This window comes from Crocuta crocuta, unplaced genomic scaffold, assembly GCF_008692635.1.
Source record: "Crocuta crocuta isolate KB4526 unplaced genomic scaffold, BGI_CrCroc_1.0 scaffold318, whole genome shotgun sequence".
NCBI lineage: Eukaryota > Metazoa > Chordata > Mammalia > Carnivora > Hyaenidae > Crocuta > Crocuta crocuta.
This window is the reverse complement of record NW_027531425.1, coordinates 21,463-93,551: the sequence shown is the minus strand read 5'-3', so window position 1 is coordinate 93,551 and position 72,089 is coordinate 21,463. Positions and strand designations below refer to the sequence as shown.

Sequence of the window (72,089 nt, the reverse complement as noted above, 5' to 3'; positions counted from 1 at the left end):
CAGGCTGCCTGACTCATGAGATGGCCCGGAATCACCACATCTGAAGCAATGCTCGGAGAATCCAGGGAATTTTAACCTGAATCCACATCCTTTTGCTGGCTAAAGTTGAAGTTTTTAAAAGTCTGGACCAAATTTATCTGCCAGATCAACCGTCCACTCCACTCTCTCCACAGCATGTCCCTCAACCAATTCTCCTGTCAGCCCTGTCCTGACACACCACCCAGGGACAAGGGACAAGAGAGAGCCCCTCGCCCCGGCCTCCAGCCCACACCACGCCTTCCGTACCAGCAGGACAACATGTGGCTGCCAAGGAACGTGCTGGTGAGTAAAGGGAGGTCAGCTTTTCTGACTTGGCATTTTAAAGCATGCAAAAAGCATCGCTGTACCAGTTCATCCATTTGCTCTGCAACGAAAAGACAAGAGCCCCGGTTTTCTGACGGTTACAGAATGCCTGGTGCAGGACAGTCCCCGCTCAACCCCACCCCTGCCTCACCCCCTTAGCCCTGGAAGGAACCCATCCTGGGCACCAAAGCTCCCAGACTCTCTTGAGCACTGAGCCTTTAAAGAGGGCAGACCCTGGAGAAGAGGTCCAGCCACAAGGTCCCACCGGCCAGAAACAAGTGCTTCTCTGACAGAGAAGTCAGAGCCTGAAGAAACTGTGGAGGCCTCTGGGGCTAGAAACAGTCCAAATGCCAGGACAGACTGGCACCAGGGAAACACGACTCATGTGGAAGAGACTCCAGGGCAGATGCCAAAGGCCTGCTGCACCACCCTCATCCAAAACAAGGACGTTCTGTTCCCCTAGAGCTACTCTAGTCAGAAGCGGAGCAAAGCTCGTTCCCTAAACTGACAGGAGGCAGGTCCTTCAACTCCCAGCACTATACCTTGAAGGGTCTTGCTGTCTGTGGGCTCTGGGTTCAGGCCCCTGATGCTGGGGTCTTCCGAGGCTTCTGACAGGGCCTTCTCCCCGCAAATCTGCTGAACCTCCCCATTCTCCTCTTCCTCTCCCTCCAAGGTCAGGCGCCTCAGGTCTCCCTGCAGGGCGGGGTCTGCCTGGACAGACCCCTTCTCTTCACTGAGATCTGGGGGATCCAGGGCCAGCGGAGCAAGGGAAGGTGGAGAAGATTTGTCTCCAGATCGCCTGGAAAAATTGCATGTCAGAAATGCCAGGCAGCAGCCACGACATTCTCCAATCCTGCTCAGGGTCAGCTGGGAGTCCAGAGAGAGCAGGAGTCATGGCGGTGGTGGCCAGGGGAGAGCAGAGTCTGAGCGCCCATCTAAACTCTATTTCGTGGCACCTGGGGGGCTCCGTTGGTTGAGCATCCGACTCTTAATTTTGGCTCAGTTCATGATCCCAGGGTTATGGGATTGAGTCCTGTGTCAGACTCCACCTGAGCAAGCAGCCTGCTTATGATTCTCTCTCTGTCTCTCCCTCTCCCCCTTTCCCCAACTTGCGTCCTCAGATGTCTGCTGGCACACAGGCCAACAAGGGTGTACCTGCAGCACAGCAGGCTTCGGCCAATGCTAATCACATGAGGGGCTCCGACACGGGGCTGAATTTGTAAGGATGCGTCTATAGCAACAGGCCACATCACCCGGCCAAAAGATCAGGTAGAGAGCTTTTGAGAAAAGTACTGTTTTGCTTAAAATGACAAGAAAATGACCAGAAATAAACTGGCACATGGCTTGAGAAAGCAAGTGTTACAGTGAGAAAACATAACTTCCATGATCGGGTGGAGATTGGAAATGGGGAACTTGAACAACAAAAAGTATCAGGTCGTGACTGTGGTGCCTGAGGGTCTACTCTGCTTTGATCTGGATTCAGAAGTGAGAACTTCTGGGAACTCGCCGGGGGGCAAGAAGATGTCTAAATGTGTGCGGCAGATAAAACCACACTGACTGGACCCATATAAAAAAAGAACATCCCTGTACTGAAAGGCAGGGCAGACAGTCCGTAAGGCCTTCTTCTAGGCCCAGGATTCTAGAATTCACCTAGAAAATAATCAGAGTTCTCTGTAATTTTTCTCCAAAGAACAAAAAACATTATACCAATCCATCCATTCATCCTCTCTATCCATCTATCCGTCGATCCATCCTTCTCTCCATCCATCCATCCATCCATCCANCCCCTGCCTCACCCCCTTAGCCCTGGAAGGAACCCATCCTGAGCACCAAAGTTTGTTCATCCATCCATCCATCCATCCGACCATCCATTTTTTTCTCCACAATAGCAAAGAAATTAAAGTCAGGAATCAGCAACTTGCCAAAGATCACGGCACGGACCCAGGCTCTCATTTGTGAACGCAGGCCCCGTGCTCTCTCCCCCCCGCCAGCCATCTCTGCAACACAAGGAACACAGAACCCACCACAAGTGGTCCTGATAGGTGTGGAGCACAGAGAAGCCCCTGCCCTTCAAGCCTGAAGCGAGCATCTCGGCTGTGGCCATGGCAGCAACTCCGACGGCGACGGGGGCTCTGAGAAGGAGGAAGCCAAACACACACGTCAGGGATAGCCTCGCAGGAGGGAGCACATCAGGACCATCTCTCCACACACATGCTAACATCACANGGGGCTGTGTGGGGACTTGTCTCCTGTTCATTTCCTGGGTCAGTGACTATGATAATCAGAGCCAACTGTCCCTGGTTATTCTACATCAGAATGGGGACTTTAAGCAATATTCCCAAGCAGCTGCTGAAATTCCTTTTGTTTCTCCTTTTGTTTTGGGGAAATTCCCTCTCTTCTCCTGACTGAATGGACTGCCTGATTCCACTAAGTGGAAAACAAAACAAAAGAAACCTGGAGTCTGCTCCTCTGTCTGAGCTGACAAGATTTTACACTGGGAATCCTCTTTCTCTGCCTTCGCTCATACTTCTCCTCTTCTGCTTTCCCTTCCCCCCTCCTTTTCTGCACCACCTGGGGGGTCACCTGTACCACTGGCTCCTCAATGCCTCAGGCGCCATCAGCTCCTCCTCCCACCCCAGAGGTCGTGGAATGAAGACCACACACTTCAGATTTCCCCACTGGAGCCCCAGGTAAAAACTGACAATGGGGAACAAACTGAATAACTCTTAAATGGACACAGATGGAACATACTTGGTATTTAAAAGGATACCAACAAAGTTGGCATACCAAAGTTTGTTGGTTTAAAACAGACATGTCTTCAGAGTTATCAGCATTAAATACATAAACCTTTTTTCTAGCTAAGGATTTCTAAAAGTCAAATAAGCTCTTGTTATCTCTGTTGCATTTAGTCAGCAAAAAGGTGACTTAAAATAAGAGTTAATTTTGTCTGTCTCAAAGTTTTCATGGGTAATTGTCAAGAGACTTAAAAATTTTGGAAACCTAAAATGTTAGTTTTTCTTGCATGATAAACTGAGCTTGAATTCATTGGATATTGAACGAGATAAGAGGCTAAAGCACTAATTACTAGATGTAGGTTTGTGCTTCTGAGAAACTAAAGAATCTTGCATCTATGGGAAAACATGCTTTATGCTGAATGGATTCACAAGTTTGCCATCTAAGAAAAATTTTCATGCGACATAAAGTACACAGTTGGTTACTACTTAGTTTTCACTGGAGACTAACGTTTCTAAGAGTTAAAATTCTGCTAAACGTAGTTAAAACTGATAAAAATTAGAAAAGCAACTCTATGTAGAAAAGTAGGAAATATGAAAGAAAGATAGAAGAAATGGAAATACGATTCTGTTGAAGGTTAAAAAAAAGTAATTTTGTCCTGAATGAGGCTGGTTATTTGGAGAGAAATGTCTTGGGACGAAATCTAAATGCAAAGAAAGATTGTACAAAGTTAGCGAAGAAAATCTTTAAAAAGAAATTTTATGTGTGGTCAGGATGGACTAAGGCTAAAATAAATGGAATTTAAAAATCCACTGGGTTAAGATGAAAATTCCTCCTCCTTTGATCCAAAGGCTGGGAAAATGACGGCGATGCCCTTGGTGCCGGCCTCCACATCCTCCACATGTGTGTTGTTCCTGTTTAGCAGAGCATAGTTCTGCAAGTAGTGGCAGCCTGTGAAATCAACCACCAACTCCTCTCCCAGACAGTCAAGAAACTGGGGGCTATCCAGAAAGGACTGACGATTAGGTTTCAATACTTTTACTAATTGTAAAGCCCTTTCCCTACAAGACAGAAAAGCACAAAACACAAAAACAGTTCTGCTTTATAAAATAATACCCACGTTTGGCTTACGTAAAAATTTACAAACTAATAATGGTAAATGGCTGGCTTGACTCTTTCTCTAGTAGAACTCCTGGCTCTTGGAAGTTTTGCACCCTCAAAATAAAACAAACTGTCTGCTTACACTCAGCAACTCTAAATAATACATCACAAGCATTAGATGCTTAAAAAAAGGTTTTTTTAAACAAGTTAGGGCCAAACTCTTAAAAACAGAGCCACCACCATCAATTGCTCTTGCTCCTCCATCATCTGGGTTATGAGAGATTCCCTGACATATGTTGTTTAAAACATCAGGGTCTCTCCTAGATTGTTTGACAGGGGAAACTGTAGACATCATCGTAAGATGCTATCTTGTCCGTCAGTATAATCTTTACCTTGTGTTTTTCTGTGTGTCTGCTAATGTTTATGCCGCCTCACGCCTCCCAGCCTTCTGGAAAACCACACTGTGGGCCACTCAACCGACCCTTGGGTAGACTCTAACTGCTGTACCCCTACACCATCCCTTTTCAGCTTCAAAAGCCAGAACGGTCATTGTCCCTCTTCCCTAACAACAGTTACGGGCCCTATTCCAGGGGAGGAATGAATAGGGAAAGGGGTAACAGGCAGGGAGAGATAAGGGACCTTCAGGGAGGCAGACTGCAGCTGCAAGTGGGAGGCTGAAGAAACAGATGGGGTTCTCTCCTCATAAAATCCTTAATGGATACCCTCCCCCCATTATCAAGGGCCTAAGGGAAGATCTAAATGAGATAGATAATCTAACCCTAAGACAACAGATGTAGGCCCTTGGCTTTACCGTAACCACCTTACACCACTGGGTCAAGAAGTGATTGCCTGTGAATCTGACCACTGACATTAACCCCTTTAAGCCAGGAGATGCAATATGGATAAAAGAGTGAAATGTCCAACCCCTAAAACCCTTCTGGAGGGGCCCATTCACTGTCATTCTGTCCACTCCTATTATAATAATAGTAGCTAAAGTGGGTCCCTGGATTCACTGCCGCAGAGTAAAGCTGGCATCTCGAAACTGGGAGTGAAACAAAAGACTGTCCTTATTTTCCATCTCTGTTTCTTTACTGTGATGCACTATCACACCTTGTTTCTCACTATTACTACAATTCTTGCTCTACTCTGTGCCATAGGATTGGCCGAGGCCACCCTGGCCTGCTAGAAACGTGGGGANCTGCCTACTCCCCTGGTTGTACGGTCTGTCTGCAGTCTCACTGAGGCCATGGGTTAAAAAGGACGGCCACTCATGTAATACTGTTATAAAATATAAACCTCTAAACCAAGATGATGCTTTTGACAAAAAAGAGACGGGTCCAAGCATCACAGGGGTAATTTAGTAGGGTCCCCTCCCGATGGAGAGAAAAAAAGAAAGAAAAAACACTCTGAGCTGTCAACACAGAGCTCAACACAGGGCTTGAACTCACAGACCAGGAGATCATAACTTGAGCCGAAATCAGACACTTACTGACTGAGCCACGCAGGGGCCCCTAGACTGGATTCTTGAAGGCAAGACATTTCATGGAAAAACTGGGGGAATATGAATAAAGTCTACAAACTGTATTAATAGGACTGTGCCAATGTTAATTCCTCAGTATTGATAGTATTGATTGCAACTCTTCTGTAAATGTACAATTACTTAAAAAAAAAAAAAAAAAGCAGCAGCACATACACCTGGCCCAGACATGTAGACACCCCCACAGGCTCACTGCCGTGCCCACAGGGGCCCACCTCAGAAGAAGCTGCTTTTTCTTCCTTTACTCCTTTATGACAGCTTTGGAAGTTGTCATTTCCCAAACACCTCCCCGGTTTTACCAAAGATTTTCCACCAAAGAACAGCGGGCTGGCACAGTACCTGTTCCCCAGCAAGGCAATGGCACAGAGGTCACCCTTCTGTACCTGAGGCAGACCAGCAGGGGGCACCACGAGACCCGGCAGCATCAAATCTGCAGCAAGCAAAACAAAGGCATCACAACCTGTATTTTGCCTCTGATTTCAAGTCCTACTTCATCATTTATTCATTCGCTCAACTACAAACCTTTATCGAGTATCAGCTAGGTCATTCATAATGAAAATTAAAAGATGGCAACCTGAGTATCAGACCATTTCCCTTGAGGGACTAGTGGTCACCCCGAAGCACCGAGTCCAGTTCCATGATTTATTTTATTCTGGTTTCCTGAATTTAGCTTATTGATTTAATGTACAGTATATGGAAGCTCACAAACTATTTTCTTATTGATGTACAAAGTCCAAAGCTGACTGCGGCCTTTCAATGGGGTCACAGAGGGACCTATGGAAGCAGCCAGGTGAGAGATGAAACACACATGGGGAAAATTCCATTGTTCAACCGTATGAACACGGGAAATGGTACATTTATTAGAATAGTTGGTCCTTACTAAGCAGGTTTCAGTCAATAACCAGAATAGAGGGAAATCCTCGTACCTGCTCCCCCCACCAGTTTTTCAAGCACCGGAGGCCACGTTGTGAACACTGGGAGGAGGTCAGGACAGGACCACAAGGTGTACACTGCGCAAAAAGAGACATGAAGTTATTGTCAAAAAGTCAATTCTCTGGGGAACTCGCAGAGCCAAACACCAAGGTCACTTTATTTCACGGACAGTAAAGGAACTTACCTGAATGCTAAAGAACAGGTTGTGAGACCCAAAGAGGTTTCACTGTTGTTGTTTTGTTAAATTTAAATTAATTTATTTAAATTCATGTTAGTTAACATACAGCTTAGTGTTGATTTCAAGGGGTTTCANGACCCCTTGATGGCCGTGTTGGACTTGACCCGAAAGGCCTTGGCAAACATGTCTGCTGCCGTGGCGTGGGGAAGACCAGCAGAGCACAGAAGCCAGGGGCTGTCAGGAACGCGAGGACGCGGCACCGTCCCCACCCGCCGCGCTGGGGGCAGCCATGCTGGGGCCCGGCTGGGAAAGACGCCCGGCTGGAAACCCGGGCCGCGCAGCTACGCGCCTCTGGCCTCCGCGGAGTCCGCGCCGCCCCCAGGGAGACGTCCCGGAACTGAAGCAGGGAGGGCGGGGCCCCGGGGGGGCGGGGCCGCCTCATGCCCGGTCTCGCGTCTGCGCCTGCGCCAGCGGCTGTCTGCTTCAGGCCTCCAGGGATCCAGCGGTGGGTGCACGGGCTGTGTTCGTTTCCGGTCAGTATGCGTTAGGGCGTCTTGAGTTCCCTTTGATTCAATTCAGCCCCACAAAATTATTTGACCTTTGTGTTCTATTCGTTTGTAGCCCTCTAGAATGGTTTTCTCAAGGGATTTTGTGTGAAAGTCCTTCCGTTTTATTGCACGCTAGAAGTCTCCGGATTTTCTTTTTTTTTAATTTAGCTGGAGTGATTAACAATAACGGGGAATCTGCCCGAGTCCCAGGTTTGCCCCTCGTGTTATGAATAAAAAAATTACAGACGATCTTCAAATCGATTTAAAAATATTTTTGACCACCTGTAGGTAACTTTTGCAAAGCGTTATTGCATTTTGCATTCAGGTGTTATTTGGGAAAGGGAGGTGTTTCCAAAACTAATTAAATAAACTCACGTTGCCTGTTAAAAAAAAAAGTGTGAGCTGGATTAGAATCAGGTTTTGGTTTGTCGTCTCCCTAGCAATGGGCCAATGGCTTATTCTTTCTAAAATCTGCATTCTCTGAAGGATGTGGATGTAGTTCCTACATCTTACAGTTTCCATGAGAAACGCTTGATGTAATGTGTGATATGTTACACAGTGTTGTGCAAATTTCCAGTTATATTTTTCAAAACTCTTCAACAGGTGTGAAATATTGGGTTTCCCTGAGAGGGACCGCTGTGTGCCCTGGAGGCATGGATTTAAAGATTTGGGGTTTTGGCTCCTACAAAATTAAATTTTGCATATGAAAGCTTCAGGGCAGAGTATCCATGGAGAAAAACAATACTAAGTGCTTGTTCGCTGACACAGTTACACAAAGGAGGATTCCACAGTGGCTGTCCTAAGATTAGGTCTTCCAGTGTCTGCCCGCCACCAGGATTCTTAGAAGGGCCCCTAATGTGCCCTGGCGGCCACCCAAACTTGGGCTCCTCCTACACTTCTGACCTACAAGGAACTTGATTCTGAAGCACCCCAGCCGCAAGGCCAAAGTTGGAGGCGGACAGTGCCAGAGAGCCTTCTCTTTTCCCTCCCGACGCAGGCACCCTAGGGGATGTGTGATGACAGACTGCGCTGTTGTCCAGTGTCTCCTGTGGCCCAGCTACTGAGGCAGCCTCTGTGCAGGGAGCTGAGGAAGGCTTCAAGGGAGTATTAGAATAATAAATACGAAAACAGCAAGATACAGATAAATCTGTAAAATAACCTCCCTTCTATATATTAAAAAAAGGTTAATAAACACTGGATGTTTGAAACTAATAAAAATATAACTTAGAGGAAACATAAAAGATGGAAAAAGACTACTCTTCATAGACCCTTGTCACATTACTTTGACTTTTGAAACATGAAGCCGTTTTTCATATTTAAAAAATTTAGCTTCTTAAGAAGCATAATCTAAAAACAAAATATGAGTGCTTATAATTGTAAAACTCTATTAAGTTGGTAAGTAAGCCAATCAGTAATCAGGATTATTTCAATTCATTTCTGAAGAGAGCAATTACACTCAGAGTTGAACATTCTGGGACAAAATAAATGCAAAGACATTGTTACCTTCATTTGGTAGTTTACCTGCTAGTAGTAATATATCCATTACACTTTTTATATTATTTTCACCAATATTGAGATATTAGAATATATGAGTAGAGAGAAAAGACAACAAATGTATTAAAAATTTTTTTCACCCTGTATTATTACACTTGAATTTCAAGATCCAATAGAAGCAAATGAATTTTACACTTCATTTCTATTTCAGGTTTCTGACACCTAAAAAGACAAAGAATTTCCAGTGTTGAACACTATAGTTCTAAACACTATTTCCCAGTAAAAAGAATCAGACATTTTTGGAAAGGTGTATGCTTCACAGGTACTGACCAGGGAAGTATACAGCAAGCCTGGAACATCATGTTGTGCTAAAAAGAAAAGAAATGCTCAGTGAATGATTGGGTACAAAAAGCAGTCAGGAGCTGGTTTCAAAAGACTCTCACTAGTCAAATTTGGGATAATTTGAACTTCAAAAATAAATATATTTAATTGTGACAATTGAATAAATAAAAATTCATGAATCCGTGATAATATATTTATTATTTTCTTAGCTTTTTAATTATATATTTTTGAGAGAGAACTCAATGGGTGGAAGGGGGGCAAAGGGAGAGAGAGAGACAATCTTAAACAGCACACTCAGCACTCAGCACAGAGGCTGAGCTGAGCCAAGGCCTCAATCCTATGACCCTGGGATTATGACCTGAGTTGAAACCTAGTCGGATGCTCAACCAACAGAGCTACCCAGGCTCCCCACTGATACAACGTTAAAAAAGAAAGAAAAGAAAAGAAAAGCATCTCTAAAGCCATCAGAAGGTAACTATCATCAAATCAAATCTTTTTAGGTAAAAGTATTAGAGAGTTGGCAAATTAACACTCATCTTTAACAGGAATGACAAGTGCAGGAAAATATTAGAATCTTAAAAGTCACTATTTTGCAGCCAATAATTGAAAATAATTGGTTATAGGCCATATTGATTACAGGTCAAGTGTCAGAAATAGATTCCACAAGCATTGGGTGAAAGGTCCTGGAGAAACAGTACATACACCACTATTAACAGCAAAGATAACTTGTCCATTGTAACAATATTCCTTTAAATGTGATAAAACTGTCACTTGTGAATCAGATTTAAGTAAATTGGCTGCATTAGAGACAGCCGGGTTTCTCATTCTGAAAACACCACTTGATGTGATGCAAAATGAAGTAAGAAGAGGTCACCTTAAAAGATTTTTACCTTAATTGTATCTTTATTTTCATCTTAAAGTTTTCATGTTTTGTAGAAGTTAAAAATGTTTTCGGTCAACTGACTTTAACTATTTATGTTGTTTGAAATGTATAACCTTGAAAATTGCATTGCAGTCTCTTGTGGTTGAATGTTTCCAAACCCTCTATAACAACGAAATCCTGAAAGATGTCATTAGATTTGAAGATCATTACCAAAGAAGTCCTCAACATATAGTCTTACTTATTTTAAAATAACATATTCTTGTGGTTCAAAGGTGATGTATATTAAAGATAGATAAAATGGAGAATGCAGATAAGTATAAGAAGTTAAACACTAACTCTTATCCCTAGTTTCTCTAAATTCTATTGTCAGTTTTTTATTGTGCCTCCTGACAATCTTTGTTCTATAAACATTTATTCTGTGTTCAAAGCACACTGTGTGTGTGTGTTTATACTTGATATCAGATTTTTTGGGTCACTTTTCATGTTATGATAGTTATGCACCCAGTTAGAGTCCAATATTTCTTTATGATTTATTTGAATTTTTATGTGTGCCAGAGACTTATCTTGTAGGAGATCATGTATTTCATGATTTTTTTGGCATGCCTATCTATAAGTAATAACTACTTACATTTTCTTACAAACATAGATATGACATAGTTAGGTTTTGATGTTTTCAAAGTGAAATTATTTTGAAGATGGAAATGCATTTTCTCCCATTTCCTCTGAAATGATAGTCTCAGGAAGCCACAGAAGTTATGGAGGAAGATTTGAGAGAGGCAGGAGAAAGATGGTTGGGAGGCGGCACTGAAGTGATTGAATTGAATTACTTGTCATAGATATTTTAAGAATAGGACACAAAGCATTCTGGTTCGCCAAGTTTTAATGAGGTGCTTTTTAGAAGTGATTTATTAGTCGCTCAGATTATAATTGCATCACCCATATAATATTTAACACAAATTCTACTATGAATATAAATGAATTAAATAACACTTGACAAAATAAACAGAATTGTATCGATCATGAAAATTATTGAATAAATGTGCATATTTTAACTTGAGGACTGCATCTTAACCATTCTTTCTTCCACAAACAGGATAGGTCAGTTTCCCATTCCAACAGGTTGCTTGGAATGTTTGTTGTGGTGTCTGCATATGATATCCTCTCATACATTCAAAGCGCACAGTTTCCCTTGTTTGGAAATATCTTTTATTCTTAGAAGACCTTCTTAATTGTAAGTTATGTTTTTTCATGATGTCTTCTGATATTATACATACATCTGAAGGTTAAAAAAAAAAGTGAACATAGCATTAAGCAGTAAACAAATATTTTCGACAAGATTTCAGACTTTCAAGTAGAATCTTCTACACTGGTCCAGAGCTCTGTTTTCAAAACCTTTTCCAAACCAATTCACTGAAAATCCATCACGGAGACGTAAATCATTTTAAATGATTAATGACGTAAAATTGAGGTGCTGTTTAAAGTATGATAATTACGAGCACCTGGGTGGCTCGGTTGGTTAAGCAATCCACTTCAGCTCAGGTCATGACTCATGGTTTGTGATTTCAAGCCCCATGGGCTCTGTGCTAACAGCTCAGAGCCTGGAGCCCATTTTGAATTCTGTGTTTGCCTCTCTCTCTGCCCCTCTCCCGCTCACGCTCTGTCTCTCCTTCAAAAATAAGTAAACACTAAAAAAAACTTTAAGTATGATAGTTAAATGTCATAATGAAAGATCCATCATGCCAATTGCAATAGCTTTCATTAAAGAATATTGTGTTGCTGTTATTGCTTGAGCAAGAGTTTTTTCAAACTTTATTTCTTCACATATTAATATTTAGTAGTCTAACATTTGACAGAATAGTTGTTGGTGAATCGGTGAAAATTCTGTTAAAAACAGCAAAACATCTTTCTCATTATACTGATTTCCCCAGGATCCATGTGAATATTAAAATATTTACCCAGGCACTTTGGTGGTGTGGACCACTGCCCATAGCTGCATGTTATGATCCTGTTTCCCTCAAGCACATACAAGGACTGGCACCGGTACTCAACTGACGATCCTGGGTCATATTCTGATTTGGGGAATGTGGTCATGTCTCCATTGGCAATACGTGGAGGGCGCCCACATTTGTCCTTAGGGTCTAAAAACAATATTGTTTGATTTATTCAAAGTCCAAAGAAAAACCGGTTAAAGTAAAGCAAATAGAAATAAAGCACAATATACAATATCAAGACTTGTGATTTCTGCTGACAGAAATGATTCATTGAAGAAACTGTAGTCACTTAAACTGAGAGGGGCGTCTGGGTGGCTCAGTCGGTTAAGCGTCCGACTTCAGCTCCAGTCATGATCTCATGGTCCGTGGGATCAGGCCCCATGTAGGGCTCTGTGCTGACAGCTCAGAGCCTGGAGCCTGCTTCAGATTCTGTATCTTCCTCTCTCTCTGATCCTCCCCTGCTCACGCTGCCTCTCTCTCTCTCAGAAATAAATAAAAATATTAAAATTTAAAAAAAACAAAAAAAGCCCTGAGAATAATACTTTTAAGCCCTTCCTTTTATCCCACATGAAAGTACACATAAAGCATTAACAAATATGTCTGCTTTACAGTATTCGGTATTAAGAAAACATTTTTCCTACTGAATAAATGCCAGACGGATGGATAGCTAATATACACAAAGAAATCTTCTCATTAGTTACAACATACTGCGGTGTCAATTGGATCGCTGTGTACTGATTTTCATTGTTATTACAAAGGAAACTCAGCTTCTTTAATTAAGTCAAAGAATTACAAATTTGTGTAATGTGAAAGGGAATCGCTGGCCTCCTACTCTGGACATGATGAGGTAGAAACATTTCTGCTTATCCCTTCTGCTAAGTAAAACTAAAAACCCTGAACATATTATGAAAAACCAATGTAAGAGATTATGAAAGGTGCAGAGTAGATATTAATCTGATCAGAGACCTGCAGTGACTTTGGGTTTTACTTTCTATGGATCCTGGACTGAGCACTGAAGAAGACTGGAACCCAGAAATGATATCAAGTTCAAGAAAGAAAAAAAAAAAGTCCCAAGAGTTGCCTGATCTCTTTAGCCAAAAGCCCAGGAAAGGACTTTTCTAACAAGACAGAGATATTTTTTTCCAGTACTTGAATAACCCAGAAAACATGATAAAGAAACCTCGACCAGTCCTCCTGCTGTGTTGCTCAGAGATCAACGGTGACCATCAGAGGCCGAGTGAGGAGCTCAGACTTCTATCCACACTCAGGGAACAAGACACCTCTCCACTTTCCACGGCGTTAGTGGAGGCCGAGTGGGAAGCCTGGACCTGCACTGAGTTTGGCAGTGATGGAGGCCTGATAAATAAGAGAGGTCAATAAAATCCAGAGCCTTAAAACAGAATATTCCAAAAGTCTAGAGTACAACCAAAAATTACTCATTAGAGGGGCACCTGAGTGGCTCAGTGGGTTGACCGTCCAACTCTTGATTTCGACTCAGGTCATGAAATCATGGTTCGTGAATTTGAGCCCTGTGTTAGGCTCTGTGCCGGCAGAGAGGAGCCTGCTTGGGACTCTGCCCCTCCCTTGCTCACAAGCTGGCATGAGTGCTCACACTCTTACAATAAATAAAACTTTACAAAAAGAGAGGAAAAATCACTCATTATATCAAAGACCAGGAAAATCCACCTCCCAAAAAACAACAACACAGGGCAACACTGAGATGACACAGATAATGGAATTATTTAGTGATGGTTTTTCAAAATCCAATGGGAATTACAGAATTGAAAACTAGAATAATGGATTGTAAAAAAAACCCTTACTGGATGGGCTCTATCTTGGATTACAGATGACAGAAGGATAAATAAACTTGAGTATAGAATACAGTTTTCTCATTTTAAAAACAGACTGAAAACCAAGGACCTGTAGGAGACAGCAAAAGTCTGGACAACCAGGAAGAGAAAAGAAAAGGGTTGGAGATTAAAAAAAAAAAAAAATGGCTGAAAATTTCCCAACCCGGGCACACAGCATAAACATTCATATTGAAAAAGCCAAATAGGATAGTCCTAAAGAAATTCATGCCGAGATACACCATCATCAAACTGAGGAAAACTACAGAAAAAGAAAAATCTCAATAGCAGCGACACAGAAATTAGGCAAACCTCTAAGGGACAAAAGGTTTAAGTGTCAGTGGGTTCTTATCTGTGTCCATCAAGCTAGAGGGAAGTGACAACATTTTTCAAGAGCTAGAAGAAAAGAAACTACCATCCCTAAATGCTACATCCAGTGATGCCATCCTTAGGATATAAGGGAGAAATGAAGACGTTCTGAGACAAAGGAAAATGGGGAATATGTCTACAGCAGACATATCATTAAAGAATTGCTGAAGGAATTCTTCATACAGCAGTGAAAAAGATAACAGAAGGAAGATTGAGAGTTCATGAAGGAATAAAGAACAATGGAACTGAGAAAAATAAGGGTAAATATAATAGACTCTTTTTCCTAAGGAGTTTGTTATATTTGATGTTTGTGCAACATTGTATCTTTTCATATGGTGCTCAATATATGTAAAAGAAACAGAAAGGCATTTTTGTTTACTGGGGAAAAAAACGGCATTTATGTTTAATGTGGGGATCCTGGGGACTCAGTCGGTTAAACGCCTGATCCTTGATCTCAGTCAGGTCAGGTCTTGATCGCAGGGTCATGAGTTCAAGCCTTGTGTTGGGTTCCACACTGGCTGTGAACCCTACTTAAAAAAAATAACATAAAGTAAAATAAAATGTGGAGAGGGTAAATGGATCTAATGGAAGTAAGGTTTTCACATTTCACATGAAGTGGCAAAATGTAAAGACCAGGGGGCAGTGATAAGCTATCTATGAAGATCTTAATACCTAGGGCAACCACTAATAAAATGATACAGTGAGATATGCCCCCCAAACAGTATAGATATATCAAAATACAATTATTTTTACATGTTCCAAAAATCCACAGAGATGACAAGAAAAGGAAATGGGAGTGAGAAACAGGAAACACAAAACCAATAATAAAATGCCTGACACAGCCCCAAACATACGGCATCTAAAAGAAACTCATTTTAAACATGAAAATGTAGGTGGGCTCAAAGTAAAAGACTGGAAAATATATATGCCAGGCAAAAGCTGATTTGGAAAACAAGTGGCTACAGTAGCTCCCTGGTGGCTCCTCTTCTTTCCTAAACTCTGAATACTGGAGTGTCCTATGACCGAGTTCTCAGACTTTTTCTTCTCTATACACTAATTCCTGGGTTGAACTCGGCTAGTAACTTTCCTTTAAAATAATCCACCTGCTGATGAAGCCCAAATTTGTATCCAATTCTATGATCACGCCCCAGCTGCCGATTCCATGTCTCCAAGAGGAATTTCATAGGGCTGTCAAACGTTCTCAGCGTATTTTTAGTACATTTATCCCTCAGGAAATAACTGAGTGTCTTAATGCTTAACATAGAGAATTTTCCATGATTCCAGGTGTCCTAATCTGGTCAAATCTTTCATAAAATAAATATATGGTACGTACCACTTATGCTGTCCACAAAGAGAAAAATTTGAAGGTTAAACACCATCATTCTATTTAAGATTAAAAGATTCCATAATAGCCATTTCATTATATACTTATGTTAACATATATAGTCCCTAAAATATTCTCTAAGGTTTGGGGAGAAATAAGATACTCTGACTAGGCAATGGTGGTTGCGTTCATTTCCAATTTGAACATGTCACTTCTCTGCCCCCAACCAGGTCAAAAGGTTTGATGCATTCGTAACCTGCCCTCTGACCAGGTGGACACTTAGGCATCTCTTCTAGTATAATGACATTTTCTACTCTGGGTGGATTCACACAGGGGATATCTGAACAAAAAGAAAAAAAGTAGCATCCCTAACATATAACATAGTGATCTTTTTGAGTTGCAAATCAACGAATGGGATTCCAAATATATCCCAAAGGGGACTTTATTTTATTCTTAAAAAAATTTTTTTAATGTTTTATTCATTTCTGAGAGAGAGAGAGAGACAGACAGAGAGAGACAGACAGAGACAGAGAGAGAGCGCATGAGCAGGGGAGGGTCAGAGAGAGAAGGAGACACAGAACCTGAAACAGGCTCCAGGCTCTGAGCTGGCTGTCAGCACAGAGCCCGACACAGGGATGGAACACACAAACCGTGAGATCATGACCTGAGCCAAATTCAGAAGCTTAACCGACTGAGCCACCCAGGCCCCCCCAAAAGGGATTTTAAATCAACAGTTAATCTGTCATGAAAGACTGCTAATTTTAAGAAAGTTACATAGAAGATTGAAGAAAAGCCAATAAAGTGATATGTTATTTTATAAGATTTAAGCTTCTATGAAAATGAGATTTTTTTTCCTAGTCATTTCCACTTAAGTTTAGTCAAATCAATATTTCAAATTATATTTTTTCAAAATGATTTTTATAAACCACAAGAAATCATAATAAAAAGATTATTTGACATCAGAATTTGGTTTGCTATTATCCTGTTGATGAATGTAATTTTAGGCCCTTAGAAAAATAAACACAATAGCCATTTTCATAGAGAATAAATGAGGAATTAACATGCTTTGAAGAATACCATAGCTGAAGGAAGAAGATGAACTGAGGGTCCAAACAGGAGGTGAGTGGCAAACAGAAAAATAACTGAAAAATAAATGCATAATTGATAAAACACTCTTTAATGATTTTTTTTTTGTAAATGCTTAAGAACATTTCTCTTTTCTAAAATTTTTTAATGTTTATTCATTTTTGAGAGAGAGAGAGCATGGGCGGGGGAGGTGCAGAAAGAGAGGGAGACACAGAATTTGAAGCAGGCTCCAGGCTCCAAGGTGTCAGCATGGAGCCCGACACAGGGCTCAAACCCACAAACCTTGAGATCGTCACCTGAGCTGAAGTCAGAGGCTTAACTGACTGAGCCTTCCAGGTGCCTCTGCTTAAGGACATTTCACGCATAATGTATAACTCACCAGTGAGTTTCAGGTGGATGTAAAATATAATAGGCTATAGCTATGGCTCCTAAACTGGAGTGTATGTTGAATCCCTTGTGAATTGTTAAGACAGTTTCAGGGTTGCATCCCCAGAGTTCTTGCCACCACAGGTCTGTGAATTTACATTTGCATGTCTAACAATTTCCCAGAAGATGTTGATGTTGCTATTCCAGAGACCACAGTTTGAGAACTACTGGGTTTAAGATTAACCACTGAGTACACAATTTCATCCCTTTATGTTAAAGCATACACCTTCTTTGACTAGCCTAAAAAAATAATCTATGTCCATTTTGTAAGTGCTGTTAGAAGGGATTCTATATTGTATTACCTAAGACATTTAGACAAATAGATTTAAAAATTTCATTGAAGTCTCTGCATATTGGCTTTCCTATCCATTGACTTTTTTTTTTAATGTTTTATTTATTTCTAGGAGAGAGAGAGAGAGAGACAGCGTGAGCAGGGGAGGGTCATTGAGAGAGGGAATCACAAACTCAGAAACAGGCTCCAGGCTCTGAGCTGGCAGTCAGCACAGAGCCCGATGCGGGGCTCAAACCCATGAACCATGAGATCATGACCTAAGCGAAAGTCGAACGCTTAACCGACTAAGCCACCCAGGCGCCCCCCTATCCATTGGCTTTTAATACTATACAGTATTTGGTCTGTCCAATTGGTAATGATGTGGACATTCATAAGTCACTTTTTCTCCTGACCTATATAATGCCTTCTGCCGGCCCATGGGTATGGCATTACCAAAGTCTCAGAAGCTAAAACAATCTGTGTCTGAAAGAAAAAGAATATGTATTTGTTCAGTAAATATTTTAAAACACATAATGACTAATAACTATACAACAGAATAATAGGTACCCATCAAACCAATGAATACTGGGCAAAACTTTTCTTATACCTTGAACAAATATATTAGAAGTCTTGACTAATTACATTGCATAGTCCCATTTTATCAAAAATGTAACATGAGAATGAGGATATCATAAGCCTGAGGAGATATGGATACATGTAAGATGTAAATTCACACTTCTTACATTCAAACTCTTTTTTGCCAATACAACCCATCTACATTATGTATGTATTTGTATTTTCACTTCTGTCAAAATCTGTTATCTTTATTTATGTCAAATGTGCCCCCCCCCCAAAAAAAACCCTATATACTTACAAGGAGATAACTGAGGAACTAACAGTACATTGAATACAGATGAGATTGATGAGCAGGGAGCAGCTGTGATACAGGAACAGAGATGGGGAGTCTGAGGATGTGTATCACAGGAGGTCTCATGTACACACAAAGTGACATGAAAGTGAAATAATTTGGCTCATGCGGTCACACTTTTATTATTACTACAGCTACTGATTCTCTACTAGAATCCGCAGCTTTCCAGAGATACCTTGTTAGATCCTAGATTTACTGCCTACTTTCCTATTTGTACTATTTATGCTCTGAATTAAGGATATTTATCAATCTTAGATTAAAATTAAATATACTATACTTTTGCATTCTGGCGGGTGAGACCATTTTCCTCCTAAACATTTTATAAATGCAGGTCCATTAATCTCAAAACCGTTGGTGCATTTGTACGTTACTTCTTCTCCATATTGGTAACTGTCTGATACGGAAGATGGAATGCCATGTGGAATCAAATGTGGTGGCGCACAAGAAAGTCCTATAAAAAGAGAGAAAGAAAGAATGACTCCATGTTTTACTAGAGCTGAAATTTAATTTTGTGTACTGGTTGCCATATTCGGCAGTTTTATTTGAAAAAAATGATAACGCAGGGTCTGCACTCATATCACGGAGAAGGTGCACAAATCCTCACCATCATTCTGATGTGTATCCAGCTGGCAACCTGAGTAACAACTTGAAACTAAACATGTCAATACATTATCAGCCATAGCAACTTCTTTCTAGATATGTTTCCTGAGGCAATGGAACCAAAAGCAAAAATAAACTATTGAGACTATATCAAAATAAAATGCTTCTGCACAGTGAAGGAAACAATCAACAAAACTAAAAGGCAAGCTACAGAAAGGGAGAAGATATTTGCGAATGTCATATCTGATAAAGAATTAGTGACAAAAATATATGAAAACCTTCTGAAACTCAACACCCAAAAAACTTATAATCCAATTAAAAATGGGTAGAAGGCATGAACACACATATATCCAAAGACATACAGACAGCCAACAGACACATAAAGAGATGCTCAACATCACTGATCATCAGGGAAATACAATTCAAACCTACAATGAAATATCATCTTACACCTGCCAGATAGGTTAAAATCAACAGACAAGAAACAAGTGTTGGCCAGGATGTGGAGAAAGGGAAACCCTCTTTTACTGTTGGTGTGGGAATGTAGACTGGTGCAGCCACTCTGGAAATAGTATGGAGATTCCTCAAAAAATTAAACATAAAACTACCCTATGATCCAGCAATTGTACTACTAGATATTTACCCAAAGTATACAAAAATACTACTTCATAAGGGATACCTGTACCTTGATGTATATAGCAGCATTATTTACAATAGCTGAGATATGGAAGCAGCCCAAGTGCCCATCAGTAGATGAATAGATAAGAAGAGGTGGTATATATGTACAATGGAATATTACTCAGCCATACAAAGAATGGAATCTTGTGACTTGCAATGACACGGATGGAGCTAGAGAGTATAATGCTATGTGAAATAAGTCAGAGAAAGACAAATAACATGATTACACTTATATGTGGAAGTTAAGAAACAAAACCTATGAGCAAAGGGGATAAAAAGAGACAGAGGGGGGCAAACCAGGAAACAGACTCTTAATTATAGAGAACAATGTGGTTACTAGAAGGGAGGTGGGTGGGAGGATGGGTTTAATAGGTGATGGGGATACAGGCGAGCACTTGCTTTGAGCACCAGGTGTTGTATGGAAGTGTTGAATCACCATATTCTACGCGCGAAACTAATATTACACTGCACGTTAACTAATTGGAATTTAAACTGAAACTTAAATAATAAAAAAATAAAATAATAAAATAAAAATTTCAATATATTTATGAAAGAAACCATCAGTGTTTCTCAAACCAATAGTGAATAATAAAAAGAAGAGCACTGAGAATTAATCATCTTAAGTACCATGTATGGTAAGAACTCAGAAATGACATTATAGGAAAAATAAGACAGAGTTTTAAAAAACACCTCATGGCAAAGCAAACAGTACATGTTGTATCAGTGGGAAAGGAATATGAATAGGAACGTTTATTTGCACTACACATCTAATTTTCATTAAACAAATACCAGAATTCAAAGTGAGTCCGTAATAAATCAATGAAATTAACAAAAAGAGGATAGTACATAAATGTATAAATGATTTTAGATATTTATGTATAAATGAGTTTATATAGTTAGAAACCTAAAGGATTCTTTCTCACGACTTTGATGACAACTGATTCTGTTTAATGGATTCTATCAAACACAGAATTGTTTGCATACTGTCCTCACCTACACACCGAGGTGGAGAACTCCATTTTCCCATGTGGCACGTTATCTCATCTTTTCCAGATATCTGGAAACCATCCTCACAAGCGTAATTTAATTTGGTGCCATGTGCATAAAGCTCAGGTTTCAATGTTTCATCCATTTCTCCTGAAAATTTAGATGATTTGATGGCTCCATGTTCTACCTGTGGTGGTTGTGGACATGGGGTTTTTTCTGTATAGAGAACAGAGATCAAAAGGGCAAGTTTGCATACAACATTTAAATTTTAAAAGTGCAATCAAATACTTGTTGAGATTTTGAAATAAGGATAATTCAGACAAATTAAATTACCTAAAAACTGAAAAACACTTGACACTTGCAAGCCTATATGTCTCCAGCAAATCTACACTATTATCTGCTTATTCTATGTACCTTCATTCTTGTCCTGTTCATCATGAGGAGTGAAATAGGCATAAACAGAAATTTTCTATGGTATTCACACAGCAATCGAAAATATTTGTCTGTTCATTTCCCACTAGAAGTGAAAGAATACTGAGTGATTTGTATACTTAGAATGTAATTTACTGTTTGAAGATAAAGTAAAATAGACATAGAGAAAGGTTCTTATCTTGTTCATCTACACAAAGCACAGGGGAGTCTTCATCTCATTTGAAAGAATGTTATAAAGCAAGTGATGCATTACTGACCAACACAGTGTGGTATCGACTGCCATCTTCCATCTTTGCACATGATTTCGTCTGCACCCTGAATTATATAATCGTCTTGACAGATAACAGATACCTTTTCTCCATCCTGATAATTTATTGTCGTTGCCATATTCTGAGCATTGGGAATCTGAGGTGGAGGTGGACATGACTGCATTTGTACTTCTAGAAATATTAAAATTAGATTTCTTGATTAAAATCATAAGTTGAAAATGCTAAAAAGAAAATTAAACAGAAAACCCGATAATAATGTGTAGTAACTGATCAAATAATAATGTTATGCTTAAGTATGTTATATTCTTCAGCTTGTAGAGCATGTTAATATATCACACATGGTTTATATTCTCATGGTCTTAATGGTAGTATTCTCCTTTTATTCCTTCTGTGATAAATCTCGCATAAATTATGTAAAACTTATTTTAATTATTTTAACCATTATGATGTGCTAACTGAATTGTCTACTCAGTAACAGGCACTAAATAAATATTGATATCAGGATCTTTTTACAGCTATCCATAATCAAATGTATTGTGATTGGATTAAAACTCTTACAAGATGTGGGATGGAAAATAATTAGCCAGAGGAAGAATTACATGTACTTAATGATCAATTATCTGATACAGGTTCCTGGCCAAGATATGAATTAGATATGGTCACTAGTGTTTTATTGTGTGTTGTTTAAAGTTCAAAACTCCCTCGAGATACTGTTTACTAGCTTGCTGACACTGATTAGAGATATACAGACTGAGGAAATGCACCCTGTTTAATGGATTAGACAGCCTGACTTTAGTTCTATGATCAGCAAGGTATACAAGATTTCTTTGCAAACTTGAGTTTAAGCTCCCATAAAGCTGAGATACATTACACGTATCGTGGCAGTTCATAATCTGAAGACAAAGCATGTCCTGTTCAGCTGAGGGAAGACTCTGGATGACTTATACCTGGAGGCTTTCGGAACTCTCTATGATACCTTGAGTTTGCTTTCTCCTGTTATGCGTTTATTTCATTAAAGACCTTATGTGAGTGTACACTGGGAAGTCTGGTGAGTCCTTTCAATTATCCGATATTTTGTATTCAATCCAGAGAAATTGTTGATGGAATATAAATCATTCATGCTGACTAATATTGTCATATTTTCTATCTGTAGATAGATGTAGGAATGTTTTATATTTAATCAAAAGTTTTTTCTTATTTCTGTTTAAATATCTTGGCATATTTTTTCAATGTATTCTCAAGGATTTTTTTCTCCTGTAAGTGCTGTTTAACCTATTTTGTCCTAATAATCTTAATTTGTACTTCCTCTTGATACATTTTCCATAGGCTGGTTTGGCAACTAAATCTCCCTAAAGGCAGAATCATTATTCTGCAAATCCTCTGTTTATGCTTTTTTAAAAGCTTCTTTGTATTTTTTGCATTTTATTTAATTATTTGTATTTTATTTTATTTTTACATTTTAAAAATTATTCTGCATTTATTTTGTAGGTCTTTGTATAACAAATATATCACAAAAATGCTGTTTATGGAGGATTAATTTATTTAGGAAAAAATGAATATTTGGAAATTAAGCAAGAAAATACTCATTAACTGACAGGTCAAAGAAGAAACCACAAGGAATATTAGGAAACATTTCATAGAATTCAATGAAAACAAAATGTATATAAAAATGTTGAGACAGCTACGACAGTTTTAGGGGGAAAAATGAAGTTAATCCTTAACAGTAGGATGGTCTAAATCCAAGTTTTAGTTTTCTACCTTAAGAAACAGAAAAAGTAAAATGAAAATAAAAGTAATTAGAAAGAAAAAAATTAATCCCACAGAGGAGAGAAAATTGCAAAGGACAAATAGAAAAGAGAAAATAGAACAAATAGTGAATGTTAATAAGGCTGAAAAATAGAAGAGAGAATAAATGGAGAAAATCAAGTGTTAAAATTGGTTATGCGGAAATATTAATTAGGTTGTAGGAAAAAAATTCAGGAAGAATAATCCAGATAAAAAAGAAAAATAAGAATCAAAGTTAAGAACTAAAGAAGAGATATCAGCAAAGAAACAATATAATTAAAAGGAAAATAGAATTTGAAACGAATATTAGAAACAATTGTACACCAATCATTTAGATAAATGAGAGAGTTCTTGAAAAATACAACTTCCTTTCATTGACAAAAGACAATAAGAAAATTGGAATGTTTTATTACTTATTAAAGAAACTGAATTCTTCATCAAGAAAACTTCCAAAAAAGCAAATAAAATCCTGGAGTAGCATTGATATAATTACTTACACAAAATTGCAACAGATCAACGAAACAATACCTTAAATGAAAAATACAGCTTAGTAGAGTGTCAGACTATATAATCAATATGCACAAACCAAGTGTAAGGGCAAATGCATAAAAAGATCCCGAATTCTTCTCCTCCCACAGACACACTGAATCTACAGGTACACAGGCAACAATATCCAGTGGAAAGACCTGAAAACCAGCTGAAGCGCTCCTGCACAACAGACAGTAAGCGGGCCACACTGACATGCGCAGGAGAGTCAGGGGCACAGTCTGGAACGAGCCCCCTCCCCTGGCAGGGCTGCACACATTCAGGAGGCATCTCACTGATCCAGAGCTTCTCCCTGCGGAGTAAGGGGTTTGCTCCCCACATTAACAGCCCAAACCCTGGGATCGGAAACAGGAAGATGAGCCCCCAAAATGTCTGCCTTTGAAAACCAACAGGGCTCTCATTCCAAAGATCCAAAGGGCTGTAGAGAACTGAGATCCTTTTCTTTAAAAAAATTTTTTAATGTTTGTTTATTTTTGAGAGAGAGAGAGAGTGTGAGAGGGAGAGGGGCAGAGAGAGAGGGAGACACAGAACCTGAAGCAGGCTCCAGCCTCCAAGCAGCTTGCACAGAGCTTAACAAAGGCTCAGCGGTCAACAGGGGCTCAGACTCACAAACTGTGAGATCCTGACCTGAGCTGAAGTCAGATGATTAACAGACTGAGCCATCCAGGCATCAAAAGGGATACTTTTCTTAAAGAGCTTGCACCCAGACTCACTACCCCCAGGGGCCCTATGCGAAAGAACAGTCTGAGAAACACCTAGACATATGAGGAGGAGATTCATTTGCTCATCTTAAAGCATCTACTTGAGGGGCAGGCGTCTGTTGGGACTCTCTCCGTGATGGGGGTGCTGGCAGGGGCCATTTCCACACGTTCCCTCTACCTTGATGGCAGCGGTGGGCGCAGTCCAGCCCAGTGCTCTCCTGTGGCTTCATCAATGCCGGTGAGCGTGCCCCAGCCCCGCATTCTCCTGCCTCCCTAAAGCTGGCCAGCAGGCTCAGTCCACAGAGGGGACACTCCTTGACTCCCAGGCTCTAGTGCCCAGAGGGGCTCACATTTCTGGGGCCTGCAGGCCTGGAAGATTCAGAGACAGAACTCTTGGTGGGCCACTACCTCCAGGGCCCTACACAGCAGCCTGAAACACACACAACACCCCGGCTTTTTGGGAAAAAGGCCTAGTTATTTGTCTTCAAATTTTAGCTTGAGAGGCGAACTTCAGATTTGTCTCACATCTGGAGGCCACCGAGGTGCTCTCAGGGAACGTGGACCAGGGAGATGCCATCTTTGTGCTCTCCTCAGTCTCAACAAAAACCAAATCACTAATTCACAAAGATACCTGACCAGATGTTAATTTAAGGCCATCAAGTTTCTGGGTGGTTTGTTGTGTAGCTGACTAAAGCACTGATGCAATTAATATTTAGAAATGATGTTTTCGTTACTTTCTAAATTCCCTTCCAGCTTGAAAGTTATTTGTAATAATAAATTGTTAAACTTATTAAAAAGATGCTGAAATACTGCTTTAGCAAGTTAGGAAGAAATAGACTATGATTTTGAAAATACTATAAACAAGAGCTTACCTGTGCAGCTTAGTTTAGGGTCCCATCTTCCATTAATGCACGTTGAGTGTTTCTGTTCTAATTTTCCTTTACATCTGTAACTTATGTTCTCATTATGATCAAATTCGGTCTTATATAATGGATTTGCCTCACGTATAGTTAAGCTGTATTTACACTTCTCAAGTTCAACCGTTGCTAGAAAATGAAAATATTGCCTTGAAAAGATTAATTGTAAGAAACAAAGCTACTAAAGAAAAAAATAGCTTAAACTCAATACTATAACGAAATTAGAATTTAGACCCATAAATCCCACAACCAAGTTATTCCTGATCATATTGCATGTGATGGGCTATTTATTATGTCTGAACTTAAGTCCTGTGTCCATTTTTTGAAATTTCAGAGAAAATATCTGTCATAAATATATTCTGCGCTTTGGGGATTAGAAAAGCATAAGAGGCTCACTTTTTTGGATGATCTACACACTGGACAGTCATCACCTGATTAAATTTGGTTTCCTGTTTATCTGAGGAAATAGAATATATGAAGTTGCTAGTTTAAGTATATTTTTTCCAAAAAATATGTTTTTTTCACTTATGGTAATTTAGTAAGTACATCTAAGATATATTATATAAAATGTGAGTACTTAAGTAGATCTTTTGCAATATCACTAAAATGAGACAAATATTTGGACTAAGAAATTAGGTGCTTCAAGTCACAACTTGTTTGCTGTATATACTCGTATAATCTTTGAAAAGCTATTTTATATACCAGGTCTACCTATAATTTACAATATTATAGGAGTAAATTTTGTTGGCTCTAACCGAAGTATAACACCTTTTTATACAACTACATAGTTCAAGAATTCACTGCAGATTGAAGTACTTTGTGGATTTGATAAAATATCAGTTGATGCAGGTGTTTAGATTTGTTAACCATTACCCAAAGAAGTTATGATTCTGTGGGGTGCCTGGGTGTCTCAGTCGGTTAAGTGTCCACTTCAGCCCAGGTCATGATCTCACGATTCATGGGTTCAAGTCCTGCATCAGGAGCTGTGCTGATAGCTCAGAGCCTGGAGCCTGCTTCAGATTCTGTGTCTCTTCTCTCTCTTTGCCCCTCCCCAACTCCCTGTCTGTATTTCTCTCAAAAGTAAAAAAACATTTAAAAAGTTTTTTAAAAAGTAATTATTTTGTAATACAATAAAAAATAAAACCAAGGAGAATAATTCAAAACACACTAGAGGCTGAAAATTAATTCTGTTTTTAGGGCTTGTCCTCAGTGTTGAGGGAGGCAAAACAAGGTGTTCTTCAGGTGATAGTAACTGATCTGTAGTCCAAAGGGGTGGTGCTGGGTGTTGTCATGGTCTTATGCTTGACTGGTTTCTAAAAGAATTTCCTTGTTTCTTAGGGGAAAATAAACATTTTGAGAAGTGAAAAGCTAGACTAGCTTTTTTTTAAAGACTTGACATTTTCAAGCATATATCTAAATTTCAAAACTATGTTTGCAAATATCATTTTTACAATAAAAACATTACATTTCATTGACTGGCTATTTGAGAAGTGTCTTCTCACCAATGCACTGAGGAAGCTGGGTCCATAATCCACTTATACATGTAATTGATTTTTTTCCAATCATTGTGAATTCTTCTCTGCAACTGAACTCCACTGAATCTCCATGGTGATAGGGAGGGTTAGAAGTCTCAACAGCGTACCCATATTCAAGTTCAGGTATCTCTCCACATGTACTCTCCACCTCTGTGAAAAGTTCAGAAAAATATGCTTATTTATAAAATACAATTTGTATGCTTATATAAATACAAAAGGTTGCTTTATTTAAATATTAATATTTTTATACATCACCAATACAAATCGGTAAGTCTGTCCATTGTCCATCAACACACTGAATTTTATTAAAACCCTTCAACAGAAATCTAGGATTGCACACATATTCCACCAATGCATTGGGTTCACAGTTTTCTCTCTGTATTTCTTTAACTTTCCCATTAAGGAGTTGAGGAGGTGGAGAACACCGTTTTATTTGCTCTAGAGGAGAAATACTGTGTTAATAAGTATCTAATTATCTATTTCACAAGTTAAAAACTCATAAAATGAAGGAGATTATAGCCTCCTGAATCAATGAAAAACAGTGCTTACATCAGAAATATGTTTCCCAGGTCTTTTTAAAAAAAATTTTACTTTAGAGAGAGAGAAACTATGAGTGGGGGAGATGGGCAGAGAGAGAGAGAGAGAGAATCTTAAGCAGACCCTATGCTCAGTGTGGAGCCCAACATCGGGCTTGGTCCCATGACCCAGGGATCATGACCTGAGATGAACTGCATAGTGAAATGCTCAACAACTGGGCCACCAAGTCACCCTAACCCAATTCTATTACTTACACTGAACTAGTATAATGGAAGTATATTGAAACACAGAAAACATGTTTAATAATCTAGATTCTAAAGATGTGTGTAAACCAATTACTCAATATGGTTGTGTAAATTATATAGCAATACTCATATTCCGTGGTAACATTTTATCAAAACTGTTTGAAAAATGCCATCATTTGAGGCAAGCATTTTATCAACATATTTTAACTTTGATGAAGACTTACATGTGATTAAATTCTCTGAATTGACTATAAATTGCTTGAATATTGTTTAGACACCCAATGAAACTTGAAGTAAAGCCCATGCTATGAAGTTTCAATATTAATGGTGGAAGTATAGGCAAAAAGAAAAGTAACAAACGTGTAAGACATCATATCTGTATCTATGGATACCACACTACATGTATCAAGAAACAATTGAAGATTTCTTTTTTGTTTGTTTGTTTATTTATTTTTGAGAGAGAGAGAATGGGCTGGGGAGGGGCAGAGAGAGAAGGAGACATAGAAGAAGGCTTCAGGTTCTGAGCTGTCCGCACAGAGCTTGATGTGGGACTTGAACACAAGAATCGTGAAATCATTATCTGAGCCAAAGTCAGATGCTTAAATTGCTGAGCCACCCAGGCGCCCCAAGATTTATTTCATAAATAAAAAATCTAAGATACCTATTACCCAGCCCATGTTTTGGTTTAATGCATTAGATTACAGACACACACTTGAAGCCAACAGAAAATTAAGAGTGGAAAAAAAAATTGATATCCAAATCCTAATTCTTGTTTTAGCCATTGGAAGATAAATATTCACCTTTACATGTTGGAAGATGAGGGGACCATCCAAATTCGTAACACTGAGCTGAATCTGGTCCAACTCTTTTAAGTCTTTGTCTGCAGAAGAATTTCAACACGTCTCCGATTTTGTATTTGTCTTTTTTGGGCTCAGTAACTAAGTATTTTTCTATTTCAGGAATCTTGCATTCCATTTCTATAAAAAAAGAATAATTTAGTGAGAATATATAAGTAACCATTGCCAAACTAAATTTTACATGTGTCTTATAAAAATGAGGTGTCTTATAAAAATCCGAAGCGGGTTCCAGGCTCTGAGCTGTCAGCACAGAGCCCGATGCGGGGCTGGAACTCAGGGGCCATGAGCTCATGACCTGAGCTAAAGCCTGACGCTTCAGCCACTGAGCCACCAGGCGTCCCCTGGATCTGATTTTATAACTGACATTTATAATGTTATAACATCTAAGTATTCTCTATTAACCAAAAAAACCCGATGCTACGATTTTAAAATCGCACTCAAATAAGCATTGGTAGTATTTTTGGGGCGCCTGGGTGGCTTAGTCGGTTAAGCGTCCGACTTTCGCTTAGGTCATGATCTCACAGTTCGTGGGTTCGAGCCCCGCGTCGGGCTCTGTGCTGACTGCCAGCTCAGAGCCTGGAGCCTGTTTCAGTCTGTGACTCCCTCTCTCTCTGACCNGCACCCGTCTCTCTGGCGGCGGCTCTGTGGGGCCTGGCTGTCCGCCTCTCGCGCTCGGCCGCCGCGCGCTCCTATGCGGTCTTCTGCGAGGGGCTGACCCGCACGCTGCTCATCTTTTTCGACCTGGCCTGGCGGCTGCGCATCAACTTCCCCTTCGTCTACACCGTGAGCTTCCACGAAGCTCCACGTCCGCCCGCAGGGTCTTTCTGAGCTCCACTGAAGGCCTTGTGCTGGCTGACGAAGGCGTGTGGTCAGGCTCCCCACACCAGGGAACACGCAGCACGAGGGGCAGAGTAGGGGCTCTGGGCAGCTACTCGGGAAGGTGAGGGGGGCAGGAGAGGACTCCGCCGAGCAGCTCTGTGGACCTGAGGGAGCACAGGGGGAGAGCCCTAGCCGTCCTCCCGGACGCATACGCCTGCGGTCCATGTAGACGGAAATGCACAAAATGAGGAGTTAACCACGGAAGTGAAAAATGCTGAGTGAGGGCAACGTCTCGCTTCACACTGGCAACAAAGTGCTTCCCTGTTGGACAGAATCGTTCAGCAGCAGCCCCGCAGCGGCCCAGAGGACGACTGTGGATCTGTCCTGTGCGCCTGCAGGAGAGCCTTGTGCTGGGCTGTCCTGTGCGCGTGGCCGGCGGGGAGGCCCTGGTGAGGGGCTGGCCGGGAGGAGGGCCCAGGGCCAGCGACAGCCACAGAGGATGGCGTCGCAACTGAGCTCCTTGGGGTCAGGACGACCATGCCTTCAGACCCGTCGGAAGTGGGGATTTCTGAGGAGGAACCGCCAGGCGCTCTTCTAGACGGGCGAGGCTCTGAGTCGCAACTGTCTTGCCTGCCTTTCCACCTGTCTACACTGCTGCACGCACGCCCCGAAGTATTCCTGAATGATGAGACGGAATGCGGTCTCCTTGGCCATCCAAAGCCTGCGTTTTCAGAGCAAACAGAACACAAGAAAATGCCCTCACATGTAAAAAGGACCTCAGCCTATCTGCAGATAACACTGGGGTTACTGGCTCCACCAGCTTTGGAAGGAGCAAATCCATTATGCAATAGTTAAGGTACAAGCAGAACAATAAAAATAGATTAATTGTAAAAGCTGTCTTAGAATCCTTTCTTTCACACGGAGTCTGGATGCCTGTTAACGGGGCAGCCCTCAAGTTCAGTTGGTGTGAATCAGTTGGTGTGACCAGACAAAGGAAGTGGAACTGAAACTCCTGGGAAGTAGGTTGATGTGGGAGGAGAGTTTTGAGCATGCTTTAAATTGTGCTCAAAGGCCATTCAGTATTGGCCTACCGCTTCAAGGAGAACATTCGAAATATCCTGTATCAATATCAGGGTAGAATGTGAAGATTTAACAAAATTCTTTATGGATCTTCAGCACTCATTGCCAAGGACTACTGTCCCAGATACCGCCTCCTCAGGCCCGCTACTCATCTGCTGGAAGTGGCCGTTTGTACCAGTCAGCCCCTCCACAGTTGACAGCTGCCCCCATTTCCGCATTCCGTAGAGTAATTTTGGCCTGCAGAACAATTTCATTTCTTTCCTCATCCCCTCTTCTTCCACTTGAAACACAATTTAAATGGAGGCCCGACAGTGAAAGTTACAATATTAAATGTACTTTTAGTATAATCCTTTCTCAAAGTGGGAGCGGTACCAGTGTGGCCTGAAATAAAAGTAACCTTGAAACGTCTCCGCTGCAGCTCAACTAGGGAGTAATGGACCTAGGGTTTCCTTACAGGAAAGTTCCCGTTCCTAGGAGCGGAGGTTATGTCTCATACCAACATGTTTTTTCTGCTAACACCACTGGTTGATAAAGATCACTTCAGAGCATGGAGTTGTTAAGGAGTTCCAAAGCGAGAGAGACTTCACAGTTTTGGGGGCTATCAACCGCCTATATCCGTTTGTGTGCTAAATTACTATGCCTTATGCTGTTTCAGTGTTTTGGGAATGTAAAGAATTAAAACTTGTTACTTAGTATATATGACAAATGTCTTATTTTAAGTGTGTAAAAAAAGAAACTATTAAAATAGCTTAATTTATATACTCTGTTATAAATTATATTAGTAAAGATATCAAACTGAAACATGAAACAAAATAAAGAACCATGTTCAAGGCCACATAGCTAGGTACATTCTAGGGTTCTGAAAATTTATATAATATACAATTATTCTTATTAAACCTATACTTTTTACTATCTATTAATAAATTGTTGATTATTCTGATTCGAATTAGGGATGTCTAGAATCATACCTTCCAATTTGTCATGTTTGTGGCATTTTTGGCGTTCTTGAATATTATTCAACATGCATTTTTCTAATTAAGAATCTTCCTATCTTGCTAACTAATTACAAATTAGAATTTAAATATTAAAATTATACTAAAAAGAAAAACAGTCCTTTGTTTTTCTTAATACTCGAGCCTTAGTGAATATGAAGACATTTTATAGACAAGGAAGAGTGAATGAAGCTGCAAGTAAGCTTGGCTGTTGCCCTAAGATACATGTTTAGCCAGCTGAGGGAATTGGAATTTGCTAGAATTTGACCAGGCTGACTGCACTGGACTCACTTATACTTCCTCATCCTTCAGTCGTTTTCTTCTCTCCACATCTAGGAGAACATTCATTCCAAAATGTTTTCTTCTCCCAATTCTCTGGGTCCTCTATTTTGCTATCTCTTCTGCCGTCTATTCCTCTTCTACCTGACACCTAAATGTTGGGATGCTTCATGGCTCGGTCTTTAGCTCTCTTTGGATTCTGTATTCTTTTCCAATTTCATATCCTCATTTGTGCGGTGACAATTCCAGATATGTATCTCCTGGCTAACCCACATATTCAACTCTGTAGTTTACACATCCAGTTTTGATTGTCCACAGGCAGCTCAACCATAATGTGCTCATGTCAACAGTTGGGATGTTCCTCCCAAAGGGCTCTCCCTTCTGTCAGCATCACCTTACCAAACTGCCATTTACCTGCTTGCTTATGAAAAAAATTAAAAACAAGCCAGTGAGTCCCTTGATGATTACTTTCTTACATCCACTGTGTTTTCCACCAAGAGGCAGCTTTTGAATGTGTTCTGCTTTGCATCTCATCACCCATAATCCTAATACATACCCAATACTTATTCATGCTGCATAAACTCTGGAATCTTCTTTTTCCCACCACAATCACAGCATGTGGGGGGAAAAACTTTTCAAAAGTCTAAATAAAATTGTATCATTTCATTCCTTAAGACTCCTTTATGGCCATTTATCAATCATAAAAGTAATCTAAATGCTGATATGCCTGGAAAATAACCTGGGTAATCTTTTCCTTGCCCCCGATCCAGGCTTAGTTCATAAAACTCTCCCACAACTTGAGTAGAATCTGCTCACTCCAAAATTTCTCAAATATTCTTCTGTTATCAAAATTTTGCACATATTGTTCCCCTGGCGTGAACACTCGCCAGTAGTATCTGCTTACCCTGATTTTTCTCAAATATTGTTCTGTTATCAAAGTTTTGCACATAGTGTTCCCTTTACATGGAACACTCTATAGCCACTCAAGTTTTCCACAGATTCAAGTCCTACTCCTAATCCTGGAAAGGAGTGGATTAGCAAACATGAAAGAGATTCATGGAAAAGTCCACAGAACTTGTCCAAGTCAGAAAATAAAGAGCTTCACTCAGGGCCTGCAGAAATTAACACTCAAGGCAGAAGGTATAAAAGCAGAAACGCCAGGAATGAAATAGCTGAGGAAATTGTAAGAAACTATAATTTTGGTTTTCTTATAACACACGCTAAAAGAACCTAGTTTTAAATACTATGAAAGCCTGCATTTAAAATAACAAACACAATTATACTTTGTTTACAAATCTATCATGTATATGGCCCATAGGAAACATCAGTGTACTGTGCTAAAAGAGAGATTATTGTCTTTGGGCTTTCAAACACCCTCTTCTCCTAGTTTACATTCAGTCAGAAGAAGACACCTTGATTTTAATCATTACTCCTTAAAAATGACTTTAAATAATGCAAATTTTTTCAAACTGGAAATCTATTTTTTTTTAAATTTTTAATGTTTATTTGTTTTTGAGAGGAAAAGAGAGAGAGCNCACAGAACTTGTCCAAGTCAGAAAATAAAGAGCTTCACTCAGGGCCTGCAGAAATTAACACTCAAGGCAGAAGGTATAAAAGCAGAAACGCCAGGAATGAAATAGCTGAGGAAATTGTAAGAAACTATAATTTTGGTTTTCTTATAACACACGCTAAAAGAACCTAGTTTTAAATACTATGAAAGCCTGCATTTAAAATAACAAACACAATTATACTTTGTTTACAAATCTATCATGTATATGGCCCATAGGAAACATCAGTGTACTGTGCTAAAAGAGAGATTATTGTCTTTGGGCTTTCAAACACCCTCTTCTCCTAGTTTACATTCAGTCAGAAGAAGACACCTTGATTTTAATCATTACTCCTTAAAAATGACTTTAAATAATGCAAATTTTTTCAAACTGGAAATCTATTTTTTTTTTAATTTTTAATGTTTATTTGTTTTTGAGAGGAAAAGAGAGAGAGTGAGCGAGCAGGAGGGGCAGAGAGAGGGAGACACAGAATCTGAAGCAGGCTCCAGGCTCTGAGCTGTTAGTATAGAGCTCCATGCAGGGCTTGAACCTAGAGCTGTAAAATCATGACCTGAGCCAAAGTCCAATCCTTAATTGACTGAGCCATCTGGGGGCCCCTAAAATGGAATATCTTAAACATATTTTGTTAGTTTGTTAATCCTGAAAAAAAAATACCTGGAAAAATGGTACTTACCATAACATATAGGTTTATGAGACCAACCATCGTTACCACACACTATTGAACCTGTGCGCCCATGTTGGCTTTCGTATCCATCGTGGCATTCATAGTCCAGCTTGTCATTGAGTTTAAACCACGTGCCATTGCTCTTGGCTTTGGAATTCTCAAATACTGGCTTGTCACAAGATTCTAATGCATAACAGAATTGAAGATTTCATTTCTAATATTACTTAATGGATGATGTAATTAAGTCTCATCCCAAGGAAGTAAAATAAGCTTCATCAATTAGTATGGGCTAGTAAATTCAGTATCATATTAAAATAATCTAAGAATTCCAGTGATAAATCATTGTCCTGAAAGTTACTCAAAATGAAAAAATACGTTTCTACATAGCATTTTTCTTATCGTTTAAATACTCAGAAAGTTTGACTAAGAACACTTTCCTCTATCAATTATAATTCTGTGTTTATGCCGTGCTTGTAATAAAATAGGATATTACAGATGTATCATAATTTTTCTAGCAAAGCAGAATACAATTTTATGAATTAAGACACCAAAGTCATCAGCAGAGTGGCAGATCTACCAGAGAAAAATGGCTTAGTTGAATAGGATTGGTTTTCAAAAATGGAAGTTAATTTTTCAATATTAGATAATAATTCTACTTTAAAACATAATAATTTCTTAAGGTCATATGCTCACTTTCTTTCCCAAATATTTTCCTAATGGGTGTATAATCTTTTAAACTTACCAAGATTTAATGGAGCGATAACTCTAGTTTTTATAACTAGTTATAAGAAAGTACAATGTTAAAAGTTTCAATTATTGCTAACAGTATGGTAATAAAGATTTAAATAATTCATGACAAATTTTATACTGTGTTCTGTAGCCAGCTACCTTAAAGCTTTAAAAAACAAAGCAAAACTATACAAGTAAGAAGAGTCAGAAAGAGAGAGATTCTCTTCCATAATATGAGTTATAATGGATAGCTAATTACATTTTAATATAAAATGAGTTTGAGATGGGATCGACTTTTATCATTTTTTCTCTGGCTAGTGCTCATAGTAACCAAGGAAATTGAAGAAAAAAGGAAATGGAAACAGTAGAAATGGGTATTAAAATATCTACTTCATTTAAAGTGAATATGCTCATCAGTTCAAAAATATCACTGCATAGCTTTGGAGTATAAGATAAACTGAGGAAATTGTTCATAGAAAATCTTCATAAACATCTAGGGACAGGGAAATCTTTCCACACCGCTGTATTTGGCGCTATCTAGACACATTTCTGTCTTTACTGACTAGATGTTTAGGAAGATTTTCTAAGGGGGATGTTTTAAAAGTGCACTTACCCTGGATTGTCAAACACAAATTCTACAGGTTAAATTAAAATTCTCCACTATGGACTCAGATCTTCACTTACAAATATAACTTGTATGTCTAGCAACAAAGATTCTGACTTCAAAGTCTGATCACCTAAAACCAGGAACAATAGGCATAAAGGCATAAAGGTGTCAGCCACAAATAAATGAGTTTCCAGGAGACTACACATCAGGCTCCCTAACCAGTTTCTAAATCACAGGATGTTTTAAAGTGGAAAATATGTAAACTGAAAGATGTGCTGGTGTTAACTCTATAAGTGATTGCTCTTAAGAGGCAAAAAATTACATCTTTTCATTTATCCGTTCAAATGGGAAGCACATCAGCCCCTCCCCCCAGAAAGAATTAACTTAGAGTAAACTTTTGTTCAACAGTCATCAGGATAATGATTATGGACATAATTAATTACTCACTAATACATGTAGGTCGAGGTGACCATCCACTTTCCAGACATGTAATCGTTCCTGAAGGTTTACCATCTGGTGTTACATATCCTGATTTACACTGATACTGTGTTTCCGTGTTTAAGGAATATGTATGTTCATATTCAGAAAAAAATCCATTTTCAATTGTTATCTCTGATTTTGAACATGCTTCTGAAAGACAAAAAGTATAAGGAAAACATAAGCATATAAATAAATATTTTTATAAAGATGCAAATAACACTATCAAAAATAAGGAGTCATTTATAAATGAAAATCTGGAAAAATCTGAATCATCCAAATTCTTGGGATGGAAAAATAAGCTACAAAGAAACTAAATCAAAATAGTTCATTAAATTTTGTTTGGAATGGAGCAAGGTTTAGGATACCCAGAATCCCTTCTAGGAAATATTTAGGAATTTGTTGGTCTAATGGATCTGGAGTCCTACAGCATTTCAGAGTTGCACTGGCAATGGGTCCTTCCCAGGCACTTTTAAAAAATAACCCCAGGGGCGCCTGGGTGGCTCAGTCAGTTGAGCCTCCAGCTTTGGCTCAGGTCATGATCTCATGGTTTGTGGGTTCGAGCCCTGCGTTGGGCTCTGTGCTGACGGTCAGCTCAGAGCCTGGAGCCTGCTTCGGATTCCGTGTCTCTCTCTCTCTCTGACTACCCCCCCCACACACACACGCACATACGCTGTCTCTCTCTCTCTCTCTCCTAGAAAAAAAAAACATTTAAAAAAAACCCGCAGCACTCAGTTAACTAATTGGGGTATCTCAGTTCAGGTGACAATCTCAGAGAATCTGCCACCATAGCTACCACCACTGTGAGAATCTGAAATGCTTGTCACCATATTTGGGTGCTTAAAACCATATGGATACATGGAGTTCAATGAGTATGACACAGATCAACACATTCATTTGTGTTCTAAGACCAAAATGATGATTCCTCAAATTATGTGTAGCTTGACTTGAAACCATAAAAGAAGACTTCTGTCATTTACAAGGTCTTCACAAAGTACAGCTTTATTTATTAAATAACCCACAGATGAAGAAATGAAGAGAAAATATGAGCTATATATTTTTTCATAATTGGTCATTGGTAATTTTATCCCTTCACTTGTACACTTTTCCTAGTACACTGGAAATGGGGTACTTGGAATACTAAATACGCAGGATAAGGACTAAAGTATATAATTTTTTAAAAGACATTAAATCTTTTGGATTGAATGATAAGAAAAACATTTTAAATAAAATTTTGTGAGGTGATAATAAAGTAGTCTTAGAGGGAAATTTTACTATTATATGCATACAATAGAAAAGAATAAAGAATGAATATCGATCATCAGAAAATGAAAAGCAAACAAAACCCAACATACATATAAATTTGAAAAAACAGAATAGTGTCAGTGAGATGGAATAGGGTGTTTTCTTATTCTCTATTTGATTTACTTCTGCTCTAGTCTTTATTATTTCCTTCTTTCTAACTTTGGGCGTAGTTTATTCTTTTGCTAGTTCCTCAAGGTATAAAGTTAGATTATTAATATACAATCTACTACTTTAAGATAAATTTTTTATGTTTATTTATTTTGAGACAGAGACACAGAGAGCACTTGCACGTGCACGCGCACACACACACACACACACACACACACACACATATACACACAAGCGGGGGAGAGGCAGAGAAAGAAGGAGAGAGAATCCCAAGCGGGTTCTGAACTGGCAGCCCTAACTGTGAGGCACAATCTCACGAACTCAACTGTGAGATCATGACCTGAGCCGAAATCAAGAGGTGGACACTAACTGGCTGAGCCACACAGGTACCTTAGTCTTCTATTTTAATGTAGGCATTTATCACTAAAATCCTCCCTCTTTGTACTACTCTTGCAGGATCTCTGAAATTTGTTACATTGTTTTTGTTTTCATTTGTCTCAAGATATTTTTAAAAATTGTCTTGCATTTTCCTCTTTGACCCAATTGTTACTTGAAAGTGTGTTTTCTTTCCACATATTTGTGAATTTTCCCATTCTTTTGCTGTTACTGTTTTCTAGACTTATCCCATTGTGATTGAAAAAGATACTGCATAGAATATTTCACGCACAGTAGAATGCACTCTTCCACTGCTGGGTGGAAAATTCCATGTATATCTATTAGGTCTATAAAATGTTTACATTATTGTTCAAATCTATAGCTTCTTTCTTGGATTTCTGTGTATATATTCTATTTATGATTCAAAGTGAAGTACTGAAGTCTCTGAACACTATTGTATTGCTGTCAGTTTCTCTACTTCAGATCTGTCAATATTTGCTTTATATATTTAGGAATTCCAATGTTGGTTCCACATATGTTGAAAATTGTTACCATCTTTGTGCTGAATGGATTCTTTATCATTATATAATGATCTTCTTTGCCAGTAGAAATAGTTTTGACAGAAAGTCAAATTTTTTTGATAGAAGTATAGCCACTCTATCATTCTTTCATTGCCATTTGCAAGAAAATCTTTTTCCATTCCTTCACTTGTAGCCAATTGTGTCTTTATTTATTTATTTATTTATTTTTTAAATATAATTTATTGTCATAGTTACTAACATATAGTGTATACAGTGTGCTCTTGGTTTTGGGGGTAGATTCCCATGATTCATTGCTTATTTAAAACACCCAGTGCTCGTTCCAAGAAGTGCCCTCCTCGATGCCCATCACCCATTCCCCCCTCCCTCCCTATCTCCCATTAACCTTCAGTTTGTTCTCTGTGTTTAAGAGTCTCTTACAGGTTTGCCTCCGTCTCTGTTTGAAACTATTTTTTCTCCTTCCCTTCCCCCATGGTCTTCTGGTAAGTTTCTCAAGTTCCACATATGAGTGAGAACATATGATATCTCCTCTTTGACTGACTTATTTCACTTAGCATAATACCCTCTGGTTCTATCCAAAGTGTTGCAAATGCATTAATTTCATTCTTTCTCATTGCCAAGTAGTATTCCATTGTATATATAAACCACTATCCTTATCCATTCATCAGCTGTGGACATTTAGGCTCTTCCCAGAATTCGGCTATTGTTGAAAGTGCTGCTATAAACAGTGGGGGAACTTGTGCCCCTTTGAATCAGCATTCCTGTATCCTTTGGATAAATTTCTGGTATGCTATTACTGGGTCGAAGGGTAGTTCTATTTCTAATTTTTTGAAAAACCTCCACACTGTTTCGCAGAGCAGATGAACCAGCTTGCATTCCCAATAACAGTACAGAAAGGTTCCCGTTTTCTCCACATCCTCGCCAACATCTGTTGTTTCTTGAGAAGTTAATTTTAGCCACTCTGACCGGTGTGTGGTGGTATCTCAGTGTGGTTTTGATTTGTATTTCCCTGCTGATGAGTGATGTTGAGCATCTTTTCATATGTCTGGTGGCCATCTGGATGTCTTCTTCAGAAAAGTGTCTATTCATGTCTTTTGCCCATTTCTTCACTGGATTATTTGTTTTTCAGGTGTTGAGTTTTTAAAGTTCTTTATAGATTTTGGATACTAATCCTTTGGATACTTATCCAATATGTCATTTGCAAATATCTTCTCCCACTCTGAAGGTTGCCTTTTAGTTTTGTGGATTGTTTCCTTTGCAATGCAAAAGCTTTTATCTTCATGGAGTCCTACTACTTCATTTTTGCTTTTATTTACCTTGCCTTCGGAGACATTTGAGTAAGAAATTGCTGTGGCTGAGGTCAAAGAGGTTGTTGCCTGTTTTTTCCTCTTGGGTTTTGATGGATTCCTGTCTCACATTTAGGCCTTTCACCCACTTTGAGTTTATTTTTGTGGAATGAGGAACATGGCAGTGATGTCCACTCTCACCACTATTATTTAACATAGTGTTGAAACTCCTAGACTCAGCAATCAGGTAACAATATGAAATGAAAAGCATCCAAATTGGCAAAGAAGAAGTCAAACTTTCACTTTTTTCAGATGATATGATACTCTACATGGAAAGATTCCATCAAAAAAGCTGCTAGAACTGACACGTGAATTCAGCAGAGTCACAGGATACAAAATCAATGTATAGAAATCAGCTGCATTTCTATACACCAATAATGAACCAACAGAAAGAAAAATCAAGAAATTGATTCCATTTACAATTGTAACAAGAACCATAAGATACCTAGGTAAAACCTAACCAAAAAGTAAAAGATGTGTATGCTAAAAACTATAGAAAACTCATGAAAGAAAGAAATGTGGAGAAGACACAAAGAAATGGAAAAATATTCCATGCTAATGCATTGGAAGAACAAATAATGTTAAAACGTCAATACTACCCAAAGCAATCTGCACATTCATGCAATTCCAATCAAAATTGCCCTGGCATTCTCCTCAGAGCTAGAACAAACTATCCTAAAATTTGTGTGGATTCACAAAAGACTCCAATTAGCCAAAGTAATGTTAAAAAAGAAAACAAAGCAGGAGGCATCACAATCCTGGACTGCAGCCTCTACTACAAAACTATAATCATCAAGACTGTAGGGTACTGGCACAAAAAGAGATACTTAGATCAATAGAATAGAATACAGAACCCAGCAATGGACTCACAAATGTATGGCCAACTAATCTTGACAAAGCAGGAAGGAATATCCATTTGAGAAAAAAAAAAAAAACAGTTTCTTTAGCAAATGGTGCTGGGAGAACTGGACAAAAACATGCAGAATAACCAAACAGGACCACTTTCTTACACCATATACAAAAATAAAGCCTATTACATCTTTAAAGCAAAAGTGAGTTCTTCATTACTTTAAGTTTTTCAGGTACTTTATTCCTTTTAACAGGTAAATTTAAACAATTTATATTTAAAGAAATTATTGATAGGTGAACACTTATTATTGACATGTGGCTAAGTGTCTTCTATTTTGTAATTGTTTTTTCAATCTCTTCCTCTTTTAATGACTTCCTTTGTTATTTGATTATGATTTATAATTTAGTTTGATCCTTACCTCTTTATCTTTTGTATGTCTATTACATGTTTACCTCCTTACATTATTGGAGTATAGTTGACAAAATTATATATATATAAAGTGTAAAATGAGATGACATGATACACAGATATATTTGGAAATAATTTCAAAAAAGGGTTAACACATTATTCACCTCATATAATTACTTTCCTTTTTTTTTTGAAGCTGGAATGCTTAAGGTCTACTCTCAGCAAATTTCAACTATACAATACATTATTACTAACTATAGTCATCATGCTATACACGAGGTCCTCGGAATTTTTTCATCTTATGAAGGCTTACACCCTTGGAAGAGCATCTCCTCATTTCCCCCATCCACACCCACCACTGTAACTACCATTCTACTCTCTGCTTCTATGAATTTGAGGTTTTTTCTTTTCTGATTTCATATATTAGTTTTATCAAAAGTATTTTCAATCTTTGGCTTATTATACTTAACATATTGTCCTCTAGGTTCAACCATGTTGTGAATAGCAAGATTTTCTTTTTCCTCATAGTTGAATAATATTCCATTGTATATATATACAATGTGTGTATATATATATATATCATATCTTCCTTATCCATTCATCCATCAGTGGACACTTAGGTTGTTTCTATATGTTGGTTATTGTGAATAAAGCTATAATGAAATTGAGGGTGCAATATTTCTTCAAGATGCTGATTTCATTTCGTTCAGATATATACCCAGAAATGGAATGGCTGGATCATATGGTAGTTCTATTAACTTTTTGAGGAACTTGCATACTGTTTTCCATATGCCTATAACAGATTACATTATTATCCAAAGTATACAAGTGTTCCCTTTATTCCACATTCTCACCAACACTTGGTATGTCTTGTCTTTTTGATAACAGATGTCTTACCAGGTAGAAGGTGATATTTCATTGTGGGTTTGAATTGCATATCCCTGATGATTAGTGATTTTGAGTATCAATTGGCCAAATGTATGTATTCTTCAGAATAATGTCTATTGCGGTTTTTGTCCATTTTTAATTGGATTGGATATTTTACTATTAAGTTGTAGAAGTTGTACAATATATACGTATAATCTATGTAAAATATATATATAAAAATATATATCTCCCTTAACAGATCTATGGCTTGCAAATATTATCTCTCATTCTAAAGGGTGCCTTTTAATTTTGTTGATTTGCTGAGTAGAAGCTTTTCATGAATTTGATATAACTTATTTAAGTCTTTAATTTGTGTAAGAGTTAATGTTCATCAGTGGTTTAATACAGTGGTTTCATTGTTTGGCTTCTGGATATCCAGCTTTCCCAACACCATTTACTGAAGACATTACTTTTGTCATTGTGTTTTCTTGGCTCCCTTGTTAAATTTTAATGGACTATATACGTGTGAGTTTATTTCTAGCTCCTGACTCTGTTCCATTGATCTGCCAATAGAATAGTGTTTTCATTTTGATCACTTTATAATATAGTTTGAAATTAGGGAGCATGATGCCCTCAACTTTGCTCTTCTTTCTCAAGACACTTTGGCTATTTGGGAGTCTAGTAGGTTCCAAACAAATTTTAGGATTGTTTATTCTATTTCTATGAAAAATGTCAGTGGGATATTGATAGGAATTGTAGTGTATCAATTGATTGCTTTGGGACGTAGGGACAGTTTAACAACATTCATTCTTCCATTCTATGAACATGGACACTCTTGCAATTTATTTATAGCTTCTTCAGTTTATTTCACAACTGTCTAACTGTTTTCAGGATACAAATGTTTTGCCTCGGATGAATCTATTCTTAGGTATTTGATTGTTTTTCATGCTATTGTAGCTGGGATTGTTTTTAAAATTTCTCTTTGTGATAATTCATTATTAGGGTACAAAACTACAACAGGTCTTCATATATTAGTTTTGTATCCTGCCACTTTACTGAATTCATTTTTGAAGTCTAACACTTTTTTTTTTGGTGGAGTCTTCAGGTTTTCCTCTCTGTAATATGATATCTGGAAACAGAAAATTTTACTTCTTTATTTTTTGAGTACCCTTTATTTCCTTCTGTCCAAAGTGGTGAAATTGTGTATCTTTGTCTTTTTCCTGATCTTGAGGAAAAGCTTTCAGCTTTTGAATATCAAATATGATGTTAGTTATGGGCTCCTTATTTATGGTCTTTATTATGTTGATGTATATTTCTTCAATACCTAGTTGTTGAGAGTTTTCATCATAAGTGGATGCTGAATTGTGTCAAATGCTTTTTTTAATAACTATCTGATTATATGACTTTTACCCTTCTTCTTGTTAATGTAGTGTATCACATTACTGATTTGCATCTGATGAACCATCCTTCAGTCCCATCGATAAACCCAGCTTCATCATGGTGTATGAATCTTTTAATGTGCTGTTGAATTCACTTTGCTAACATTTTGTTGAGCATTTCAACATTTATGTTTATCAGTAATGTTGGCCTACAATATATTTTTTTTGTAGTGTCCTTGTCTGGCTGTGGTATAAAGTAATGCTGATCTTGTAAAGTGGTTTTGGAAGTACCTCCTACCCCCTTTCAAGTTTTTGGAATGGTTTGAGAAGAATTGGTATTAATTCTTCTTTAAATTACCAATGAAAACTTCTGTTCCCAGACTTTTCTTTGCAGAGATATTTTAAGTTACTGATTCAGTCTTGTTCCTTGTTATTGGTTTGTTCAGATTTTCTATTCTTAATGATTTTGTCTTTGTAAGTTTTCTATTTCCAGGAATTTATCAATTTCTTTATGTTATCCAATTTGTTGGTGTATAACTGTTAATGGTTGTCTCTTATGAACATCTGGATTTCTCTGGCATCACTTGAATGCTTCCCATTTCATTTCTCATGTTATTTATTTGATCTTTTATTTTAATCAAGTTAGGTTTGTCAAGTTTGTTTCTGTTTTGAAAAAAAAAGTATTAATGTTGTTGATCATCTTGGTCTCTATTTCACATATTTTTGCTCTAATTTCTGTTATTTCCAAGCTTGTTAATTATAGGCTTAGTTGTTCTACTTTTTACTGTTTTTTTAATATACTTTTTTATTTTATTTATTTGAGAGAGAGAGACAGACAGAGCACGAGTCAGGGAGGGGCAGAAGGAGAGAGAGAGAATCTTAAGCAGGCTCCACACTCAAGGGCTGAGCCCAATGCGGGGCTTGAGTCTGTGACCCTGGGTTCATGATCTGACCCAAAATTAGGAGTTGGGTGCTCACCCAACTGAACCACCCAGATTCCCCCATCTTTTTAGTTTTTGGATGTATAGTTAGGTTGTATGTTTGAGATCATTTCTTTTCCTTACTATAGGCATTTATCACTATAAACACCTCTTATAGAACTGCCTTTGTGTGCGACACATTTTTTTCTCTCTTGCTGCTTTCAAAATTAGGTTTTTTGGGGGAGGGGTTAGCCAGTTTTATTGTAATGTGTATTAGAGATTATTTCTTTGGGTTGAATCTGTTTGGGGGAATTAATCAGCTTCTTGATTTTGATAGTTCATATCTCTTCCCAGATTGATACATTCACAGCCATTATTTCCTTAAGTAAACTTCCTGTCCCTTTCTCCATCTCTTCCCCTTTTGAGACTCACATAATGCCTACAATATCTTCTCTGACAGCCTCCCATAATTCATATAGACTCTCTACTCTGTAATTCTCTCTCCTTTGTTCTCTGACTAGAAGACTTCAAATGATCTCTATTTTACTTCATAGATTCTTTCTTCTGCTTGATAAGATCTGCTATTGATGCTCTTTGTTGTACTTTTCATTTCAATCATTATATTTTTCAGTTCCAGAATTTCTGGGTGGTTCTTTTTATAATTTCTATCTCATTGTTTTTCTGATTTCTTTGGGTTTTCTTTCTGTGTTTTCTTATAGCTCATTGAACTGTTTTGAATTCTTGATCAGGAAAATCATAAATCTTCATTATTTAGGGTAAGTTACTGGAAAAGTGTTGTGTTCCTTTGGTGGTGTCATGTTTCCTTGATTTTTCATGTTTCTTAGTCTTGAATTGTTGTCGTTGCATTTGAAGAGGATCTCACTTCCTCTGGTCTTTCCTGACTGACTTTGGGAGAGAAATACTTTCTGTCATACTTGTTAGGGACTCTGAAGCTTTTTAAAAACCTTTTTTTTTTTTTTTAACAGATTCATCGGTTCCCTATGTCTTACTACCATGTAAGAAGGAATTTTTGGGTGGTATGCCTTTTTTCAATCCTGCAAAGCTTTCAGGGTCCTCAGAGCTTTCTGTTTGATTTCCTGGAAGTAATGCTAAATGCTCAAATACATTCTTTTTTACTCTCTCTGTGGAGTCAGTTTGGATTTCTTTCTTTCTTCCTTTCTTCCTTCCTTTCTTTCTTTATGTTTTATTTATTTCCGAGAGAGACAGCAAGCATGAGCAGGGGAGGGTCAGACAGAGAGAGAGACACAGAATCTGAAACAGGCTCCAGGCTCTGAGCTAGCCGTCAGCACAGAGCCCGATGTGGGGCTCGAACCCCCTAACCGTGAGATCATGACCTGAGCCAAAGTCAGACGCTTAACCGACTGAGCCACCTAAGCGCCCGCAGTTTGGATTTCTATGTATGTTCACTAGCCAATGAAAACTCCTGCATTCACTCCCTTTGGGGCATATACAAGGAGCTGGCCAATGGATCGTAGGTATGCAGAAGGTTGGGGGTACCATTAGGTGAGCAAGATCTGCAGGCAAGTCGTCCCCAGTGGCTAGTGGGTAGGCTACCCAATGTAGTCTGCAAAGTGGTTAGTAGGATCTTTGTCCCTTGAGGAATTTTGAGCCCTGACTGTTGTAGTCTAAGCTTTCCTCATTTCCCTCACTCATGAAGATCACCTCAGTATTCTGGATGTAGTTAGAAAGAAATGGGCCATTTGGTCAGTGACCCATATAGCTGAAGAAGTCAGATGATCACTCACACACTCTTTCCCCCAATGGAAAAATTGCAGGCTGAGTGAGTCTCTCTTGGCACTGAACTGTGACACTTTCAGGGAGGAGTGACTCAGATAAGTAAAGAATGTTCCATTCATCCTCTTCAGGGCACCCTCTCTTGGATCTTTTGCTGTCATGGTGTCATCTAACTTCTGCTAGATTCCCAGACTCCCACAAAAATGCTCTTTCTGTGGATGCTTGTCAAAATTGGTGATCTTGGCCAGGGAGAACTGAAACTTGTGTTCTGACATCTAGCTGGTGTCACTACTTTTTTCTGAGATTGACTTTATATATGTATGTATTTGAGTTTTTATTTTCATTGATACACAGTATTATATTATTTTCAGGTGTATCATATAGTGATTCAACAATTCATACATCCCCCAGTGCTCATCATGACATCACTATTTCACCTGTCCCCTATCCCACCTTTCTCCTTTCTGGTAACTATCACATTGTTCTCCACAGTTAAGAGTCTTTTGTGGGGTTTTTTGTTTGTTTTTGGTTTTGGTTTGTTTCACTCTCTCAAATTTTTCCGAATTTGTCATTTGTTTTGTGTCTTAAATTCCAAATATGACTGAAATAATACAGTATTTGCCTTTCACTGACTCACCCATTTCACCTGGCATTATACTGTCTAGCTTCATACATGTTGCAAATGGCAAGGTTTCATTCTTTTCCTGGCTGAATAATAGTCCATTTATATATACATACCACCCCTTCATTATTCATTCATCAATCAATAGATACATAGGCTACTTCCAAATCTTGGTCATTGAAAATAAAACTGCTATAAACATAGGGGTGCATGTATCCCTTTGAATTAGTGCTTTTGTATTCTTTGGGTAAATACCCAGGAGTGTGATTGCTTGATCATATGGCAATTCCATTTTTATCTTTTTGAGGAATTTCCATACCGTTTTTTAGAGAGGCTACATGAGTTTGCATTCCCAACAGTGCAAGAGCGTATCCCTTTCTCCACATCCTCACTGACGCCTGTTGTTTCTTATGTTGTTGGTTTTAGCCATTGTGTCAGGCATGAGGTGAGATCTTAGTGTTGTTTTGACTGCATTTTCCTGGTGATAAGTGATGATGAGTATTTCTTCATGTGTCTGTTGTCCTCTGTATGTCTTCTTTGGAGAAATGTCTGCTCATGTCTACCACCCATTTTTTTAGTTGGATTGTTGAGTTTTATAAGTTCTTTATATATATTGGATGTTACCCTTTACCAAACATGCCATTTGTAAATAACATTTCCCATTCCACAGGTTGCCTTCAGTTTTCTTGATTGTTTCCTTTGCTGTGCAGAAGTCTTTCATTTTAATGTAGTTCTAATAATTATTTTATTTTTATTATTTATTTATTTATTTTTGCTTTTGTTTCCCTTGCCTCAGGGGATCTATCCAGAAAGATTGTGGCTGATGTCAGAGAAGTTACTGCCTCTGCTCTCCCTCTTCCTGGATTTTTATAGTTTCAGGTCTCACATTTAGGTCTTCAATCCCCTTTGAATTTATTTTTGTGTATGGTGTAAGAAAGTGGTTCAGTTTCATTCTTTTGCATGTTGTTGTGCAGTTTTTCCAGCACCATTTGTTGAACGCATTGTCTTTTTTTCCCACTGGATATTTGTTCCTGCTTTGTCGAAGATTAGTTCACTGTATAATTATGGGCTTATTTCTGGGTTTTCTATTCAGTTCCATTTATTCATGTGTCTATTTTTATGCCAGTACCATACTGTCTTGACCACTATAGCTTTGTAATATAACTTGAAGTCTGGAATTGTGATGCCTCCAGCTTTGCTTTTCTTTTTCAAGATTGATTTGACTATTCAGGTTCTTTTGTAGTTCCATCACACTTTAGGTTTGTTCTAGGTTTATAAGAATCTTGGTATTTTGATAGGAATTGCATTGAAAGTGTAGATTGCTTTGGGTTGTGTGGACAGTTTAACAATATTTGCTCTTCCAGTCCATGAACATGGGATGTCTTTCCATTTCTTTGTGTCATGTTCCATGTCTTTCTTCAGGGTTTTATCGTTTCAGAGTACAGATCTTTCATCTCTTTGATTAGGTTTATTCTTAGGTGTTTTATTGTTTTTAGTGCAATTGTAAATGGGTTGTTTTCTTAATTTCTCTTTCTGCTGCGTCATTATTGTATAGAAAGGCAACAAATTTCTGTACATTGATTTTGTATCCTACAGCTTTTCTGAATTCGTTTCAGTTCTAGCAGGTTTCGGTGGGAACCTTTTGGGTTTTCTATATAGAATATCATGTCATATCTAAAGGGTTAAAGGCTTACCTCTTCCTTACTGACCTGGATGCCTTTATTTTCTTTTTTGGTGTCTGACTGTGGTGGCTCAGACTCCCAGCTATATTGAATAAAAGTGAGAGTAGACATCTTTGTCTTGTTTTTAACCTTAGGGGAAAAGCTCTCAGGTTTTCCATTTTAAGGATGATGTTAGTTGTGTGTTTTTTCAAGTATGGCCTTTTTAAATGTTGAGCTATGTTCCCTCAAAACTTACTTTGTTGAGAGCTTTTATCATGAATGGATGTTATATTTTGTCAAATGCTTTTTTGGCATCTGTTGAAATGATCATATGGTTCTTATCCTTTCTTTTATTGATGTGGTTTGATTAATGTGACATAGCACATTGATTGGTTTGTTAATACTGAACCATCCTTGGAACCCTGGAATAAATCACCATGCAGAAGACATGAACAGACAGGACTTGGTGTGGTAAATAATTTTTTAAATGTTTTGTTGAATTTGGTTTGCTAGGATTTGTTATGGATTTTTGCCTCTAGATTCGTCAGAAATATTTACTTATAGTTCTCTTTTCTTGTAGTGTCTTTACGTGGTTTTGGTGTCAGAGTAGTGCTGCCTCATAGAATGAATTTGGGAGTTTTCCTTCTTTTTCTATTTTTTTGGAATAGTTTGAGAAGAATAGGTATTAAGTCTTCTTTAAATATTTGGTAGAATGCACTTGTGAAGTCATATGCTATTGGACTTTTGTTTGTTGGAAGGTGTTTGATTACTGAGTTTTTCTTCTGTTCATGGTCTGTTCATTGTTTAATTTGTTCCTGTTTCAGTTTTGGTAGCTTTATGTTTCTAGGAATTTATCCATTTCTTCCAGATTACCCACTTTTTTGGCATATAGTTTTCCACAATACTCTCATATAATTGTTTGTATTTCTGTGTTGCTGGTTGTTATTTCTCCTCTTTTTTTGTGATTTTATTTATTTCGGTCCTTTCTCTTTTCTTCTTGATAGTATGGCTAGCAGTTCATCACTTGTTGATTTTTTTAAAAGAACTAGTTCCTGGTTTCTTTGATATGTTTGTTCTATTGTTTTTCTAGTGTCTATGTCATTTCTTTCTTTTTTAAAAAAATATTTTTAACATTTATTCATTTTTGAGAGCGACACAGAGAACGAGTGGGGGAGGGTCAGAGAGAGAGGGAGACACAGAATCCAAAGCAGGCTCCAGGCTCTGAGCTGTCAGCACAGAGCCCAACATGGGGCTTGAACTCACAAACTGTGAGATCATGACCTGATCTGCAGTCGGACGCTTAACCGACTGAGCCACCCAGGCACCCCCATTCATTTCTGCTCTAATCCTTATTATTTCCTTCCTTCTGTTTTTTAAGGTTTTGTTTGTGGCTGTTTTTCTGGCTTCTTCAGGCATTGGGTGAGGTTGTGTATTTGATGCTTTTTGTGTGTATCCTTCTTGAAGTAGACCTGTATTCCTATGAACTTCCCTCTTAGAACTAGAGTGGCTGCATCTCAAAGTTTTGAACTGCGGTGTTTTCATTTTCACTAGTTTCCATATAGTTTTTTTTGTATTTTCTTTTATTTCCTGGATGACCCATTCATTGTTAATTAGCGTGTTACTTTACTTTCATGAATTTATAGTCTTTTCAGATTTTTTTTCTTGTGGCTGACTTCTAGTTTCATAGTAATGTGCTCAGAAAAGATGCATGGTATGACTTTGACCTTTTTGAATTTGTTGGGGCTTGTTTTATGGCCTAATATGTGTTCTGTTGTGAAGAATGTTCCACATGCATTCGAAAAGCATGTGTATTCTGCTGTTTTAGGACGCAATGCTCTCACAATATCTGCTAAATCCATCTGTTCCAGTGTGTCATTCAAAGCCATTGTGTCCTTGTTGATTATCTATTTAAATGATCTTGTTCATTGATGTAAGTGGGGTATGAAAATCTCCTACTATCACTTATTATGAATGTTTAGTTTTTTTCTATTTGTTATTAACTTTTGTGTATAGGGGAGCTTACATGTTGGGTGTATAAACATTTACAATTGTTACATCTTTATGTTGGATTGTCCTCTTTATTAATACAGCTTCTGCTGAAAAATGCCCTAGTACCCTTATGGGTTTTCCCTTATGTGATTGTTTTGTTTTGTTTTGGCTTGGTGCTTAACATTTTTTTCTATACTCCTATGTTTTGCCAATTGAATTACGATTTACCTGTTTCTGTGAGTTTGCTTTTGTTGATTTTCCTGGGGGTTCTCTGTGTCTCCTGGATATGGATATCTGTTTCTTCCCCCCAGATTTAGGGAAGTTTTCTGCTGTTAATTCTTCAAATAAATTTCATGTCCTTTTTTTTCTTTCTTCTTCTAGGACTCCTCTAAAAGATGTTGTCATGTTTGATGGAATAATGAGTTCACCAAATCTATTCTCATTTTGCATAATGCTTTTTTCTCTCTTTTGTTCAGCTTGATAACTTCCCGTTGCTTTGTCTTCTACGCCATTATGTTGTTCCTCTCCTTCTTCCAGCCTGCTGTTCATTCCACCAAGTGTGTTTCTGATTTTGCTTATTGAACCCTTTATCTCTGTTATGTTATTCCTTATCTCTGTATTAAAGGGTTTCACTCATGTCTTGAGTTTTTTTCTCAAGCCCAGTATCTTTATAATTATTACATTAAGTTCCCTATTAGGTATTTTACTAATATCCGTTTCATTTAGATCCATGGATGTGGCATTGTACTGTTCTTTCATTTGGGACAAATTCTTCTGTTTTTTCATTTTGTCTAAGTTTCTGTGCCTGCCTCTCTGTGTTAGAAAAGTCAGCTACTTCTCTTGTTCTTCAGGGTAATGGTCTCATGAAAAACAGTTTCTGTCATGCCCTAAGGTGTGGTGACCCCTTTTCCCCAGGGCCTGGCACTTCAGGGAGTGTCTCCAATGTGTGCTATGTGCACAATGCTATTGCGTCCTGACCACTTTATCTTTCTGGTCACTCATCTGCAGAGGCTCTCTTTGCCTGTTGTGAGCAGTGTTTGGTTCCTACCCTGAATGTGGTGAGTTTTAACTTGGTGTGCTCTGGTCTGCTTGTGAAATGAGACTTCTCAACACTGCTGCTGGAATCAAGCCCTCACCACCACCTCCCTGCCCCCTCCCCCAAGAAAAAAACAAACCCCCAAACTCCCAAGGTTGGAGGTGCAGTTTGGGCAGGAATCTGGTCTGGTCTTTCATGGTTGGGGTTGCCTGCTCTGGGACTAAGGAAACTGTGACTGGAAAGAGTGGTTCCACCGGAGCATGGGGAGGCAGGCCTTGGTGTCCGCAAGTCAGATAGCGAAGGTGGGCCCTGTGCTGGTTCCCACAGTTGACCTTGTGTTTATCCTGAAGGGCAGGAGAGGGAAATGGCACCTGCCAGTTCCTTTGTTCCCAGAGGGGTCTCTGAATGCTGCCTTTCTGCAACGTGCACCAGGATAAGCAAATAACCTCTCCACTGTGTGCTCCAAGTGTTCCTCAGGTTGCTGTCTCCATGCTGTATGTCCACTGACTCTTTGCCTGCCTTATCTCCAAGAGCAGCCCTGATGCCCTTTGAACTCTCCCAGGCCCAAGCACACTGACCTTTCAAACTTCAGGCTTTAAGCCCCACTGGTTGCAGAAACTCACAAACTTTGTCCCCTCTCCCTTTCCAAGATAATTTCTATGGGGATTCATTTTTCCTGTGTGCTCCTCTCTCTGTCAGTCTGTCTCTCACCCCTCTCTGTGACCACTACTCCCTTCCCACCTCAGTGGCCACAGTCTATTTCTTCTCAGTTTGGGAGAAAAACCTGCATCTTTCTGTACATCTTCCTTTTCGTGGTGGCCTGTTCTGCCCCTTTAATTGTGGAATCTGTTCTGCTAGTCTTCAGGACAATCTCGGGGGTTTGATAGTTATCTGCATAGGATGAGGCAAGCCTCGGATCCTCCTACTCCGCCACATCTTCCTCCTTCCACTGCTGGCGTCACCCTATTATTACAGGTTTCTTCTTTGTAGTTCCATGATTGTTTTCTTGACTAAAGCCTATCATTAGACATTTATTTTGCTATATATGTATCAGGAAGTTTGTATATTCACTCATACACACATGGAAAAAATAAAACTAAGTAGATTCATTGGTGGAAATAAGAAAGTTGACATAAATATTTTGTTACAGTTAATACAAATGAGGGTTAGCAAACCATAAATATACTGGGATCTCAGACCATTTACTTACTGAGATTAATGCACTCGGGAGGAGGGAACCAGCCATCCTCTGTACATGTCATCACAGTCTGCTCATTTTGAAGACTGTGGCCTGAATGGCAGTCAACTCTTACAGAATCACCTTGTAAGTATTTTCTTCCTTGGTTTGGATAATTTCCATTTTTCAAGTAATTGAAAATACATTGTCCTAAAAATCATAAAAATAATAAAAGAATTTTAAGCCCATAAATTCAGTGAAAATACCAAACTAAAAATTATATGTACAGCATTTAAACTATAATGCATAAGTATCCAAAAATAAAGCTACTGTCAAATGTTGAAAAAGAAAAAAAATCAATATTCAATATTATTTATCTTCAGTATTTGTAATTAAGATACATGTAAGTGATACAGGTATTTTCATAAAGCCTCTAACTTTATCTCTAATGTGATTTTAGGAAGAGCTCCTCATAAAAGGAAAACCTTAATTGACATTTTTGGTCAGAACATTCATCCCTTGGCCTTCTTTTTGTCAAATTGGCTTAATTGTACTCATTTATGTGTTTCCCCTCTCCAGTATGTGAAATATTTACAGAAATACAATTATAAAAAGGTTTACTCACTGCGGCATGGTACTGCTGGTGACCATCCTTCTTGTGTGCAATGAATATAATCCCAGTTCTCTTGTGAAACAGTCACAAAATTGGGATGACAGGAATACCAATATTTTTTTCCTACTTGTACTGGAAAGTCTTGTCTATAGACAGACTCATAGTATAGACTACCATGTTTTATTTTTGGAAAATCACAACGATTCCCTTGGAAGGAAAACAAAACAACAAAAGCACTATAAATAATGTTTTATCTTAATAAAAAATCAAACTGGAAATGAACTGTTTCATTGGTGAATTCTATCTTCTTATTAGCATTATTTCACTGGTTGCATCAGGTTTTCTTGGACACGAAAAGTTGTAAATTTCAGATGACTGGGATATGTGATGAAATTATGGCTAATGAAGATAAAATCGCATCTTGTGTGTCCTATGATATATAAACTTGCATGAAGGAACAAAACTCTATAGATCTATTTAATGAATTCTCATTGACTATGTATATCCTAGCTCTGGTTCATTAAATAAACAACTTGGTTCACTAAATAAGCAATTTTAAGCATTGAAAATATTGATTTTATTGCTCAGATCATCTGCCCTCCTGTTTTTTTTTCTTTTCTGTTCTCATCAGAGATCAGAACCCTGCCTTTTCTTATTAGACCAACTCAATGTAGGGATACTGTGGGATATTTTTTCTTAGATTAATATTCATTAATTTTTCTATTTATTCAAATAGTGTAAAAATATAGAGTAACACAAAATTTTCCATTCATCATATTATAGAGAAAAATAAAATTCTTATTAATGCCTCAAACCAATCATCAAGGAAAGTTTTCTCCTTTATTTAATCAGAGAATTGAATTAGGACTATTTCTTAATATCCAAATAGTTAAGATTATGGTAAACATTTGATTGTTATTTTGAATATCAATTGGAGAATGAAGTGTTTTAAAATAGGTCATATATCATATATATGAGGTGTTTTAAAATGTCATACATAGTATACCATAGTATATATGTGATATATATGACACACCATATTTGATAGATACATAATATGTACAGTAACATTTGTTATAGTATGTATATACCATATATATGATGTATTCAAAAATGTCATGTATGTCATAATATATATATATTTACATATATATATAAATAAATAAAAGTGAACTCTTAATGCAACCATAGGTCAATTCTTCTTAAACACCAAAATGTCAAAAACTATTTGAGGTACAATTTCATTTTATTGAATATTTTTGACATATGTATAAATTTTCTGTTGTTTATAACACATTTATATATAATATTCTCCAGAAAAAAATTCCTTTTCATTGGATGATTTAGAGATAATCCAGTATTTTCAATACCAGACTAGTATTAGTTGTTTTTTTTTTTAATTTTTTTATTTATTTCTAGGAGAGAGAGAGAGACAGCATGAGCAGGAGAGGGTCAGAGAGAGAGGGAGTCACAGACTGAAACAGGCTCCAGGCTCTGAGCTGGCAGTCAGCACAGAGCCCGACACGGGGCCCGAACCCAGGAACCACGAGATCATGACCTAAGCGAAAGTCGGACGCTTAACCGACTAACCCACCCAGGCGCCCCTAGTATTAGTTTTTTTGTCCATAAAATGATACTATTACAAGAACTCTTGTTCAACACATGAACAAAAGTTCCAACACACACACACACACACACACATGCACAACACACCAAGTATTCACTATTATCTTCATCTTTCTTAAGTACACTGAAGAATATTCTTTTTTGATTAGAGAAAGTATCCTGTAGTTTCAGCAGACTTGTTATGTTGATTATATACTTTAAATTTTTTAATATGCTAGTGTTTTTCTTTAATAAAGATTTGTGTATACCTTCTCTAGATATAGAGTCTTGGCCCATAGTCCATAGCTCTCATTGATAAATTTTTCAACCACATTTTGAAGCTTCCAATGTTGAGATTAAAATGCTCATTTGGTCTTATTCCTTTTAAGTAACTTTCTAGGTTTTTCCCCCCACTATTGGAAAATTATTTTCTCTTTATCACTGGATGAATTTCCTCATGAGACATCAAGACATGTGCCATTCAATCATTCTACTTGGGAAATCTTTAGTCTTTGGATTTGCAAGAACTGACTCTTAAAGAACTCAGTTAACTGGGCTGATAATTGAAAAGGAGAGGTTTGAACCCTGGTGATGTGATTTCAGAACAACTCTGGTTATCCACATATTATAGTGTTTCAAAGGATATCAGTTAGGAGTTAAGATGTTGGAGAAGTAGAGGGCCGAGATTTCCCTTGTCCCTCAAACACAGCTGTATTAAGGTCAGAACACTTGAGGGGCGCTTGGGTGGCTCAGTTGGTTAAGCGTCCCACTTCAGCTCAGGTCATGATCTCACGGTTTGTGGGTTTTAGCCTGGCATCGGGCTCTGTGCTCCAGAGCCTGGAGCCTGTTTCAGATTCTGTATCTCCCTCTCTCTCTGGCCCTCCCCTGCTCATGCTGTCTCTTTCTCTCTCTATCAGAAATAAATAAAACATTAAAAAAAACACACTTGGAACACCCAGGAAGGACATTTATTTGTGGAGTGACAGAAAAATCTGCACAGGTGGAGGGAGACAGCTTGGTGGGACAGAGGTGCATGTATGTGAACTGGGGGAGGTAAAACAGCATAGGCATGGAGGGGAGGAGTCCTCTTCTGTGGAGAGACTAAAGGTAGAGAAAGAGAAGCTGTTGTTGCAAATGGCAATATTTCATTCTTTATGCCTGAATAACAGCACTTTTATCTTTATCCATTCGTCAATCGATAGACACTTAAGCTGCTTCCATATCTTGGTTATTGCAAATAGTGTTGCTATAAAGATAGGGGAGCATATATCCCTTTGAACTAGTGCTTTTGTATTCTTTAGGTAAATACCCAGGAGTGTGACTGTTGGAGCATATGGCAATTCTATTTTTAACTTGTTGAGGAACCTCCATACTATTTTCCCGAGTACCTGCATGAGTTTGCATTCCTGTCAACAATGCAAGAGGGTACGCCTTTCTCCACATCTTCACCAACACCTGTTTTTTCTTGGGTTGTTGATTTTAGCCATTCTGACAGGTGTGAGGTGGTATCTTATTGCTTTCATTTGCATTTCCCTAAAGGTAAGTGATGATGAGTATCATTCATGTTCCTGTTGCCATCAGCATGTCTTCTTTGGAGAAATACCCATTCATGTCTTCTACTCCTTTTTCAATTGGGTTATTTGGTTTTGGGGTGTTGATTTTATAAGTTCTTTATATATTTTGGATACTACCCTTTACCAAACATGTCATTTGTAAATACCATCTCCCATTTCATAGATTGCCTTGTAGTTCTCTTGATTGTTTCCTTTACTATACAGAAGCTCTTTATTTTAATATAGTCCCAATAGTTTCTTCTTTTTTTCTTTGTTTCCCTTGCCACAGGGGATCTATCTAGAAGCTGTGGCTGATGTCAGAGAAGTTACTGCCTGTACTCTCTTCCAGTAATTTTTATAGTTTCAGGTCTCATGCTTGGGTCTTTAATCCAGTATGAATTTATTTTTGTATATGGTGTAAGAAAGTGGTTCAGTTTCATTCTTTTGGATGTGGCTGTGGAGTTTCCCTAACCTCGGTTTTTGAACAGACTGTCTTTTTCCCACTGGATATTCATTCCAGCTTTGTTGAAGATTAATTGACTGTATAATTGCGGGTTTATCCCTGAGTTTTCCATTCAGTTCCATTCATCTATGTGTCTACTTTTGTGCCAGTACCATATGGTCTTGATCACTACAGCTTTGTAATATTAATCAGAAGTCCAGAATTATGATACACCAAGCTTTTCTTTTTCTTTTTCAAGGTTGATTTGGCTACATAGGGTCTTTTGTGGTTCCAGACAAATTTTGGGGCTGTTTTTTTCAGGTCTGTAAAAAACTGTTGTTGGTATTTTGATAAGGATTGCATTGATTGTGCAGCTTCCTTTAGGTTGTGTAGTTATTTTAACAACAGTTAATCTTCTAGTCCATGAACATGGGATGTCTTCCCATTTCTTTGTGTCGTCTTCAACTTCTCTCATCAGTGTTCTATAGTTTTCAGAATACAAATTTTTCACTTCTTTGGTTAGGTTTATTCCTAGGTTTTAAAAATTATTTTTAGGGCAATTGTAGATGGGACTGTTTTCTTAATGTCTCTTTCTGCCACTGTATTATTGTTGTATGGAAAGGTAACAGATTTCTGTCCATCGATTTTGTATCCTACAGCTCTTCTAAATTCGCTTCAGTTCTAGCACGTTTTCGTGGAGCCTTTTGGGTTTTCCATATAGAATATCATGTCATCTGCAAATAGTGAAAGGTTTCCTTCTTCCTTACCGATTTGGATGCTTTTTATTTCCTTTTGTTGTCTAGATGCTGTGGCTAGGACTTCCAGTACTTTGTTGAGCAAAAGTGGAAGAATAGACCTTTTTGTCTGGTCCCTGACCTTAGGGAGAAAGCTCCAGATTTTCCTCCATTAAGGATGATGTTAGCTGTGTGTTTTTCATGTATGGCCTTTATTATGTTGAAGTATGTCCCCTCTAAACCTACTTTGTTGAGAGCTTTTATCATGAATGGATGTTATACTTTGTCAAATGGTTTTTTGGTATCTGTTAAAATGGCATATGGTTCTTATCTTTTCCTTTATTGCCATGATTTGATTGATGTGATGTATCACACACTGATTGATTTGTGAATACTGAGTCATCCTTGCACCTCAGAAAGAAATCACTGGGTATAAGACACGAACAGACACGACTTGATTGTGGGGAATAATTTTTTTAAATTTGTTGTTGGATTCAGATTGCCATATTTGTTATGGATGTTTGCATCTATATTCATCAGAAATGTTGACCTATAGTTCTCTCATTTTGTGGTGACTGTATCTGTCTTGGTATCAGGGTAGTGCTGCTTCATAGAATGAATTTGGGTGTTTTTCCTTCTTTCTCTCTCTCTTTTTTTGGAACAGTTTGAGAATAGGTATTAACTCTTCTTTAAATGTTTGTAGAATTCACTTGTGAATTCATCTGTTTGGACGTTTGTTTTTTGGGGAAGGTTATAACTGATTATTATTATTATATTTTTTATTATTTATTTTACTTTATTGCTGATAATTGGTCTGCAGTTTTCTATTTGTTCCTGTTTCAGTTGTGGTAGGTTTATGTTTCTAAGAATTTATCCATTTCTTTCAGATGTCCAATTTGTGGCATATAGTTTTTCCCAATATTCTCCTAGAATAGTTTGTGTTTCTATACTGCTAGTTATTATTTCTCCTCTCTTATTTGCGATTTTGTGTATTTTGGTGCTTTCTCTTTTCTACTTGATGTCTGGTGAGTAGTTTATCAATTTTTTAATTGTTTCAGGAAGCATCTCCTGATGTCTCTGATCCTTTATTGTTTTTCTAGTTTTTATATCATTTATTTCTGCTCTTATCTTCATTATTTCCTTCCTTCTGCTTTTTTGGGGTTTCCTTTGTTGTTGTTTTTCTAGCTTCCTTAGTCATCAGATCAGGTTATTAGATTTTTTTCTTGCTTCTTCAGTAGACCAGTATTGCTATAAACTTCCCTCTTAGAATCAGTTTTGCTGCATCCCACAGGTTTTGAACAGTTGTTTTTTCATTTTCATTTGTCTCCATGTACTTTTTTGTGTTTGCTTTTATTTTCTGGTAGACCCATTCATTGTTTATTAGCATGTAATTTCACTTCCGTATAGTTGTGCTCTTTTCTTGCGGTTGTGATGTTTTTTCGTGTGGTTGACTTTTAGTTTCACAGCATTGTGTTCTGAAAAGATTCATGGTGTGACTTCGATCTTTTTTAATCTGTTGAGGCATGTAATATTTATGCACCCAACTGGTGAGCCCCACAACATAAAAGTATGTTCTCTTGTTGGATTGTCCCCTTTATTATTTTACAGTGTCCTTCTTTGTCTGTTATTACATTCTTTGCTTTCAAGACTACTTTGTCCAATACAAGTATTGCTACTCCAGCTTCCTTTGACATCCATTTGCACAATAAATATTCTACATCCCCTCACTGTCAAACTGCAGTGGTCTTTTGGTCCAAAAGGACTCTTTGGTAGGCAGCATAGAGATGGGTCTTGTTTTATTCATTCTGTCACCCTGTGTCTTTTGATTAGAGGAATTAGACCACACACACATTCAAAGTAATTTTTGATAGATATGCATTTATTACCATTGTATTACCTGTTTTGTGGTTGTTTCTGAAGTTTCTCTGATCATTTCTTGTGTTTCTCCCTTTCATGGTTTGATTTTTTTTTTTTTTTTTTTTGGTGATATGCTGTATTTCTTTCTCTTTATTCTTTGCATAATTATTTTGAGGTTTTTAATCTTTGGTCCCATTAGGTTTGTATATAACATTTTTTGTATATAGCAGTCTATATTAGGTTGGTGGTCATCAGTTTGAACCCAAACAGTACTCCTCTCTTCTCCAGGTATATGGTGTCATAATTGATATGTTACATCCTTTTATCTTGTGAGTTCCTTGACTGAAATTTGTTTACAAAAATATTCATCTGAGTGCTTTTGTGTTTCCTACCTTCATACTGTCACTTTTGGTCTCTTCCCTCCACTGAGAATCCTCTTTAATATTTCTTGCAGGTCTTGTTTAATGATCATGAACTCTATTGGTTTTTGTCTGTCTGGGAAACTCTCTTTCTTTTTTTTTTTAAATAGTTTATTGTCAAGTTGGTTTCCATATAACACCCAGTGCTCATCCTCACAAGTGCCCTCCTCCATGCCAATCACCCCCCTCCCCCAACCCCATCTTCCCTCAGTTTGTTCTCAGCATTCAAGAGTCTCTCATGGTTTGCCTCCCTCCCTCTCCCCCACTATTTAACATAGTGCTGGAAGTCCTAGCATCAGCCATCAGACAACAAAAGGAAATAAAAGGCATCAGAATTGGCAAAGAAGAAGTCAAACTCTCACTTTTTGCAGACGACATGATATTCTACATAGAAAACCCAACAGACTCCACCAAAAGCCTACTATAGCTGACCCATGAATTCAGCAAAGTTGCAGGATACAAAATCAGCGTACAGAAATCGGTTGCATTTCTATACACCAACAATGAAGCAACAGAAAGAGAAATCAAGAAACTGATCCCATTCACAATTGCACAGAAAAACATAAAATACCTAGGAATAAACCTCTCTTTCTATTCTGAATAATAGCCTTGCTGGATAAGTATTCTTGGCTGGAAAGAGTATGTTTCCCATTCAGCATGTTGCATATATCATGCCACTTCCTTCTTGGCTTGCAAAGTTTCTGTTGAAAATGCTCTTATAGCTTGATGGGTTTTCCCTTTTATGTGACTCTCTTTTTTATTTTTTTATTTTTTATTTTTTTTGGTCTTTTTGCTACTAAAATTTTTTCTATTTCCCTATGTTTACCCTATTTAATTATAATATGTCTTGGTGGGTATTTGCTTTTGCTGATTTTATTGAGAATTCCCTGCAGGTATCTGGCTATCTGTTTCCTCACCCCAGATTAGGGAACTTTTCTGCTATTAATTTTTCAAATAAATTTTCTGCCTCCTTTTTTTCTTCTTCTTCTTGGACTCCTCTAATATGAATGTTTTTATATTTGACAGAGTCACTGACTACCTTAAACGTACTCTTATTTTGCATCTTTTTTTTTTTTATCTTTTGTTCAGCTTGATTACTTTCCATTACACAGTTTTCTAGGTCATTAATTTCTTTCTCTTCATCTTCCGGCATGCTGTTCATTCCATCAAGTATGTTTTTAATTTTATTGAGTCTCTGCTATGTTATTCCTTTTCACTATATTACGTGTCTCACTCAAGTCTTCCCCTTTTTTTCCCTCAAGTCCAGTGAGTATCATCATAATTTTTACTTTAATTTCTCTATCATGTTACCTATATCTGTTTCACTTAGATCTCTGGCATTGGCCTGGTACAGCTCTTTCAACTGGGACAAATTTTTCTGTTTTCCCATTTTGTCTAAGTTTCTGTGCCTGCTTCTCTATGTTAGGAAAGTCAGCTACTTCTCCCGTTCTTGATGGTAATGGCCTTATGAAAATGAGGTTCTGTCATGCCCTGAGGTGTTGTCATCCCTATTCCCTGGGGTCTGGCACTCCAGGAACTGTCTCTAATATGCGCACTGGGAGAGAACAGTCCCTCCTTTGAGTACTATGGGAAAAGGGTGTATTGTTTTACCAAGGACAAAGACCCTAAGGCACCAGTCATATCTGCAGGGTGGAGTGATGTTATCCTAGTACATTATCAAAGATCATGTACCACATGATCCTTGAAGACATGGGGTTTTAAATCCCAGCCTAGCACTTAGGATGCACGGAAGAACTGTGGAGCAGAGCTAACTACGTGCCCATACTACTCTATGAGGGTTGTCTGAACAGGAAGGTTAGAAACACACAGTCCAGGAAGGATAGACTGAGGTGTAGCCATTTTCCCCCCATCACCAACATGGTGCGGTTACAGGGAACAGGACAGTGGCCCCCAGTGGAGGCAAGGCCTGTTGACAGGAAACCCCACCCCGCTGTGCCTGGCAACTGCTTATCTACCGGTGCAGGACTGACACTGGTTGAAACAGACAACCTTTCCTCAGATCAGCAACCCTGGTCCCAGGTACTAATAGACTACTGCCCTGTGGTTTTGTATGTTACTCTGTTGCCCTTTCTTCTTCTTCTTCTTTTTTTTCCCTCCTTTTCTTCTCTTTTCTCTTATTTTTTTTTCCTACCCTGTTTTTCCCTTTGGAATCATGCTCATACTTTCTGACTTGATTTTTGGTCAATTGATATATTTATCTATGTATATCTGTATATTTCTGTATATCTTTTTTTCTTTCTCTGCTTGTTTGTATATTTAATCAGACATTTTTTATTCTATCCTTTTATGCTCTTTTTATTATCTCCTTCTTCTTTATTTCCTTTTCTTTCCCTCTGGATTAAGCCTTATAGTTTCATTGATCCTCTGCTTGGTATTTTTTCCCCTTCCCCTTGGTATTTTTCTCTTTGTATGGGATCAGGCCCCCTGGTTTTTTGTTCTTCCCAGAGTTGCTTCACTGAACAAATCTAAGCACCTGATGGAATGTCTATACAATCCACCACCAAGAGTAAAGAGGAGGTTTGTAGAAGACTGTCTATTAGGACAGGGCAGCCACCAAATATGCAACAACAGAGTGCACGCAACACACTCCAAAAATACTTCCTTGTGTGCCAGGCCCCGCACAGTGTACGACCTCTTCTTAATACTGTAGTTCTTGCAGGTGCAGGACATATAAGAAGCTATTACAACTTGTAAAAGACAGAAACCAGGCCAAAATGATGAAATGGAAGAATTCTCCTCAAAGGAAAAATGACACCTAGAGAATTGCTCAAAACAGATATAAACCACATATCTGAACAAGAATTTAGAATAACAGTCGTAAGACCAAAAGATAGCAGAGAATCTATTGCTGCAGAGATCAAAGATCTAAGAAATAGTCACAATGAATTAAGAAATGCTATAAACGACATGCAAAACAAACTCAATGCAGTGACAGTAAGGATGGAAGAAGCAGAGGAGAGAGTAGGTGAAATAGAAGATACAATTATGGAAAATGATGAAGCTGAAAAAAAGAGAGGAAGGAAATTACTAGACTATGAGAGGAGAATTCGAGACCTACGTGACTCAATAAAACAAAATAATAACAAAAGAATTCCAAAAGAAGAAAAAAGGAGAGAGAAGGGACAGAAGGTTTATTTGAACAAATTGTAGCTGAGAACTTCCCTAATCTGGGAAAGGAAGCAGGCATCCATATCTCTGAAGCAGGCACAGAGAAACCAAATGAAACTGAGGCATATGCTTATTATTTTTAATAAAATGGGACAGATAAGTAAAAAGTAAATGATGAAAAATCATACACTATCAAAATATGAGCCAAAGAAGACAGGGGTAATAAAAATAGCATCAGGCAAATAATAATTTAAGGCAGAAAGTACTGCTAGATAAAAAGAAATTCACTTCACAAGAATAAAAGAGCTACTTTGACAGAAAGATGTAATAATTCTAAATGTGTATGAATATTTAGGATGATTGCTGGAGTTGGCTCATACCAACTCACTGGAGTGAATTATATACATCTCTTGCAATACAGTAGTCAGTGATGTCACATTCTTAACTCATAATTCACAGTATAAAGTCATGAATGTTTACAGTATGAGTACTGGCAAATTCTACAAGCCAAGATTCTCTCCTTTCCTTTTTGTAAATAGTTGATTGTTATACGTTTGCCAGAAGGTCACTGTATATAAATGTAATAATATGTCTTCAAGATATAATAGAAGTAAAAGAAGTAAACAAATCTGTCATCATAGTTTGAGATTTAAATATACTTCTCCACGTGTCTGATAGACAAGCAAATAGACAAATAAGGATTAGAATATATGAACATTATTAAACAAATTGACCTCTCATATAGTTACAGAATGCAACTTTCAACAGCAGCAGATACATATTCATTCCAAGTACAAACAGAATATTCACTAAAATAGACTATAAGCAAATCTCAACAAATCTCAAAAGACTGAAATCACTCTAAGTACACTCCCTGACCACTAGACATTGCTAACAGAGAATAACTGGAAAAATCTCAAAAGTTTTGAAGTTAAGCAACACTTCTGAATCATTCATGGTCTAAGGAAGAAATCACAATACATATTACAATATAATTTGAACCAAATAGTAATGAAAGTATGATATATATCAAAAGCTGAATTCCTAAACTTCATACGTGGGAGCTCTGTCCACAAAAGTCCTGCATCATGACCTCAGGTAGTGCAGGGAAGTATCTGGCTCTGGCCAAATTTTCACCCCTTCCCCTTTGTGGGTTGAGACAGTGATAATTCAGGAGGCAAGATCTCATTATTAGTAGGAGATTTTAAAAACCTTAAGAGTTTTAGGGTGCCTGGCTGGCTCTGTTGATTGAGCATATGACTCTTGATGTTGGGGTTGTGAGTTCGAACCCTACGTTGGGTGCAGAGATTACTTAAAAAACAAGTCTTTAAAACAAAACAAAACAAACCTCAAGAGTCCTATAACAAAAATACGCAAAACAACCCCTCAAATGGGGGGAAAAAGACAATGGGTAAAGGACTTGAACAAGTATTTCTAAAGAGAAAGTCCAAGCGATCAATAAACTGATGAAAAATTGCTCAAACTGAAAATGAAAACCATAATAAACCATTAATAAAATACCATGGCATTGGCAAATATTTAAAAAGGTTAAAAAATTCCACCATTTGGAAATGATGTGAAACACGAGGAACTGCTGGCAGAAAGGAAAATGGGAACAACCACAACAGAAAAGAGTTCAGCAACCTGTAATAAAGTTGAAAATATGCATTACGGGAGGGGGCCCACATGGTGGAGAAGTAGGGGGAGTGATACTTCCTGCCTCCCTCAAACAAAGAAGGGCTGAAGCCAAAGGACTCTGAACCCCAAGAGTCTGGGAGGAAAGGAGACAGAGTCTACTATGAAGAAAATGGAAAAACTGGACAGCCTCATAGGTACGTCATTGCAAACTGGGGGAGATAAAAGAGGCCAGGCCACGGAGGCATGGAGGTGTGGGAATCCCTTCTGCGGAGAGAAAAAGGGAAGAGAAAGAGTGGCTGGGGAAGTGTAGGACTGTATCTGGACAGGAAAAAACCTCCAACAGGAAAGGAGAGGGATCCTATTATCCATCTCTAACTGCAAGGCTTTTGTCGAACTGGGGCCAGCTGCCCTGTTCTTATGCCTGGGGAGGAGGGGAGTCCCCTCTAGGTTTGATGGTACCACAGGGGCACAACTGGTAGCAGGAGGAACCAGTCCCCTGCCGTGAAGTGCTACAGTGCGGCTGCAGGATTACATTTCCGGCAGCATCATTGAGGTACATGGAATGGGAATTTAAAACGCAACTAAGCATGGGACATAGGAGACGGTGGGGCGAGACAGCTGTCTAGTCTGTGCCCAAGGCACAGTGAGGACAGATCCAAAGGGGTGATTTGGGACGCATGGTCCGTGAAGAAGGCACTGGGGGGTCGCCATTTTTCTCCCCACAACCACCAAGTTGGGGCCTCAGAGATAGTCTACAGGGCCCAGGGTGGAGGTGAGACCCTCCTACACCAAACCACGCCCCTCCGCACTAGAGGGCCCCTTATCTACTGGAGCTGGCACTGCCTGGATTAACTGTAGGTCAACTCCTGTTATTTAGATATATTCTCCCTTTCCTCCTTCTTATCTCTTGCCTCCTCTAGGCTGGTTACTCTGGTTATTGGTTTGCTTAACCAGACACTTTAATCCATTCTCTGGATGCATGTTCTGCACCTCCTTCTTTACCTTCTCTCTCTCTGGAAGAATCAGGCCATATAGTTTCTCTGGGTAACATTATCTTCATTTCTTTTTCCTCGCCTCCTTCCTATTCTCCTTTCTCTCTGGATTAAGCCTTTTAGTCTCCCTGCCTGGTCAATGATCATTTTCTCTTTCTCCCCGCCCCTGTCATTTCTCTCTTTATATATACTCTTCCATCAGCACCACCTCCACCCTGCTCTTTACATGGAGCTGGTGTTTCTCATTTTTTGCTTTTGTTCTTTGTTTTTGTTTGTTCTTGTCTGTTTGCTTGTTTGTTTTGTTTGTTTGTGCGTTTGCATGTTCTTGTTTCCTGTTTGTCTGATACCCTTTCCAGGGCTACTTCAGGGAACACACCAAAGCACACATGGTGGAGAGTCCAAAACATCACTATAAGTAGGGAAATAAAATAACCAAAGTCACAACAACAGAGAGCATGTAACACTCTCCAAAAAACACTTCTTGAATGGCCAGGGCCTGGACAGTGTACGAGCCCCTTTTGATAAAGCAGTACTCACAGCTGCAATGGCCATAACAAGCTTTTAAAACTTACAAGAGACAGAAAACTAGCCAAATAATGAAACAGAAGAATTCTTCTCAAAAGAAATTCCAGGAAGAAGTGACAGCTAAAGAACTGATCAAAACAGATATAAGTAACATAACTGAACAAGAATTTAGAACAATAGTCATAAAATTAATTGCTGGGCTTGAAAAAGGCATAGAAGACAGCAGAGATTCCACTGCTGCAGAGATCAAGGATCATAAAAATAGTCACAAAGAATTAAAAAATGCTATAAATGAGGTGCAAAATAAAATGGAGGTGGCCACAGCACAGACTGAAGAGGCAGAAAGGAGAAGAGGTGAATTAGAAGATAAAATTATGGAAAAAGAGGAAATCAAGTACAAGAGAGATAAATTGATCCAGGAGCATGAAAGGACAATTTGAGAACTGAGATACAATCAAATGGAACAATATCCCTATCATGGGAATTCCAGAAGAAGAAGAGAGACAGGAGTATTCAACAAATCATAGCTGAAAACTTCCCCAACCTGGGGAAGGAAACAGACACTGAAATCCAAAGGCACAGAGAACTCCTCTCAGATATAACTTGAATCCATCTTCTACACGACATATCATAGTGAAACTGGAAAAATACAAGGATAGAGAATTCTGAAAGCAGCTAGGATAAACGGGCTTTAACATACAAACAAAGACACACAAGGGTAGTAGCAGACCTGTCTCCTGAAACTTGGCAGGTCAGAAAGGAAGGGCAGGAAATCTTCAATGTGCTGAATAGGAAAAATATGCAGCCAAGAATCCTTTATCCAGCAAGCCTGTCATTCAGAACAGAAGGAGAGATAAAGGCTTTCCCAGACAAACACAAACTGAAGGAATGCATCACCACTAAACCAGGCCTACAAGAGATCCTAAAGGGGACTCTATGAGGGAAATGTTGCAAGGAACACGAAGTACCAGAGACATCGCTATAAAGCATGAAACCTACAGACAACACAATGACTCTAAACCCATATTTTTCAATAATAACCCTGAATGTAAATGGACTAAATGCTCCAGTCAAAAGACACAGGGTATCAGAATGGATACAAAAACAAGATCCATCTATTTGCTGTCTACAAGGGATTCATTCTAGACCCGAGGACACCTTGAGATTGAAAGTGAGGGGATGGAGAACTAGTTATCATGTGACTGGAAGTCAAAAGAAAGCTGGGATAGCCATACTTATATAGGACAAACTAGACTTTCAAGTAAGGACAGTAACAAGAGATGAAGAAGGGCATTATATAATAATTCCAGGGTCCATCCATCAGGAAGAGCTAACAATTATAAATGTCTACGCACCAAATTCGGTAGCACCCAAATATATAAAACAATTAATCACAAACATAAACAATCTTATTGATAAGAATGTGCTAATTGCAGGGGACTTTAATACTCTACTTACAGCAATGGATAGATAAACTAGACAGAATCACTAAAGAAACAATGGCCCTGAATGACACAGTGGACCAGATGGACTTAACAGATATATTTAGAACTTTACATCCCAAAGAAAGGGAATTCACTTTCCTCTCAAGTGCACAGAGTACATTCTCCAAGATGGATCACATACTGGGTCACAAAGCAGCCCTCAAAGTATAAAACAATTGAGATCATAACGTGCACACTTTCAGATACCTAGGAATAAAACTAACCAAAGAGGTAAAAGATCTGCACTCTGAAAACTATAGAACACTGCTGAAAGAAATTGAAGGCAACACAAAGAAATGGAAAAATATTCCATGCTCATGGATTGGAAGAATAAATATCATTAAAATGTCTATACCACCAAAATCAATCTATGCATTTACTGCAATCCTCATCAAAATGCCACCAGCATTTTTCAGAGAACTAGGACAAACAATTCTAAAATTTGTACGGAACCACAAAAGACTCCAAATAGCCCAAGTATTATTGAAAAAGAAAGCAATGCTGGAGGCATTACCATCCCAGACTTCAAGCTACATTACAAAGCTGTAGTCATCAAGACACTATAGTACTGGTACCAAAACAGACATAGAGATCAGTGGAACAGAGTAGAAAACTCAGAAATGGACCCACAACTATATGGTCAACTAATCTTTGACAAAGCAGAAAAATATCCAATATAAAAAAAAAAAAAGACAGTCTCTTCAACAAATAGTATTGGGGAAATGGGATAGCAACATGCAGAAGAATGAAACTGGACCACTTTCTTACAACATACACAAAATGGATGAAAGACCAAAACATGAGATGGGAAACCATCAAATTCCTAGAGAAGAACACAGACAGCAACCTCTTTAACTTGGGGCATAGGAACTTCTTACTGGAAAAATCACCAGAGGCAGGGGAAACAAAAGTAAAAATGAACTACCGGGACCTCATCAAGACAATAAACTTCTGCACAGTGAGGAAAACAATCAACAAAACTAAAAGGCAACCTTCAGAGTAGAAGATGTTTGCAAATGACATATCTTATAAAATATTAGTATCCAAAACCTATAAAGAGCTTATCAAACTGAACACCCAAACAACAGTTAATCCAGTTAAGAAATGGGCAGAAGACACGAATAGATAGTTTTCCAAAGAAGACATACACATGACTAACAGACACATGAAAAGATGCTCAACATCACTCATCATTAAGGAAATACAAATCAAAACCATGATAACATACCATCTCACACCTGTCGGATAGCTAAAATCAACAGCACAGGACACAACATGCATTGGCAAGGATGTACACAAAGTGGAACCTGCTTACACTGTTGGTGTGGGATTGCAAACTGGTGTAGCCACTCTGGAAAATAATAAGGATGGTCCTCAAAAAGTTAAAACTACAACTACCCTACAATCCAGCTATTGCACTGCTAAGGTTTAACAAAAGGATATAAAAATACTAATTCTGATGGGACACATGCAGCTTGATATTTATAGCAGTAGTATCAATGACAGACAAATTATAGAAAGAGCCAAAATGCCCATTGACCAATGAATGGATAAAGAAGATGTGATACACACACACACACACACACACACACACACACACACACACACTGGAATATTACTCAGCCATCAAAAAGAAGTAAATCTTGCTATTTACAACACCATGGATACTGGTGGAACAGTATACTGGATATACCATGGAACTGGCGTGTATTATGCTAAGTGAAATAAGTCAGTAAAAGACAAATAGCATATGATTTCACTCATGTGGAATTTAAGAAACAAAACAGATGAACATAGGGGGGAAAAAACAAAGGCAAACCATAAAACAGACCCTTAAATATAGAGAACAAACTGAGGGTGTTAGAAGGGCAGTGGGTGGGGGAATGGATTACATGAGTGATCAATATTAAGGAAGGCATTTGCTGTGATGAGCACTGGGCGTTCTGTGTAAGTGATGAATCACTAAATTCTATTCCTGAATCTGATACTGTACTATATGTTAACTAACAGGAAATTAAATTAAAAAAAATAGAATGCTTACATTAGTAGACCTCCAGCACATTACTTTTTAAAATGGCAAATACAAAGATACTTATCACCAGATAAGTGATTCTTATTAGTATTACATTACATACATTTATTAGTATTACTTTCATTGCATAACTTCCTTCATTACTTGGTTTTATGACAATGGCTTAGCATTCTATTCTAGAATCTCTTTTTACAAGGTAAGGGGCAAATAATCAACTGAGGTGAATTCCATCATGGAACATATCTATTATGAAAACATTTTAGATTTCATAGAGGCTCCATTTTAATAGTTTATTTCTGTGTAGTAAATCTCACTTGTGTGAGATATCACATACAGTACTTTTTCTTTGAAGTTTTAGCAAAATTTTAGCACATTTATGTTAGGGAACTATTTAATGTTTTTATTTATTTATTTTTGAGAGAGAGAGAATAAGCAGGGGAGGGGCAGAGAGAGAGGGAGACACAGAATCGAAAGCAGGCTCCAGGCTTCAAGCTGTCATCATAGAGCCTGCGCAGAGCTCAAACCCATGAACTGCAAGATCATGACCTGAGCTGAAGATGGACACACAACTGGCTGACCATGCAGGCATCCCTATGATAGGGAATTTTTAATAAATGACCCCACATTCCAGTTTTGACTTTCAGAATTTAAGTAAAGATACCTTTTCTCCACTAGATGGTGTGAAACCTATTCTAAAACAACAAACCATCTCTGGATTTCTCCCCTCTTCCAAAGAGCCAGATTTGTTGTTGTTGTTGTTGTTGTTGTTGTTGTTGTTAGTTTTTAAATTTAATGATCATGTTTTCACATGAACAGTTTATGCTTAATTACAAGCTCCTATGTGTGTTTTTCACGTTAGAAGCTCAAATTCATTTCATGGCATTCAGGTTACTGGAATAATAAGTTAGTAAATTTCAAATGTAGGTACCAATAGTGTGATTACAGAACAATTTTTCAGTAATATATTGACATTTTGATAGACATAGTTCCTATCCTATTATGTTAATGCAAGGTAAGAGTAATAACGTTTTTTATCAATTAATTTATTCGATTTAAATTATTTTTTAAATGAAAGAATCTGCCAAAAGGGTAATTCATCTACAAAACATTAATCAACACCCACCCACACCCACACACACAGACACTAGTCCATTAGCTAGCCTAAGGCAAATGCATTTTCTTTTGGTTATATTTCAAGATAATACATTTATACCACTAGTTCTTGAGTATTCAAATTTGGTTAATTCCTTTTAACAACCAGGTGGAAAGGACAAGTATACATGTCTTTCATATAATCTTCCTACAAGCTTCTCACAATATTTGCTGTGTATATATGTTTATTGTAGAATAAGAGTTTTCATATCAATTACCCTTCTTCCTTCAAATAATTCTTAAAATTCAGTGCTTTTTCTAAGAACATTAAACTAGGAATCTCTTGACTGTAAGAAAACGGTGCCACTGCCCCCTACTCCATTTCTCCACCTTTCCACTGGCATCTCCGAAATTTTAGTTCTGATTATGACCGTTTGCCATCTTGATCAGGAAACAGCTGCTAACTAGTCTCCAAGCCTCCATTCTCCTCAGGGTTACACAGGAGTATTTTTTTGCAAAACTGGCCATGCCAATCCTGTGATTAAAATTCTTTGGTGACTTTTCCTTTTACTTGTAAGACATTCTAAACTCCTTATCTTGCCCTTGCAAGGCCTTTTCTGGCTCTTGCCTTTCTCTCCGATGTCATCATGTCCCGTGTACCATTTACGCACTGCACCAAAGCCGCCCGGGATTGTTTGTATGTTGTTGTGCGTCTCAAATGAATGTCTTCCTTCAGGTCTCTTTGTTTTCTCTCCTGGAACGTGTGCACCAGAGACTTCTGGTGCTTGCCTTTGTCTCACCTTTCAGGCTCTTCTGAGGCATTACTTCCTCTCAGTGACCCACTGAAGCCCAGCCCAGCTAACGTCTCTGTACCCCAGTCATTTTCCGTCCACCCCTACATCACTTCCTTCACAACACAGTTCACGATTCATTATTACTTTTATGTTTACGAGGATTTCGTCTATCCCCCGTCGCATGTAAGCTCCCAGAGAATAATGACCTTCTGCCTCCTGTTTTATAGAATGGGGTGATTTTCTTTCATACGCAGATCCTCGAACCTCAAATTTACCTCCTGATAACTTCTGTTCTTATCTTCAATACACTGAGCCTTATCAAGTCACGCCCTAACAAAATATTTAAATGAGTCGCTATCTTTGTTCTGGCAGTAATTAAGCATGTCTTAAGACATGACTTTTCCGGGGCGCCTGGCAGCCTCAGTTGATTAAGTGACCAACTTCGGCTCAGGCCATAATCTCGCGGTCTGTATTAGGATTAGCAATCACTTAAAAAATGATCATTGGATGAACAAAGAAATGAATGAGAGAATGAATGGATGAATACGAAGCTCTCTTGGAGCCTTTCCATTATCTCTGCAGATTGCAGGCAACCCATGGGAAGAGCACAGTGCATGGTAACCAATGTGAAAGGTAAGACATGAGAACACATATGCAGTGATCTCAAAGCTCTGTTGCATGAACCCAAGAAACTCTGCTATCTGTAATTCCACTGTTCCTCTTGTCTACATGTCTTAATTTTGAATTTATGCTATCATTTAGAAGTCAGGAACCATTTTAATTTTGTTCAAAAAAGGTTTTGGAAGCCTCTGAAGGAAGGATTCTGTAATGACTTCCCTATTACATGTTTGGTCAACCGGTTTGAGAAACTTGATTCTCTCAGATAAAATGTCCAAACACATAAAAGTGCTCAGTCAAATCTTTTTACCCCTTTCCTTTTGTTCCCTTTTTTATGATTTTCTTCTAAAATGTACGACTTTTTACCCCAATTACATTATCTCTTGTTCATGTATCATAATCTGAAACTAGTAAAAGGCCTTAAGGTATGGGTAAAGTGCACAATAGTTAAATGAGCACAGGATAGACTGGTTGGGAGAATTTCACATCCTGGGCAGGTAGGGGATGGTGTGTGGGGTGAGGGGGAGGCATAACTGGACAGAATGAAAAGTACAAAGGTTGTAGAACACTCAGGGATTGAGCAAAGAA

General features: G+C 38.2%; 2 protein-coding genes and 2 pseudogenes across 3 annotated transcripts in view; 2 read left to right on the top strand and 2 right to left on the bottom strand.

Moving 5' to 3' along the window:
- EIF2D (eukaryotic translation initiation factor 2D) overlaps positions 1 to 7,266 on the bottom strand; it is an 18,650-nt gene extending 11,384 nt beyond the window's left edge. The window contains exons 1-6 of the mRNA XM_077771972.1: positions 7,008 to 7,266; positions 6,640 to 6,723; positions 6,053 to 6,143; positions 2,367 to 2,474; positions 885 to 1,141; positions 286 to 403 (exon numbers count right to left, since the gene is read on the bottom strand). Of these exons, the coding sequence (XP_077628098.1) occupies positions 286 to 403; positions 885 to 1,141; positions 2,367 to 2,474; positions 6,053 to 6,143; positions 6,640 to 6,723; positions 7,008 to 7,266 (917 nt within the window). The remainder of the gene's footprint in view (positions 1 to 285; positions 404 to 884; positions 1,142 to 2,366; positions 2,475 to 6,052; positions 6,144 to 6,639; positions 6,724 to 7,007) is intronic.
- A 4,903-nt stretch (positions 7,267 to 12,169) lies between these two features.
- LOC144238207 (complement factor H-like) lies at positions 12,170 to 52,794 on the bottom strand (annotated as a pseudogene). The gene is made up of 13 exons (XR_013337042.1): positions 52,600 to 52,794; positions 52,008 to 52,184; positions 35,608 to 35,790; positions 33,834 to 34,007; positions 28,366 to 28,542; positions 27,039 to 27,221; positions 26,751 to 26,933; positions 25,204 to 25,377; positions 21,288 to 21,470; positions 20,605 to 20,814; positions 18,611 to 18,784; positions 17,819 to 17,888; positions 12,170 to 12,229 (listed from the first exon to the last, which is right to left on the bottom strand). The product of XR_013337042.1 is annotated as a complement factor H-like (transcript).
- On the top strand, positions 29,041 to 29,481 carry LOC144238203 (small integral membrane protein 10-like protein 3 pseudogene; annotated as a pseudogene).
- Positions 29,498 to 30,108, top strand: LOC144238322 (protein FAM220A-like). The gene is given in 3 exon segments (XM_077772118.1): positions 29,498 to 29,671; positions 29,673 to 29,735; positions 29,767 to 30,108. Coding segments are annotated over 3 exon segments (552 nt in total). The 5' UTR covers positions 29,498 to 29,512; the 3' UTR covers positions 30,097 to 30,108.
- Positions 52,795 to 72,089: the final 19,295 nt, after the last annotated feature.